The sequence below is a fragment of the Miscanthus floridulus genome, unplaced genomic scaffold (assembly GCF_019320115.1).
Source record: "Miscanthus floridulus cultivar M001 unplaced genomic scaffold, ASM1932011v1 fs_877_2_3, whole genome shotgun sequence".
In the NCBI taxonomy this organism is placed as follows: Eukaryota; Viridiplantae; Streptophyta; class Magnoliopsida; order Poales; family Poaceae; genus Miscanthus; species Miscanthus floridulus.
Genome location: NW_027097389.1, coordinates 1 through 60000, shown reverse-complemented (window position 1 = coordinate 60000; position 60000 = coordinate 1). Strand labels below are relative to the sequence as shown.

General features: G+C 46.7%; 3 protein-coding genes, 1 long non-coding RNA gene and 1 pseudogene across 4 annotated transcripts; 2 read left to right on the top strand and 3 right to left on the bottom strand.

Moving 5' to 3' along the window:
* Window positions 1–31113: 31113 nt before the first annotated feature.
* LOC136533408 (uncharacterized) lies at window positions 31114–31695 on the bottom strand. The gene is made up of 3 exons (XR_010778474.1): window positions 31461–31695; window positions 31277–31357; window positions 31114–31190 (listed from the first exon to the last, which is right to left on the bottom strand). It is a non-coding gene; the product is annotated as an uncharacterized lncRNA (long non-coding RNA).
* A 2051-nt stretch (window positions 31696–33746) lies between these two features.
* Window positions 33747–37348, bottom strand: LOC136533410 (uncharacterized; annotated as a pseudogene).
* Window positions 37349–51236: 13888 nt separating this feature from the next.
* Window positions 51237–51806, top strand: LOC136533411 (uncharacterized). The gene has a single exon (XM_066525963.1). The coding sequence runs from the start codon at window positions 51346–51348 to the stop codon at window positions 51694–51696; it is 351 nt and encodes a 116-aa protein (XP_066382060.1). The 5' UTR covers window positions 51237–51345; the 3' UTR covers window positions 51697–51806.
* A 2687-nt stretch (window positions 51807–54493) lies between these two features.
* Window positions 54494–55290, top strand: LOC136533407 (uncharacterized). The gene is made up of 2 exons (XM_066525960.1): window positions 54494–55076; window positions 55268–55290. The coding sequence occupies exon 1, from the start codon at window positions 54571–54573 to the stop codon at window positions 54973–54975; it is 405 nt and encodes a 134-aa protein (XP_066382057.1). The 5' UTR covers window positions 54494–54570; the 3' UTR covers window positions 54976–55076; window positions 55268–55290.
* An 875-nt stretch (window positions 55291–56165) lies between these two features.
* Window positions 56166–57399, bottom strand: LOC136533409 (uncharacterized). Its single transcript, XM_066525962.1, has 5 exons — window positions 57370–57399; window positions 57107–57280; window positions 56640–57029; window positions 56343–56552; window positions 56166–56258 (listed from the first exon to the last, which is right to left on the bottom strand). The coding sequence occupies exons 1-5, from the start codon at window positions 57397–57399 to the stop codon at window positions 56166–56168; spliced, it is 897 nt and encodes a 298-aa protein (XP_066382059.1).
* Between the last annotated feature and the right edge of the window lie 2601 nt (window positions 57400–60000).

The following is a 60000-nucleotide window of genomic DNA, read 5'->3' as shown; positions in this document are numbered from 1 at the left end:
CGGGGACTCATCGCTCCTCGGTGCTCGGTCATCGCTAGCGATGTAGGGGACTCCTCGCTCCTTGGTGCTCGGTCATCGCCAGTGAGGCCGAGGACTCCTCGCTCCTCGGTGCTCGGTCATCGCCAGCGACGCCGGGGACTCCTTGCTACTTAGTGCTCGGTCATCGCCAGCGATGCCAGGGACTCCTCGCTCCTCAGTGCTCGATCATCGCCAGCGACACCAGGGACTCCTTGCTCCTCGGTGCTCAGACATCGCCAGCGACGCTAGGGACTCCTCGATGCTCGGTCATCGCTAGCAACGCCGAGGACTCCTTGCTCCTCGGTGCTCGATCATCGCCAGCGATGCAGGGGACTCCTTGCTCCTCGGTGCTCGGTCATCGCCAGCAACACCAGGGACTCCTCGCTCCTCGGTGCTCGATCATCGCCAGCGACGCCTGGGACTCCTCACTCCTTGGTGCTCGGACATCACCAGTGACATCGGGGACTCCTCCCTCCTCGGTGCTCGGTCATCTCAAGCGAGGTCGGGGACTCCTCACTCCTTGGTGCTCGGTGAACGCCAGTGATGCTAGGGACTCCTCGCTCCTCGGTGCTCGGTCATCGCCAGCGACGCCAAGGACTCCTCACTCCTCGGTGCTCGGACATCACCAGCGATGTCGGGGACTCCTCGCTCCTCGGTGCTCGATCATCGCTAGCGATGCCGGGGACTCCTCGCTCCTCGATGCTTGGTCATCGCCAATGATGCTAGGGACTCCTCGTTCCTCGGTGCTCGGTGCTCGGTCATCGCCAGCAACACCGGGGACTCCTCGCTCCTCGATGCTCGGTCATCACCAGCGATGTCGGGGACTCCTCGCTCCTCAGTGCTCGGACATCGCCAGCGACATCAGGGACTCCTCACTCCTCAGTTCTCCATCATCGCCAGTGATGCCAGGGACTCCTCGCTCCTCGGTGCTTGGTCATCGCCAGCGACGCCGGGGACTCCTCGCTCCTCGGTGCTCGATCAGTGATGCTAGGGACTCCTCGCTCTTCGGTGCTTGGACATCGGCAGCGACGTCGGGGACTCCTCGCTCCTCGGTGCTTGATCAGCGATACTAGGGACTCCTCGCTCTTCGATGCTCGGACATCGGCAGCGACACCAGGGACTCCTCGCTCTTTGGTGCTCGGACATCGGCAGCGACATCAGGGACTCCTCGCTCCTCGGTGCTCGAACATCACCAGCGACACCGGGGACTCCTCTCTCCTCAGTGCTCAGACATCACCAGCAACACCGGGGACTCCTCGCTCCTTGGTGCTCGGTCATCACCAGCGACGTCGGGGACTCCTCGCTCCTCGGTGCTCGGTCATCACCAGCGACGTCGGGGACTCCTCGCTCCTCAGTGCTCGAACATCGCCAGCGATGTCGGGGACTCCTCGCTCCTCGGTGCTCGAACATCACCAGCAACACCGGGGACTCCTCGCTCCTCGATGCTCGATCATCGCTAGCGATGCCGAGGACTCCTCGGTGCTTCCTTGGTGGTCGGATCTTGCTACGTCTCGTCGGTGTGCTATAAAGCTACTCCATGCTATTCGAATCAGGGTGCTAATCTTAAGCAGCACATCTGGGGTCTTGATATGCGCATGTCAGATGACATCAGCAAGCTTTTAGACTTCTTTTTCTTTGACCCTACTACAAGACTCATTCTTTGTTCTCATCTCAAGGCTACGCTCAGGGACTGGCTGCCTGCTCGGCTGGTCTTCTACTTTCTGACCCGGGCACCATGCGACTATGTCACCTACTATCAGGCTCAGGGACTAAGTGGGCACACTTCACCTTGCGATGAATGTGCCTGTTCTCATCTCGAGGCTATGCTCGGGGACTAGCTACCTGCTAGGCTGGTCTTCTACTTTCTGACCCTAGCACCACGCGACTATGTCACCTACTTTTAGGCTCAGGGACTAAGTGGGCACACTTCACCTTGCGGTGAATGTGTTTATTCTCATTTTGAGGCTATGCTCGGGGACTGGCTACCTGCTCGGCTGGTCTTCTACTTTCTGACCCTAGCACCACGCGACTATGTCATCTACTGTCAGGCTTGGGGACTAGGTGTGGGGGTATGGCCCTCGGTATCTTTAAGACAAGACAAGGGCCACACCATCAAAGGTGGCTCGGCTCACAAGATCAAGACGTGCATGGCGCTGCTCGGCGTGCACCGCAAGATATTGTATAGCACCAAATAGGCTACTTTACTTGTAACCATGTCCCTCTAGACTATATAAGGAGAGGCAGGGGTCCCCTAGTGGACATAATCCATCAAGATCTATCTACTACATCTCAATACAATACACCAAAGACATAGGACATAGGGTATTATGTCGATCAGACGACCCGAACCTATCTAAATCGCTGTCTCTGCGCCTTGTGTCACCATCCGGTTCCTGATTATGTGCACCCCCACTAACAAATCTACCATCGTGGGATACCCCTCGGTGGACTGCTAACGATATTCTATCAACACTTGGTGTCTCTAGCAGGAGCCTCCGCCTGCCAAGGATCCAGAGGGTTTGGGTAGCAGGAAGGCCAGATCCAAGCGAGGCATGTCAAAGATTCCTGTTGGTAGGAATACACACTAGCACATTACTGAGTTCAATAAATTCAAGGATCCACTCTCACTGCCTATAGCTTTGACCAAATACAAGACTATCCTTGGGTTACTTGTTAGGGACTTCATCCCGATTAAGTACAGGAAGTGGATTGAGAAAGATGATGACCGGAGGAGGGTTCCTGAAAGCGAGAAGGATTACATATGGGATGTTAAGATCCTAGAGTATTTCACTTTCCCACACGAGTATGACAGAGAGTTAGTCAAGAAAAAAGCAAAAGAAATCATGGGGACATGCTTCAAGAATTTAAAGGGGACATTGCACAAGAATTTTGTCCTCCAAAATAAAGAACCAGATTTCGATGACGGACAGTTTAGCAAGCAGAAGGACTTCTGGCAGGATTTAAAGGAATATAGGTTATCCGAGGAGTACTTAGAACTGAGCAGGAAGAATAAGGAGAATTTGCAGAAAGCGATGAATCCTCATCATCTCGGCTCTCATGGCTACGCCAAAAAGATGCCAGAATTTGAAGCAGAACTTCAAAAGATGGATCGCCTTGCTGAGAAAGGCATTGAGATTGAGACTGCCGATTGGGAGCCTAGATCGATATTATACTATATGGGAAGAAATGTACAGCACGCCGAGGACAGGAGCTTTAGCTCCTCAAATCAACCCATGAGCGAACTCATCTAGAGGATCTCCCAGGTAACTAAGGAAGTGAGGCAAGGGACTCGCACTTCTAATAGGGAGAAAGACGTGCTTAGCCAAGCACTCGGAACCAAGGAGCACCCTGGTCACACTAGAGGATCCAGTGTTGTTCCTTGGAAACTAGCATTCCCTCAAGAATCAAACACTTACTAGAGCCGCTCGAGGGGTAGAGCGGAACAGGAGGTAGAGTATTTGAGGAGACTAAAAGAGATAGAAGACAGAATGGAAGCACGGATTGAGGTGACCATTGAAGCACGAGTCAAGCAAATTTTGTTGTCCAAGGGGTCAGTAGTACCACAAAACCCTTCTCCTACTGCCTTTAGCCCACAGTTTAGGGGTCATAGCAGCTGCAGATCGACCCCGCTCGATGAAGAAGAGGCGAATGTGCCTCATCCAGTGGATGACATCACTGAACCCATCAATGTCAGGTTGTACATCCATCAGGAATGAACAAAGGACAAGGTGACACTTGGCCAGGCCTGGCCTATAGGAGATGGGATAATTAATGGTCACCCAATTCCACTGGGGTACGCTCGTGTCACCATTGACAGAATACTTGATAAGAAGTTTAACAAGATACCCATTGATTACCCTGTAGCGGAAGACAGGTAGAAACTTGGTCAAAACAAAGGCTCTCAAGTGGCCTGGCATAAGCACTTCATTAAGCTTGACCATCAAAATGTCCTCTGATGATGAGGACGACTACGAGTCTTTGCCCACCCATGATGATCACTCACCATCTCCCAATAGAGATCACTCCCCTTATCCGGAGCCATCACCCACGAGAAGATAGAGGTCTCCTTCTATTCCTCCTCGTCCTACTCCATCTTCATCAGCCCTGAGAAAAGAGACTCCTCCTCCTCCTCCTCCCCCTCCTCCTCCATCTTCATCAGCACCGAGAAAATAGAATTCTCGTCGTCATCCTCCTCCTCCACCTCAGCCCAAAACAAGATCAAGGACATCCTCACAGTCGTAGAAAAGGTCCTTGGATTCAGTCGCTAATGCTCCCAAAGTGGACCAACAGAAAAGAAAAAGGCCGTTCAGTGGCAGCGTTACCACCTTGATGAAAGAAAAATTTATAGCACACATCTCGAAGGAAGATTGTGTTAGTTTCTTCAATCTCTGTGCCTCACTGCCTTTGTATTTGTTGAAGTCTGAATTTGAAAGGTAAACACAGAATAAATACGCTACAACAAGAGACGAAGAAATACACAATAAAGATTTAAGGAACATACAGAAGTACGTCGAAGACAACCCAAGATTAACCATGAAAGAGGTCGCGAACATCTATTATGATGTACAAGGGACGGTAACACCGGCAATAAAGTATGAAAGGGGCAATCTTTTGGTTCCTGATGAGGAGTATAAAAATCTAACAACATATATGCACCAGTTTCATGAATATTACATGGCTCAAGCAATAGAGACGGACAACTTTGGTTTTGAGGTTATTATCCGTTCGCCACATGTTTTCCATTATCATGAAGAAGAGAAGTTCGATGTCGAGTGGGAGTGCTTGTTTCAGCTTGTTGGTGTTTCGGACCAGGGGGTCCTCAACCAACTAGTAAATTTGGATTGCGTGTTCCTGATCCCAGATGGTGATCCAAAGAGACACAAGGCTTATATTGGTTCAGGCAATTGGTGCCCTACATCTAGTCTAAGGGATCGAACTTGTATTCCTTACACCAAAGTGCTTGTAGTAGGGGGTTACAAGCTGGGTGAGAGAAGGAGCTAATCCCAAGTCTCGGCGTGGAGCGGTGCGGCTGCTTGAGATGTTGCTCTCAGGCAGCGGGGGAGTGTGCGTGTTACAGGGTGTTGTTTCATGTGCGCGTGTCTTTCTCCCCCTAGAAATGGCCTAGGTCCTTTCCTTTTATAGTTGAGGGAGGGACAAGGGTAGTACATGGGCTAACTGCACGGCGTTGTGCGAATGGAGGCGGCATGTCCGAGCCCTGTAGCCTATTCCTGCGGCGGCATGGCCGTCAGAGTGGTCCGTCCTTGAAGTACTAGGGCGACGTGCTGGTCACATCCGATCTTGTGCGTCATGGGAGCTCTAGTGCTACCTCGAAGCGGGTGTGGCGGTCGGTGTGTGGGTCACTGTGGGTTGACTATGCATGAAGTCGAGGCTTGGTTGGTGCCGAGGCCGAACCGTGGTGGGGGTCTCGGTAGACGTGAATCTCGAGATAGCCAAGGCCCTGACGTAGGGTGCCGAGGCTCAGAGGGAGCGGTCGACCTTGTACGCTGATTCGGAGGTGATGATGACCTAGACTAGACTTCCCATGCCGCGTTGTCTTTGGGGCAGGGGTTATGGGGCATAGTGTAGTGCCGGCGCTGATCGTGGGCACAGCGCCAGAACATAGTGGCCAGTAATACCCGCCGCGCCTTGTATAGTCGGTATGGCGTTGATGCGACTCCTTGTCTCATCGGCCACTCCATGGTGTTGAGCCGTCATTTGGCTAAGATTGTAGGAGTGGTTGATGCATTAATGGGACGTGACACACTATTGGGAAGACAGGTCGAGGCAGGAGCTACGGGTTATTGATGAGCCAGCCTCGAGCAATACGAAGAATGGCTGTCTCGTTCGGGGCTATACGCACGGGGCCTCGGGCGAGATGGAGATTGGGCTCCTTGCCGAGGCCTCCTGTGAGAGGCCTCGCGCGAGGCGGAGATTTGTCAGGGCGTCAAGACCTCCCGTGTGAGGCTTAAGGCGAGGCGGAGAGCCGGTGGGCTCGGACGGGGCTGGTGGTGAACCCACGGCTTACCTTCTGGCTTTATTGATGGGGTTTAAGTGACTCTTTTGGTGTACGCTCGGGGTACCCCATTTTATGGTACCCGACAGTAGCCCCTGAGCCTTAGGGGGAGTGTGAGCACTCTCCCTGAGGGTTTATCGAGACTTGGCTTGTAGCCACTCCTATTGGGATTGTGTTTTGCATTTTGAGGTTTCAGTGGGTGCGCGCGAGCGCACCCACCGGGTGTAGCCCCCGAGGCCCTGGAGGAGTGGATTTACTCCTCTAGGGGCTTTTTTGTATTGAGTGAGGAGTTTTTATCATATTTGCCAAGCCCACAAGTGCAAGTTCGGGTCGCGGGGTTTCGGCAAGGTCGCAGGAAGAGCCCCCAAGCCTCTGCATGGTGCAAGAGGGCGATCAGGGGTTCCCCTGACTTTTTGTGTGACCCTCATGCTTCCTTTTCGCATGGAAGGAGGGGGGATATGCCAGGCTATCCTCGGTGGGTGCGAGCGATGACATCTCTGGTGAGCTGTTATCGGGTAAGTCTGAGTGGAGACCCGTGTCCCATTTGCTAGGGGTCGGCTAGTGGTCCAGAGACACACTCACCAGAGGGTTTCTCTAGTGGGTGCCGAGGCCATTCGCTAGGCCCCGGTGGCTCGGTGCCTCCCTACGGTGGGATCCCATTCGGAGACCTCCCTGCCAGTCTCGGACATAACTTAGGATGTCCCGAGCTATCGTTCGCTCGGGCCTTGGCTATACGTGGGCTCGCCCATAGTCGTCCCTGACTCTGTTGCCCTGGGACGGCTGTCGAAACCCTAGGGGGGCCAGCCTTCAAACCCCTAGACCGTAATGGGCTCGGTGCCCTTTATCATGTTTGTAACGAAACTTCTAGCGTGGGCTTTGGTCGCTTGTCTTTGTCTTGGGCATAGGAGGAGCCCCCGAGCCTCCACACGGAGCGAGAGGGCGGTCAGGGGTCCCCTAACTTTTTTTGTTCGACCCTCACACATCCTTTTCGTTCAGATGGAGGGGTTGTTTGCCGAGCCCATTCAGGTGTGAGCCAGGGTCGTAGGGTCTTGGCAAGGTTGCAGGAAGAGCCCCTAGCCTCTACATGGAACAAGAGGGCTGTTGGGAGTTCCCCTGGCTTTTTGTACGCCCCTCGCGCATGAGGGTTTGTTTGCTGAGCCCCCTCGGGTGTGAGGCTGGGTTGCGGGGTCTCAGCATATCTGTAGGAAGAGCTCCTTAGCCTCTGCATGGAGCAAGAGGGCCATCAGGAGTTACTCTGGCTTTTTGATCGATCCTCGCGCATCCTTTTCGTTTGGAAGGAGGGGTTGTTTTGCCAAGCCCCCTCATGTGCGAGCCTGGGTCACTGGGTCTCGGCAAGGTTGCAGGAGGAGCCCCTAGCCTCTGCACGGAGCAAGAGGGCCGTCAGGGGTTCCCTTGGCTTTTCGTATGACCCTCGCGCTTCCTTTTCGTTCGGAAGGAGGGGTGGAATATGCCAAGCTACCCTCGATGGGCGTGAGCAGTGGCATTTCCAGTGAGCTATTATCGGGTGAGTCCGAGTGGAGGCCCGTGCCCCATTCGCTAGGGGTCGGCCAGTGGTCCAAAGATGCACTCCAAGAGTACCAGAGGGTTTCTCTAGTGGGTGCCGAGGCCGTTCACTAGGCCCCGGTGGCTCGGTGCCTCCCTATGGTGGGATCCCATTCGGAGACCTCCCTGCCGGTCTCGGACACGACTTAGGGCATCCCAAGCGTTTCGCTTGCTTGGGCCTCGGCCCTATGTGGGCTCGCCCACGGTCGTCCCTGACTCTATTGCCCTGGGGCAGCTATCGAAACCCTTAGGGGCCCAGCCTCCAAACCCCTGGACCGTAATAGGCTCAGTGCCTAGTTCCTTCATCTGAAAGGAATAGGGTGGGGGAAATGTCTCCCCCATCGGCTCGACAATGGCTGGCGTGCCTTATGAGGTGATTTTCTAGGGAGACAGAACAACGCCCACTGTTGCCGCCGTCAGGCGCGACGTGGTGTCAGCAGATGGGACGTAACTATTCCCGCAATTAATGAGGAAAAGGTGGGCACATGGGCGGTAAAATCGGATTGGGGTTAACCGCACCGGATCTGGGCAAAACTTCCCCGATTTCGTCGCCCGTCCATTTCACCTTTACCCTACATAAATGCGCAATGAGTCTCGCCCCTCCCCACCTTACCTTGCCAGTGTTAACTCTGCCCCCATTGAGCCATCGCTAGAGCAGCGGGCATCGGGAAGAAGAAGGGAGAAGGGTGAGCCGAGAGGGAGAGAGAGAGATAGAGAGACAGACTCACCACCGCATCCGAACCCTCCACCGCACTCATGGCCAGCGACATCGTTGTCATCGAGGTAGACCCTTGGGATCCATCTGATGTCACCATGGAGATGCTTTAGTCACTCATCGATAGCGGACTCCTTCGTCCGATGACGGACCCCAACAGGCTAGAGTGGATCGCTCCATTGGGTGAGCCAGAGCCGAGGCCTCATGACGGTTACATCATGAGCTTTGTCTCCTTTCATGAGCGTGGCCTCGGTGTTCCGGTGGACCAGTTCATGCGGGCGCTCCTGCACTACTATGGCGTGGAGCTCCACAACTTCAACCCCAATTCCATCATGTAGGCGGCCATCTTCGTCGCTGTCTATGAGGGGTATTTGGGGATTGCTCCCCATTGGGAGTTGTGGCTCCATCTCTTCCGGGCATGAGGAAAGCGGAGGAAGACCGACTTCCCAAGAGACTGGGTCTTGAGCTCCTGGGGGAAACAGAACAGGGGTCAATCCCTACAAAGAAAGCTCGGAAGAAGACCACCGCATGGGAAAAGAAAGCACAAACCTAGGTGACTCCGGGCAAATCGTCGGCCACCACAGACAGCGTTGTCCATAGAGACCACTCCACTAGCTGGCGGTACTGCTCGAACATGTCCCAGCAACCGCCCTTGGCCACGTCCTCTAGGGCAAATAGAGGCTCTGCCTCAGGATCATCCTGGCTTTGCCACAGGACACGCGGGTGGTTCCACCCATGTTGCTCAGGTCGCACCCGCACGAGGGCCAAGCTTCCCTCGCCCGGGGTTGGAACTAGCTATTCCACGACACCGGCCACCTCGGCGTTGGCCATCTCCTATGCCTAGGAAGTATCATCAGAGGAGATTGGAAGAATCTCCACCTCCTAGGCGCTCTCCCACAACGGCGGCAGGCCTTGAACCAAGGGTGCCGCCAAGGCCTCCGCCGCCTTCATCTCCACTTCCTGGGCTGGTAGCCCCACCATGATCACATCAGCGTTGGCGGTCCCGGGGGCTCTGACCTCCGCCATCGTGGCCTCAGTGGTCTCGGGTGCTTCGGCCTCCGCCATCGTGGCCTCAGCGGTCGCGAGGGCCCCGGTGCCTGCCATAGCGGCCTTGATGGTCCTGGGCGCCACAGCCTCCATAGCCCTGGCCTGTGAAACCCCGGGGACCTCAGTCCTAGTGGTCTCAGTGGCCAAGGTGACCTCGGCAGCATCCGACCCACGGGCCTCGCCATCATGGGGCGGAGGCGCTCCCTCCCCCTCCTGTGTCAGGGCCACCTCGGTAGCCCCTCCTTGGGTGGCTGGCTCCTTTGGGTCGGCCTTCGCCGACACCGTGCCATGTTGTAAGGTGGCTTGTGCCTCCACCACCTAGTGGGTGGTGGAGCCGGGGTTAACCTTGAGCGCTTTAAGGGGCACCAAGGTAGGCACCTCCGTAGGCCGCTTCCAGCTAAGGATGAGACGATCACAGCGTCAGCACAAGACAAAAGAACAAACGGAGGGCACTGTGACCCCACCAAAAATACACCTACCTCAAGTGGGGTGGCAACCGCTTTGCCATGGCAACCCTTGTCCAAAAGGCGGTGGCGGCGGCAGAGGCATGGCCTCCATGTCCATCGGCGCCGGTTGGTCCTCAACAGACCCCGGCACCCCCTTGGTCCTCTACGGGGGCAGTGGCGTCGCTTCCGCCGCCACTTGCTCCACCACCACCACCGAGCCCACCGGGCTGATGGCACGTTTGCCCAATGCCCATGCCTCGGGCGTGTCGGCCTCGGCCCCAGAGCAGGCAATTGCCGACCCTGGGTCTGCTCCTCCTCCTCCTCCTAGGAGCGCTGGGCTGCTGCCCGATGCCCCGGGCACCATCTCCCCTATGTCAGGAAGATGGTCCAGGGGACCCCACCCCATCTCACCCTCATCGTCCCTGTCTGAGGCCTCCATCAACAGCGATGGTGAAGGGGACTCCTCCAATGGGAGGCCATCCTTCCTTTGTTGACGGCGGTGCTTGTCCAGTTCCTCACGCGCGAGGATCTTCTTCGTGTGCTTCGCTGCCTTGGTGTCCTTCCTCTTTTTCTACGACTTGGCGTGTGCCCGGTTGATCTCCCACTGCCTTGTGTCCTTGGGAATGAGTGGCAGAGAGGCGCGCACGTCCCTCATCCCCTGCAGGAATGGTGAACGCGCATAAGGGAATGAGAAGTAAGGAGAAACAGAGGAGGCTCGGGGGCTATAGCGACGCATGACTTACCCACGAGAGGAACCCTCGCGATGGGTGCATCGCGATGGGGGTTAGGTTGCCGCCCCTTAGCTTCACCTCCACCGTCTCCCCCACCCGACGAAGAATTTCCTCGTCGGAAAGGGTGGAGGAGGACATCCAGATGCCCTCATTGGGCTCACCGGCCTCATCTCGAACAGCCACCGCCACCGAGCCATCAGCGGTAGCACCCTCTGGCGGTGGAAGGCAGCCATGACCACAGCCGCGGTGAGGCCATGGCCCCGTAGCCTCTCTAGCCCCTTCAGAAGCGGCTGCACCTTGGGCTGATCCTCCCTCGGGACGCTGTACTTCCACCTCTCCGGGCAGCTCCCCACAATCTGCCTAGTGTAGGGGGGAAGTCCTCCGTCGTCATTGCAAAGATAGAACTAGCTCATGTACCATCGGCGATTGGATGACGCAAGCTAGGATGGGATGTAGAGGTGCTGGCAGTCCTGGCGCACTAGGAGAGTGCAGCTACCGGTCCTCGTCGCTTTCCTCAAGCCTGACGTGCCCGTTGGCTTAGTGGTATGCCCCGCCTGGAAGAGGTGGAGCCACAACTCCCAATGGGGAGCAATCCCCAAGTACCCCTCGCAGACGGCAACGAAGATGGCCGCCTGTGCGATGGAGTTGGGGTTGAAGTTGTGGAGCTCCACGCCATAGTAGTGTGGGAGCGCCCGCATGAACCGGTCCACCAGGACATCGAGGCCACGCTCATGAAAGGAGACAAAGCTCACGATGTAACCGTCATGAGGCCTCAGCTCTAGCTCGCTCGACGGAGCGATCCACTCCGGCCTGTTGAGGTCCATCACCGGATGAAGGAGTCTACCATCGACGAGCGACTGAAGCATCTCCTCGGTGACGTCAGATGGATCCCAAGGGTCTACCTCAATGACAACAATGTCGCTGGCCATAGATGTGTTGGAGGGATCGAATATGGCGGTGAGTTTCTCTCTCTCTCTCTCTTTCTCGCTCTCTCCCTGGCTCACTCTTCTCCCTTCTTCTTCCCAGCACCCGCTGCTCTAGCGATGGCTCGATGGGGGCAGAGCTAATGTAGGCAAGGTAAGGTGAGGAGGGGCGAGGTTCTTTGCATATTTATGCGGGGAGAAGGTGAAACGGACGGGCGATGAAATCAGGGAAGTTTCCCCTAGATCCGGTGCGGTTAACCCCAATCCGATTTTACCGCCCACGCGCCCACCTTTTTTCTCATTAATTCCAGGAACAGTTACGTCCCATCCACCACATCGCGCCCAACCACTATGGCAGTAGGCGTTGTTCCGTCTCCCTAGAAAACCACCTCAAAAGGCGCGCCGGCCATTGCTGGGCTGATGGGGAAGATATTCCCCCCGCCCTATTCCTTTTAGATGAAGGAACCGGGCTCTAAGCCTATTACGGTCCAGGGGTTCGAAGGCTAGGCCCCCAGGGGTTTCGACAGCCACCCCAGGACAATAGAGTCAGGGACGACCATGGGTGAGCCCATACGGGGCCGAGGCCTAAGCAAGCGAAACGCTTGGGACGCCCTAAGTCGTGTCCGAGACCGATAGGGAGGTCTCCGAATGGGATCCCACCGTAGGGAGGCGCCGAGCCACCGAGGCCCAGCGAACGGCCTTGGCACCCACTAGAGAAACCCTTAGGTACTCTTGGAGTGCACCTCTAGACCACTAGTTGTCCCCTAGCGAACGGGGCATGGGCCTCCACTCGGACTTACCCAATAATAGCTCAACGAAAGTGCCGATGCTCATACCCACCGAGGGTAGCCTGGCACATTCCACCCCTCCTTCCGAGCGAAAAGGAAGCATGAGGGTCGTACAAAAAGCTATGGGAACCCCTGACGGACCTCTTGCTCCGTGTAGAGGCTAGGGGGCTCTTCCTACAACTTTGCTGAGACCTCACGACCCCGGCTCGCACTCAAGGGGCCTCGGCAAAACAAACCCATCCTTTAGAGCAAAAAGGAAGCACGAGGGTCATACAAAAAGCCAGGAGAGCTCCCGACGGCCCTCTCGCTCTGGGCAGAGGCTAGGGAGCCCATCCTACAACCTTGCTGAGACCCCGCGACCTAGGCTCGTGCCCAAAGGGGCCTCGACAAACAAACCCTCACACGCGAGGGGTGTACAAAAAGCCAGGTGAACTCTCAATGGCCCTCTCGCTCCGTGCAGAGGCTAGGGAGCTCTTCCTGCAACCTTGCTGAGACCTAGTGGCTCTGGCTCGCACCCGAATGGGCTCGACAAACAACCCCTTCGTCTGAACGAAAAGGATTTGTGAGGGTCGAACAAAAAAGCCAGGGGACCCCTGACCGCCCTCTCGCTCTGGGCGGAGGCTTGGGGGGCTCCTCCTGCACCCAAGACAAAGACAAACGACCTAAGCCCATGCTAGAAGTTTCATTACAAATACGATAAAGGGCACCAAGCCTGTTACGGTCCAAGGGTTCGAAGGCTGGGCCCCCTGAGGTTTCGACAGCCACCCTAGGGCAACAGAGTCAGGGACGACTATGGGTGAGCCCATGAATGGTTGAGGCCCAAGCAAACAAATCGCTCGGGGTGTCCTAAGTCGTGTTCGAGACCGGCAGGGAAGTCTCCGAATGGGATCCCACCGTAGGGAGGCACCGAGCCACCGGGCCCAGCGAACAGCCTCAGCACCCACTAGAGAAACCCTCCGGTACCCTTGGGGTGCGTCTCCAGACCACTAGCCGTCCCCTAGCGAATAGGGTGTGGGCCTCCACTCAGACTTACCCGATAATAGCTCACCGAAAGTGCCACCGCTCGTGCCCACCGAGGGTAGCCTGGCACATTCCACCCCTCCTTCCGGGCGAAAAGGAAGCGTGAGGGCCGCACAAAAAATCAGGGGCACCCCTATAACACCTCTGGTGTTTTAACCTAACACTAAAACTTGCCATGTCATCATATGCATTGCAAAGCATTCATGAAGTAGAAAATTTTGAATGCATTCACTAAATAAGCTTTATTTCATAATGTTGTTATTTCATGTGATGTGATTCAAAACCCTAAATAAAGATCATGACTACAAGGGTCAAAATTCATGTGATCATGTAAGGTCATGTGTCATTTATCTCAAATAACCCTAATGGGCCCTGTTACTGGTCAAAAATCAAAATTTAAGTAAAAGGAAGACAAATCAAATTTGAATTCAAATTCAAATTATAAAAGTCCTTTTTGCCCCTTTTGAATAATTCAAAATCCATGTGGAATTTGGGGTTGAGGCAAAAAGCAAAGTTGGAGATTATTTTATGTGGATCAACTTTGGTATTCAAAGTTTTTCAAGTTTACATATAAAATTTGGAGTAATTTTGAAATGATTCAAATGCTCAAATGCACCCCAAATTCAAATTTCAAAATGCAGGCAGAATTTGAAAATGTTCCTAGAAGCAAAGTTGTAGAGTTTGAAAAATTGATCAACTTTCATTTTTGGAGATTTTCAACTTCTTTAGAAAATTTGAGAGTAATTTGAAAAATGGACTCAGTGGCAGTTCTGTAAATAATTTAAAAATCAAAATCGACATCGCCTGTTTGCCACCGGCGACACGCAGCTGTTCGCCGCTGACCTTCTTCACTGCTTCCTCACGTGGTGACATGCAGCCGGTGCCGTGGCGAGCTCGGGCGTGTGCTGTCGACGCCGGACGTCTCCTTCCCGGCTATAAATAGCAGCAGTCGCCGCCGTCGTCCCCATTTTTCTCCTCTGCTCTGCTCTGCCGCCAGCTAGCTCCACCGCTCGCCGTAGCCACCGTTGAGCCATGTCCGTCATGCCCAGCTATGCCAACACAATCGCCTCGGCCTTGCGCTTCTTTGTGGCTTGCTCACGTCGCCTAGGTTGGCCGGAATCGCCCGACGCAACGTTTTCTTCCCCGTGACCGGTCGGAGCTCTGCAATCATCGCCTCGACGTGGCCAGGCCATTCCAAACCATCTTCGTCTTTACCAAACATACCGGCGTGACCGTGGTGAGCTACTGAACGCGATACTCACCTTGTTTTAGACTCTACTACGCCGTTGTCGGGGTTACACCGTGAGCCGTCATGCTCGAGCTACCATGGCTGGCGTGGAGTCTTCTCCGGTGTGCCTTCTGCCAGTCTGAGGGCTAGGATGAGTTCATAGGAGTGTGTAGGTCATTTGGGTGCGGTCTGCCTCGCCGGAGCATCACCGTCGGCGCATTTTGGGGCCGGCCAGTGAGGGCAGCGCCGCCATGAACTGTATGAGTCACTAACGAGTGGGGTCAGCCTGTCAGTGAGAAGGAAGGAGAAGAACAGTGATGTTTTGTTATTTTCTCATTTTGAATAGTGTTGAATCTTTGGAAATTTATAGAAAAATAATCATAGCTCCAAAATTCTAAAAATTTATGTGTAGCTTCTGTACATGCTCTAGTATGGTTTTAAAATATGAAACTTGAAATTTGAATAAATTTTTAATATTCAAATATTCAGTCCATTAATTGATAAATGCAATTTCCATGATTTTTGTAGGCCACTGTATAACTCCAAAAATTATGAAATTTGTTTGGTACACTAATTTGTCATGAGGAAGCTTACATAAAATGTTGAGGTCATTTGGAACAAGTTCATTTTTGGGCTTAATTCCAAATTTATTCAAAAATAAATAAAAGCAAACCCTAAGTGCTTGATTAGTGTTGAATCTTGTTTTGGTCATGTTTTGTGACTAGTAGGGTTTCAAGATCCATTTGGTCAAATTACATGTGTGGCTCTTGACGGTAGGATTACAAGTTGGTTTTGTTGGCTTGCAATTGTACCGTGAAGGAAAATCATTTGCGGGGTGTTTTTACATTTCATGTACCGTGGAAGCATCATGTTTACGTTATCATCATGTTAAAGCATATGTTATCATTTCATGTAGAATCCGAGAGTGAAACGATTCTAGTTGAGCAAGTTCTGGAAGAATCCCCGGTTGTCACAGGATTCGATAATTGTGGTACTGATGCGGAATCCGAGATCGTCAACAAAGGCAAGCCCCGGTTTATGCATTAAACCCTTACCCTGTTTACTTTGAAAAGTTTATCACCTATGTTACTTATTGCATTAAGTTGATTAATTCAAATGTTACCTACCTGATGCATTGCCTTCCTTTTTAATTGTTTACCATCCTTGAAGATGTTTTCATTTACAAAGGCGTAGAATGCTTAGTATGCTTTATGGTAGGCTTTCAAAGTAAAAGTTTCAATACAATCAAAGATGGCATACTGGCCAAAGAAAGAAAGAAGATAGAATGAACTAGAGACTAGTCGGGTGACTTACCTTGAATTTTGGGTAATGTTGCCGACTATGTCGCTTAAAGGCCACTCATTGTGGATCTTCTGAATGAGACACTTTGTAGTACTGGTCACATACTCCGGTAAGCCTACTTCGGCTAATCCAATACTAAGACGAATGCCCACGCACTAGGAGTGGAGAGATGGCGGGAGTAGCGTGTCCCTCGTGGCTAGAATGTGGCCGGATTTGAGGTGTGCTGTGCTCTCAGGTGGCATGGAGATGACTTAGTGTAGGAGGATCTGGTAGCGAGGTTGATATATGCAAGATTAAGTTCTACATATGTCGTGTGATAAGGAATCCCTAGCTGGGACTTGAATCAATTCAAATTGCCGGTGCTCCGCGGATATGGAGACTCGATTCATTACAGAAGTAATGCAGGACTGGTGAATTACTAAAATATGAGAAAAGAATGGAATGAGAAGGAATGGAATATGGGAAATATACATTTAGTTGAGATAATGAACTACAAGGACTTAGGGGTAAAACTTGAAAATAGATAAGAATAGTAAGCTTTTGGCAAAGAACTTTGAATCTTGCTACATCCTTACCTTGCCCCAACCCCTGCATATCAAAAAGTCTTACACCCTTTACGTCGGGTTAGTCTTGTTGAGTACTTTTGTACTCAGGGTTTGTTAACCCTTGTTGCAGGTGAGTCGCATGCGCAGGCTTGTTTTGGTCCCTGCTGCATGTCTGTGTTTGAAGTCAATGACGATGATGAGTGATGAATGGCCTTTGGACAAGGCACTAGTTTGTATGATAAATAAAGTTAATGTAATATTATCCTGCTACTATGGTTGTATGACACTTATGGTATTGTAAGTTTGAAAACAACTAGTTTGTAAACTATGTTATCTTAAGACTTCCGCTATCTTTACTCTGATGTATATATTTGAATAAACTATTGTAATCTACAACGTCTATGATTGGGATCCTATTTGAAAAGAGAATCATGGATGATTCAGGTTTTCCGAGGACACCCGACAGACCTATTGAGTTGTTGGGAACTTGTGAATGCTATCCGAGGTCTGTTAAGACAATGATAGGTGCACGTGGGCCCAATTTCTTTAGGAGGTTCTGCCACAGCTAGTATCAGAGCAGTTCCCATCTAAGATCATTATAGGTTACTTTGAAAAACCTTCAAATTGATTTGGATCAAAGAAAGTAAACTTGATATTTTAAAGTTCAAATTTTTTTTCTTCTCACCTTTGATCTAGCCTCAATCCTGTCTTATGTGAAAGTTTGTGGCGGATAATATGATTAGGTTTGTCCTATGTATTAAAATCTAGTGCTTATGATTATATAAATCTTTTGTACCTAGATTTGTAAGATCGATTCCTGCATCATGCTTGAGCACCTTGCATAATAATTCCCCTTAATAGTGGTTGGGTAAGTAATGTCAATCCTATTCTTGCTAACCTCCATTATCCTCAAGCTATTCTAATAGTCCTACCCTAAATTCTACAGGCTATGGCAAAGACCAAGGTAACTGCACGCAAGTCCACCGGACCTCATGGAGTCCCTCGTCACCAGTTGGCACCACAAAACCATGAGCTTGGTGAAGGAAGTTCCAAAAACCTAGGAGATGAAGGAGCTTCAAGCAACCCCGCCAACATTGAGAGCCTTACCAAGGAGCTCAACACTCTTCGTCGAGCTCATGCCAAAGATCAAGAAGAGCTGGTGGAAATGCAAAGGGGCATCATCATGACCATGGAGCTATGGAATGAAGCCTGGACACGAGAGGATGCGGCCAATGAACGCGTCCATGAGTTGGAGTTCTACGTAGAAGACCTAGAGATGGACAATGCCATTCTTCATGAGAATGTCCACATGCTGTACGCTCAACTTCATCCTCCTCATGGGGATGGTGAAGTTACAGATGAAGAAATGATTATAGATCTAGGAGAAATCAAGAATGAAGAGGAGGAGGATCCTGAGGAGTTAGTGTACTTCTCAGATGAAGATGAGGTTTCATCCGATATGGACACGGATGCCGAAGATTGAGAGCTCAGAGTAGTTATAGTTCCTTTACTGCTTTCCTAGTAAACCAGGGTTGTCTTGTGGGATACAAGACATGTAATTTAAATAAGTAACCCTTTGTAGCAAGAAATCGTTTATATGCTTTCAATAAAGAATAATGTAAGTAAACGTGTTTCTCTAACAGATGCCTCGTCCTATCACCTGAACTGGTGCTAGTGGCTCACATGATGATGATGAGTGCCCAAATCCTCCACCAATGCCTTCGACTATGGCAGATGCCATAGCCGCACTCGTCAACGCAACGGCAGAGAATGCTAGGCTGTTAAGGGAATTGGTGTAGAACTAGCAGGCACCATACCCTAATTGTGGTCGTCGTAATAATGGAAATGACGAGTCAACCTATGTTGATTTTACTGACACACGTCCACCGGTGTTCTCTAAGGCAGAAGAACCTTTAGAAGTAGACGATTGGCTTAGGACAATAGAGCAAAAGTTTGAGCTGATTCACTATACCGAGGTTCAGAAACCTAGGTTTATGGCACAGTAACTCTGAGGAGCTGCTGGTGCCTAGTGGGCAAATTTGGTGGCAGTACAGCCCGTTGGTCACCAAATCACCTGGAGGGAGTTCAAGGATGCCTTCAGGGCACACTATATTCCGGACGGTGTGATGACCATGAAGTTAGAAGAGTTCTTGGCTCTTAAGCAAGGGGAGCACCCAGTGATGCATTATGTTGGGCGTTTCAATCACCTGTCGTAGTATGCAAAGCTTTATCTTGAAAGAATCTTCAGTCTGCATGGGGCACCCAAGACCATTGTCTCTAATAGAGGGTCATTATTCATATCCAAGTTTTGGAAAAGTCTACATGAGTCTTTAGGAACTAAACTTATCCGTAGTTCTGCTTATCATCTACAAACAGATGGACAGACTGAAAGGGTAAATCAAATTCTTGAAGATATGTTAAGGGCATGTGTCCTTTCCTTTGGTGCTAAATGGGATGAATGCCTTCCCTTAGCTGAATTCTCATATAACAATAGCCATCAAGAGAGCATTAAAATGGCACCATTCGAAGCACTGTATGGCCGTAGGTGCTAGACACCTTTAAATTGGTCAGAAGCTAGAGAACGTTGGTTCTTTGGACCAGATGTGGTCAAGGAAGCTAAAGAGAAAGTTAAATTGATACAAGCCAATATGAAGGTAGCTCAATCCCGATAGAAAAGTTATGCTGATAAGAGGAGACGACCGCTAGAATTCAAAGTGGGAGATTATGTCTACCTCAAGGTATCACCAATGAAAGAAGTTCATCGTTTTGGGATTCGAGGAAAGTTGGCACCCCGATATGTAGGTCCTTTTCAAATCCAACAACGGTGTGGACCTGTCGCCTATCGCGTCAAGCTACCAGATCACATGTCAGTTGTGCATGATATCTTCCATGTATCTCAGTTAAAGAAGTGTCTTCAAGTACCTGACCAAGAGATCGACTTTGGTGATGTAGAACTAGAACCTGATTTGACTTATGCCGAGTACCCCATTAGAGTCTTAGATCAGAAAGATCGAGTCACTCGGAGACGTACGATCAAGTTCTACAAAGTACAATGGAATCAACACACTGAAGATGAAGCTACTTGGGAGTCCGAGGATTACTTAGAAGAAAATTTTCCTAACTTCTTCGCTTCTATCTAGTTGTAATACATTGTCTATGTTGTAACTTGTATCATTTGACAACAGAAGGGAAAACCCCCTCACTAGCCTTTTGAATAAAGTTGTAATGTGTTAGCTTGACACATTTCCTTTTCCTTTACTTAGCCTTAGGTTTTAAATCTCGGGATGAGATTTCTTTAAGGGAAAAGGGTTGTAACACCTCTGGTGTTTTAACCTAACACTAAAACTTGCCATGTCATCATATGCATTGCAAAACATTCATGAAGTAGAAAATTTTGAATGCATTCACTAAATAAGCTTTATTTCATAATGTTGTTATTTCATGTGATGTGATTCAAAACCCTAAATAAAGATCATGACTACAAGGGTCAAAATTCATGTGATCATATGAGGTCATGTGTCATTTAACTCAAATAACCCTAATGGGCCATGTTACTGGTCAAAAATCAAAATTTAAGTAAAAGGAAGACAAATCAAATTTGAATTCAAATTCAAATTATAAAAGTCCTTTTTGCCCCTTTTGACTAATTTAAAATCCATGTGGAATTTGGGGTTGAGGCAAAAAGCAAAGTTGGAGATTATTTTATGTGGATCAACTTTGGTATTCAAAGTTTTTCAAGTTTACATATAAAATTTGGAGTAATTTTGAAATGATTCAAATGCTCAAATGCACCCCAAATTCAAATTTCAAAATGGAGGCAGAATTTGAAAATGTTCCTAGAAGCAAAGTTGTAGAGTTTGAAAAATTGAGCAACTTTCATTTTTGGAGATTTTCAACTTCTTTAGAAAATTTGAGAGTAATTTGAAAAATGGACTCAGTGGCAGTTCTGTAAATAATTCAAAAATCAAAATCGACATCGCCTGTTTGCCACCGGTGACACGCAGCTGTTCGCCGCCGACCTTCTTCGCCGCTTCCTCACGCGCTGACACATAGCCAGTGCCGTGGCGAGCTCGGGCGTGCGCTGTCGACGCCGGACGTCTCCTTCCCGGCTATAAATAGCAGCAGTCGCCGCCGTCGTCCCCGTTTTTCTCCTCTGCTCTGCTCCGCCGCTCGCCGTAGCCACCGTTGAGCCGCGTCCATCGTGCCCAGCTATGCCAACATGATCGCCTCGGCCTTGCGCTTCTTTGCGGCTTGCTCACATCACCTGGGTTGGCCGGAATCGCCCGACGCAACGTTTTCTTCCCCGTGACCGGCCGGAGCTCCGCCATCATCGCCTCGATGTGGCCAGGCCGTTCCAGACCATCTTCGTCTTCGCCAAATGTACCGGCGTGACCGTGGTGAGCTACTAAATGCGATACTCACCTTGTTTTAGACTCTACTGCGCCATTGTCAGGGTTACACCGTGAGCCGTCGTGCTCGAGCCGCCATGGCCAGCGTGGAGTCTTCTCTGGTGCGCCTTCCGCCGGTCTGAGGGCTGGGATGAGTTCGTAGGAGTGTGTAGGTCATTTGGGTGCGGTCTGCCCCGCCGGAGCGTCACTGTCGGCGCATTTTGGGACCGGCCAGTGAGGGCAGCGCCGCCGTGAACTGTATGAGTCACTGACGAGTGGGGTCAGCCTGTCAGTGAGAAGGAAGGAGAAGAACAGTGATGTTTTATTAGTTTCTGATTTTGAATAGTGCTGAATCTTTGGAAATTTGTAGAAAAATAATCATAGCTCTAAAAATTCTAAAACTTTGTGTGTAGCTTCTGTACATGCTCTAGTATGGTTTAAAAATATGAAACTTGAAATTTGAATAAATTTTTAATGTTCAAATATTCAGTCCATTAATTGATAAATGCAATTTCCATAATTTTTGTAGGCCACTGTATAACTCCAAAAATTATGAAATTTGTTTTGGTACACTAATTTGTCATGAGGAAGCTTACATAAAATTTTGAGGTCATTTGGATCAAGTTCATTTTTTGGCTTAATTCCAAATTTATTCAAAAATAAATAAAAGCAAACCCTAAGTGCTTGATTAGTGTTGAATCTTGTTTTGGTCATGTTTTGTGACTAGTAGGGTTTCAAGATCCATTTGGTCAAATTACATGTGTGGCTCTTGACGGTAGGATTACAAGTTGGTTTTGTTGGCTTGCAATTGTACCGTGAAGGAAAATTATTTGCGGGGTGTTTTTACATTTCATGTACCGTGGAAGCATCATGTTTACGTTATCATCATGTTAAAGCATATGTTATCATTTCATGTAGAATCTGAGAGTGAAACGATTCTAGTTGAGCAAGTTCTGGAAGAATCCCCGGTTGTCACGGGATTCGATAATTGTGGTACTGATCCGGAATCCGAGATCGTCAACGAAGGCAAGCCCCGGTTTATGCATTAAACCCTTACCTTATTTACTTTGAAAAGTTTATCACCTATGTTACTTATTGCATTAAGTTGATTAATTCAAATGTTACCTACTTGATGCATTGCCTTCCTTGTTAATTGTTTACCATCCTTGAAGATGTTTTCATTTACAAAGGCGTAGAATGCTTAGTATGCCTTATGGTAGGCTTTCAAAGTAAAAGTTTCAATACAATCAAAGATGGCATACTGGCCAAAGAAAGAAAGAAGATAGAATGAACTAGAGACTAGTCGGGTGACTTACCTTGAATTTTGGGTAATGTTGCCGACTATGTCGCTTAAAGGCCACTCATTGTGGATCTTCTGAATGAGACACTTTGTAGTACTGGTCATATACTCCGGTAAGCCTACTTCGGCTAATCCGATACTAAGACGAATGCCCATGCACTGGGAGTGGAGAGATGGCGGGAGTAGCGTGTACCCTCATGGATGGAATGTGGCTGAATTTGAGGTGTGTTGTGCTCTCAGGTGGCGTGGAGATGGCTTAGTGTAGGAGGATCCGGTAGCGAGGTTGATATATGCAAGATTAAGTTCTACATATGTCGTGTGATAAGGAATCCCTAGCTAGGACTTGAATCAATTCGAATTGTCGGTGCTCCACGGATATAGAGACTCGATTCATTACAGAAGCAATGCAGGACTAGTGAATTACTAAAATATGAGAAAAGAATGGAATGAGAAGGAATGGAATATGGGAAATGTACATTTAGTTGAGATAATGAACTAAAAGGACTTAGGGGTAAAACTTGAAAATAGGATAAGAATAGTAAGCTTTTGGCAAAGAACTTTGAATCTTGCTACATCCTTACCTTGCCCCAACCCCTGCATATCAAAAAGTCTTACACCCTTTACGTCGGGTTAGTCTTGTTGAGTACTTTTGTACTCAGGGTTTGTTAACCCTTGTTGCAGGTGAGACGCATGCGTAGGCTTGTTTTGTTCCCTGCTGCATGTCTGTGTTTGAAGTCAATGACGATGAGGAGTGATGAATGACCTTTGGACAAGGCACTAGTTTGTATGATAAATAAAGTTAATGTAATATTATCCCGCTACTACGGTTGTATGACACTTATGGTATTGTAAGTTTGAAAATAACTAGTTTGTAAACTATGTTATCTTAAGACTTCCGCTATCTTTACTCTGATGTATATATTTGAATAAACTGTTGTAATCTGCAATGTCTATGATTGGGATCCTGTTTGAAAAGAGAATCATGGATGATTCGGGTTTTCCGAGGACACCCGACAGACCTATTGAGTTGTTGGGAACTCATGAACGCTATCCGAGGTCTGTTAAGACAACGATAGGTGCACGTGGGCCTGATTTCTTTAGGAGGTTCTGCCACGACCCCTGACCGCCCTCTTGCTTCGTGCAGAGGCTCGAGGGCTCTCCTTGCGACCTTACCGAAACCCCGCGACCTGAACTTGCACTTGTGGGCTCAGCAAATACGATAAAAACTCCTCACTCAAAACATGAAAAAAGTCCCTGGAGGAGTGACTCCACTCCTCCAGGGCCTCGGGGGCTACACCCAGCGGGTGCGCTCGTGCGCACCCACTGAAACCTCAAGAAGCAAAACGCAATCCCTATAGGAGCCGCTGCAAGCTAGAACTCGACAAACCCTTAGGGAGAGTGCACGCACTCCCCCTAAAGCTTGGGGGCTACTGTCGGGTACCATAAAATAGGGTACCCCAAGCGTACACCAAAAGGGTCACTTAAATCCCATCAACAACAAAGCTAGAGGGTAAGCCATGGGCTCATCACCAGCCCCGTCCAAGCCCACCAGGCTCTCCGCCTTGCCTCAGGCCTCACATGGGAGGTCTCGGCGCCCTGACGCAATCTCTGCCTCACACGAGGCCTCTCACGGGAGGCCTCAGCAAGGAGCCTAATCTCTGTCTCGCCCGAGGCCCCGTGCGTACAGCCTTGGATGAGACTGCTATGCTCCGTATCGCTCGAGGCTAGCTTGACCACAACCCATCGCTCTCGTCTCGACCGGTCTTCTCGACAGCATGTCGCGTCCCATTAATGCGTCAACCACTCCCGCAATCTCAGCCGACGACGGCTCGACACCGCGGAGAGGCCGATGGGACAAGAAGTCGCATCAGCGCCAGACCGACTGAGACAGGGCTTGGCGGGGATTACCGGCCACTGTATTCTGGCGTTGTACCCATGATCAGCACCAGCACTACTCTATGCCACATAACTCCTGCCCCGAAGACAACGCAGCATGGGAAATCTAGCCCGGGTCATCATCGCCCCCGAACCAGCGTACCAGATCGATTGCCCCCTTCGGGCCTTGGCACTCTATGCTAGGGTCTTAGCTATCTCGGGATTCACGTCTACCGAGACCCCCCACCGCGGTTCGGCCTCGGCACCAACCGAGCCTTGGCCTCACGCGTAGCCAATCCACAGCGACCCGCACGCTGACCGTCGCGCCCGCTCTGAGGTAGCCCTAGAGCTCCCATGACGCACAGGATCGGATGTGACCAGCACATCGCCCCAGTGCTCCAAGGATGAACCGCTCCAACAACCACACCGCCATAGGAACAGGCTACAGGGCTCGGACTCGCCGCCTCTGTTCGCGCGACGCCATATAGTTAGCACATGTACTACTCCTGTCCTCCCTTCAACTATAAAAGGAAAGGACTTGTGCCATTTTAGGGGGACGAGCACTCACGAAGAACAACACCCTATAACACGCACACTTCCCTGCCGCCTGAGAGCAACGTCTCAAGTAGCCCACATCACTCCCCGCCGAGACCTGGGACTAGCCCCCCCCCCTCTCTCACCTAGCTTGTAACCCCCTACTACAAGCACTTTGGTGCAAGGAATACAAGATCGATCTCTCAGACTGGACATAGGGCACCAATTGCCTAAACCAGTATAAGCCTTGTGTCTCTTTGCATCACCATCCGGGATTGAGAACACGCAGTACAAATTTACTAGTTGGTTGAGGATCCCCCGGTCCAAAACACCGACACAGCTATACCAAAAACGCTCTCTCGATGTTCAAATGTTGACGTTGTGGACTATGTAAGTACCCTACACGCATGATATTACAATTAACTACTCTCTCGAGACAAATTGTTAACTTTTGAGCACTTCCCATGATTTTATGTAGGTGTATAGCAAAATTTTGCATTCTAAAAAGCAAATGGAATTACATAGGCTTCTTGGACCCCTTGCGAGTCAATGAGAGCACATGTCTAGGCCTCTATGGATGTGACGTGGAAGACCTAAAACAGAGATTGATTGCTGTTTTCGACGAATTCACGATGAAGAAGAAAACCCACATACTTCTAGCCTACAACTGCGAGTATGTGTTCTCGGCTTTTAATTTTATGCTTCTTTTTTTTTGTTAAGATTATTCAATAATTAGGATTCTGTGATTGTAGCAACCATTTCGTCTTCATTTATGTCAATCTTACCACAAATCTGATCGAGGTGTGGAAATCGAAGAAAAAATTATTTCATCATCTGGATGCACTGGTGGCAGTACTGAATTAGTAAGCGATCCTAATAACATATTATTTTCTAATCACATATACCGCTTTCTAATGTTTCTCCCTTTAATGCTGCTCAGTGTCCGAAGAAGACATTGGTGAGACGCCGGTCCCATTCAAGGTTGTCGAAATGGAGGGGAAGTACCTGTCACAGCCGGCAGAAAACAATAAATGCGGGTTTTATGTAATGTGGGCAATGCTTCGCTACATCGACGGGAAATAGGAAGAAGCCGATAAGTTGGTGTGTATAATCCCCATTTTATTTATGTCTGTTAATAATTCAACAAAATGATTTAATGTTCCTCTTTGGGTATCATCTTTTTTGAACGACAGCGCAAGAAATATAACCACCAAAGGCTGTTAGACATGGAGATCGTCGCACTGCAATCGGAGCTCGCAAAATTCATCTTAGCCGAGGTATTGGAAAAAGATGGAGTATTTTCCATTGCACAATCCGTGAGGTATAAGGACCAGTATGGCCCAGAGCGGCTCGTCAGATTATTGTAAGAAGTCCGAGAAGCATTGCACAATCTGTGAAGTCCGAGAACAATTTTTTTTGAGAGATCGAGATCTGGATAAGAACATTTGAACCGTAACCGTAACATTTGTAATGTTAAATATTGATGGACCTGTTGTCTACGTAGCGTATATAAAAGCAAAACCCGATTCTACGAAAAAATATAAATTAAAATCAATTATAAAATAATAAAATATGAATGGGCCATCATTGCCGGTTAGCAACGAACCGACATTGTTGTCTTACAAAACACTACCGGTTATCAACAAACCGACAGTGTTGTCTTGTAAAACACTGCCGGCTTGAGCCATGAATCGACAATGTTGTCTTGTTCAACACTGTCGGCTTGAGCCATCAACCGACAGTGTTGTCTAGATCAACACTGTCGGCTTGCGCCATGAACCGACAGTGTAGGCTTGCTCAACACTGTTGGCTTGAGGCAAGAACCGACACTCTTGAAGCAACCATCACTATCGGTTGAGATTACAAACCGGCAGTGTTGTTCAACTAGACACTATCGGGTGGAGCCAGAAACCGACACTGTTTCCTATAGATCAGTGTCGGTTTTTAAGAACCGACAGATGTCAACCCCTCATTACTACCGATATGCCATTGTCGGTTCAAAATCCGACAGTGAAGGGGGTTTTTAAACCGACAATGATGTCCAGATCTAGGGTAGTGTCAGCTTTAGTGTGCTTTCTGGTTTGTGGGCTCATGAGCTAGCTATATCAAATCATCGACAAGCTCACTTTCTTTCTTTTCTTTTTGTTATAAACTTCCTCGATCTGTCTTAGATTATTGTTAAGTCGTTTTGGTTTCTAACCTTTAATCAAATTTGAAATAAAGAGAGATGATATACACCTATGTCTAGATACATAATCAAACTTATAAATCTAGAAAAGCTAAAACGACCTACAATTTAAAATAAAGGGAATAAGATGTTTTGTCATTTCTAGATTCACAGCCTTTACTACATATCTAAGTAGACATAACACATATTTAGGTACGTATCAAAAGCTATGAATGTAAAAAAGCTAAAACATCTTATATTTGGAACGGACGAAATATATCATTTGGAACTATAGGATGGACATGCCACCGAATCGGCATATACGTTCTGTGCAAGGGCACGGACAGCTATGGTAATTCTTGTATGCCGACCACAAATTTTTATACTATTCAGAAAAATATTTGGTAATTCCGGTAAAAATTGTACATTTCAGCTAAGATTCAGCAAGCCGAACGGGGCCTTGTGATGTCTCATATTGAATTGATATATATTTGTGTTACTATATTGCTATTGTTCTCTTATCAATTATTATTATCTAAAATAGAGGTAGTGTTCGTTATATTTGCTTTAAAACCTATACTTTTTTTGTTGTATTAACCTCTGCTAAAAATTTCGGTTAGTTCGGTTAGAATCAGAATTGAACCGAGATAACCGAAAACCAAAATACTCGGTTCCTAATGTTTTTAGAACCGGTCGGTTCTCATTTTCTAGAACCGAATTTTATCGATAACCCGCAAACTGAACCGAGGAATCGAATGAAATAGCTATGGGGTTGGAGTGATCAGGATGTTCACTTTTGCAGGCTTCGGGCTTCCTGGTTCGGTGGTTCCTGCCACTGTGCGCTCAGGAGTGAGGCACCTTTTGACCAGAAGGGGATCGGAAGCGGGAATCGCCTCGCAACCCATCGCGTCGTGTCAGTGAAGTCCCCACACGTACTCAGTAGTCAGTACAGTATGCATCTCCTCCCAAAAGAAATATCAATTCTCACTTATACGAAGCCAAACACTTTTAAATTTAGTTAAATCTATATAAAAAAATTCTAACGATACGAAATATATCACTAAATTAATTATCAAGTACTGTAGGTAAATTTATTTAGAGACATAAATATTAATATTATTTTTCTATAAACTTGATTAAACTTAAAAAGTTTAACTCATTCTAAAGTTAGAATTCTATTTTTTTAAGACCATTATTTGTTGGCATCGTCTGTTAAGGCACTTGCTAACATGCTCATCAAACTTTGTTCGGAGCCCAAAATTGGATATGTACGTCTGATGAGCAAAGCCTATTCTAGGGTGTTTGGATTCAGTGACTAAAGTTTAGGAGGTGTCATATGAAGGTGTCGCATGAGGTGTTTGAATACTAATAAAAAACAAATTACAGAATCTATCAGTAATCCACGAGACGAATTTATTAAGCCTAATTAATCCATTATTAGCACATGTTTAATGTAACACCATATTATCAAATCATTGACTAACTAGGCTTAAAAAATTCATCTCGCAAAACAGTCTTAATCTATGCATTTAGTTTCGTAAATAATCTATATTTAATACTCCATACATATGTCTAAACATTGAGACAACGACCAAAGTTTAATAGACGGAACCAAACACTCTCTGATTCCAGCGAGGTTCATGGTTTAACCACGTTTATCTATTGCATGATGCCAAGGCTACAGCAGGACGCCGAGACACCAGGCCACTAACGCCGGCCGGGTAAGAAGACAATCTATCCCGAGGTAATCAGGATTTAGCGCGGGATGACATGCAATACTAGGGCGCGTTTAGTTCCGGCCGGATTCAGCATTTGCACAGTGTTTGATGTGACGGCAAACATCGTAGCAATTTCGTTTGTATTTGTGAATTATTGTCTAAACATTGACTAATTAGGCTCAAAAGATTCGTCTCGCAAAATTCAACCAAACTGTACAATTAGTTTTTGATTTCATCTACATTTAGTACTACATACATATACCGTAAGTTTGATGTAACGGAGAATCTTCTTTTTGCATAGTACCAAAGTTGAAAGTTTGGGGACTAAACAAGGACCTAGTAGTGAACCATGGCATCACCCTAGGATGATCAAATCGGCGGCCGGAAACCAAGAACTCTCAGGATGGGGGTGGAAATAATATCCCTATACATTTTCTGGGAAAGCCAGGGGTGGAAGTATAGTTACCTAGGTTAATTTCTGGATTATAATTGATCACAAGTACTAGCTAGCTTAGCTAGAAACATGGGGACTGCAATTTGTTTCTTTTTTTTTGGATAACTTACTGCAACTTGGTTGAGCAAGTTATGGAGAACGACTTGAGTTTTCCACGGCCGATCTCTTGGTTGAGCGCGGCTGGAGAGGAGGTGCCGCGGAGATGAAGGCGAGCACGGGCTCCCCGCGGCAGGAGAGCAGGTGCCGCCATGGTGCATAGATGAAGGAGAAGAAGTAGAAGCCGATCTCGAACTCGTCAGGCTCCACCTGGTCGTCCGCCGCGGCCTCGCCGCCGCAGCTGCCGGGCGCGTGGTCCTGGCCCTCCCCCGCCCCCACTGACCGCCAGCCCTGGCTCCTCTCCATGGACTACGACAGCGGCGCGTCGTGACTCCATGGACTACGACAGCGGCGGCCTCACGGCGCGCCGCTGCCTGTCGTCGGCGAAGCAGACGTCGAAAAGAACGAGGCCGTGGCGCGTGGGTGTTGACACGGCGTCGCGGCGCCGCCAGCAGTGCCGGAGGATGACGGCGCCGAGCAGGACGAGGAACAGCGCGGCCAGGACGGCCAGTAACGCGCGCGACGAGGAGAGCGAAGCCGGTGTCTCCCATCTCGTGCGTCCACGACTGTTCGATGCAAGCGGAGACCGCGGTGGCATGCGAGCAATGTACTGCAACTACGAACCGCGGTGACGATGATGACTGACGAGTATTCAAAATGCCTGGAGAAGGAATTGGAGGATTTGAGTATGTAGAACAGGGCAATTGGTGTTGTTGTAAAGTCACTCAAGAATTGCCTTGGCGGCCTAAATCCGTCAAGGAATATAGGTTTACCGCTAAGGTAATTGTTCTTGGCGGCTGACCGCCAGGCAAAGCCAGCCAAACCTAGAGAGCCAAGGAAAAACAATATTCTTGGTAGCTAACTGCCAAGAATTGTTTCCTTGGTTGTTTGGCTGCCAAGGTAAATAGGACGCTGATAAAACTTTCAATGCGCCAAGGAAATTGTATATCCACCAAGAAAATTTATTTGCTTGGCTGCCGTCGACTGCCAAGTAAACTCTTTTCGTTGGCTGCCTTCGACTGCCAAGTAAACTCTTTCCCTTGGCTGCCTTCGACAGCCAAGAGAAATTCTTTGCTTGGCTACCATCGACAGCCAAGAAATTTTTTTTACTTGGCGGCTTTGGACAGCCAAGAAAATACCTTTTCTTGGCAGCTTACAACAGCCAAGTAAATTTCTTTCCTTGGCAGCAGCATCCGTCAATTTAAACTATTTGCTTGGCCGTCCAAAACAACCAAGTTAATACATTTCCTTGGCAGCCTTCATCAGCCAAGGAAAACAGAATACATTGGCCAAGACAATTCTAATTTCCTTGACAGCTTACTCTGGCAAGTTAATACAAACAAACTCAATATTTTGGTAGCCACAAATCTGATAGCAACAACAATACAAATCATATGCCCAACATCCACTTGCTCAGTACCAGTACGTACTGTCCACTTTATATAGGGCAAACATGTCAGCAGCACATGCATCCCGCCTACATATAATCTAGATATGGCAGTATCTTATCTTGCCTACATGTCATCATCACATATTCACAAAAGACTTTGCAAAAGCTCAGCCACACATCATATGTTAGCTGTACCAAAATAGACCAAAAGAAGTCAGCATGACACGGCAGGTACTAGGAGTTGCTGGCATTAGTTGGTCCTATGCCAAATCAATTTGCTTCCTGCAGGTCACTGTCGACAATGCAACTGTCATCAACGATCACCTTCGAAGGCTTCCTCATCAGCCTCCCTTTCTTGGTCAGGATCGCCATCACCATTTCCTTCAGAGTCGGAATCATCACCATCTTCACCATCACCATCTTCATCGTCTTCATGGAAGTTGTTTCCATCTCATCTCTTTCATCAATGTTCTCACCGTTGCGCCTGTCATCAACTGAGTGGGAGCAACCATGTGGGAAAGCAACAGTCTGCAAAATTAGTAAAATCTCCATGATGATGTGCAAACCATGTGCACCTACATAGTTACTACCCAGCCAAGAAAGCAAAGGAGCAGCAACAGAAGGATTACATAGTCCATAATATGAAGAACGGAAGGATTACTTTTTGTCAACTCAACTTAGCAGTACTATGAGCTGTCAAGAAATATGAAGATGGACCTAGCAGAGCATAGTTTTGCTGGATCTTTGAATACAGTACTTGATGCTTAAGGAGCTGACCAAATGAACTAAATTGTATTTGCCAAGCAAAACTGAGGGGAATCAGACAAGTCAAACTAATCTTGGCTACCTTACCATGAACTTAAATCTAAGGTTGCCATTACTAATCAGCAAGAAGCCACCTTTTCACTGCTGCAACTCAAATTGGCATTCTGGCAGCAAACAATATTAATGCTCTAGATGAAATGTCCTCCAGACACAAACATTAATTGTACAAGCATTCAGTAAAATTTGTAACCTGTTGACGACGCGCATCAATACTTTCTAGACGCCGCAACAGCTCTGCAGGTGGTTCTCTTCCAAAATCAGAATACATTGTCTGTAATTAAAAAGGCACATGAGTATTACATTCAGATGCATGCATAGGAGCATTACCCAAATCAGAACATGTTATTTGCTAGAAGCAATGAAAAAAATATTACCATGATCAACGCATGATTAACACTATTTTCTTCAAAGAGTATCCCATTAGTCTCTTTCAGCTGCTTATTTTCTTTGAGCACCCTATCATAATCAGTAGGATTGATTGGCTTAAAACCTACTGATTTACTATGTATTAGAACAATTGCCTTGTCCACAGCACCATCACCTATTAGAACACGCCCATGCTTCATCCCGTTTCCTACAATGTGCAGCACCTTTCCATCCAATTCTTGTGAATTCTCATCTGAAACTAGTTGTCTGTAGTCATCCTAAAATAAGCAAAAAAATCATGACATATGAAAAATAAGCAGATTTTAAATTTTATGTTGTAGGAATGAGTATATACTCTAACAATGCCCATGTGCACATAATCAAATAAGCATTATACGATCGAACTACTACATTTGTAAGATATTTTCTAAGAATTAAACGGATTAGTTGCTACTGACAAGGACATTTACATTGGAGATAATCAAGTAAATAATGCAAAGCATACCAAGCGTTTTTGCGCTTTCTGGCTGGGGATGGGACTAGCCCTTCCAGTGCTGTCTACAGTTTTGAATCCCATTTTCATTACAGCGTATGTATTTAAAGTGCCACTCTTCTCGAGACCGAAAGTATGTTCCTACAAGAACAGAAACATCAAATTATGCAAGGAAAAACTTTGTAGAGGCCAATGGTTTAATTAGGCAAGACATAAGGAATTCTTATACTAGGAGTTGTTGTGTCTCCGAAAAATTCCTTGAACCTCCTTTATTTTGAGCATTATCTTCAGAACTCATGCAACAATCTTGGGCTATCTTTCTCTTTCTCTTGTACTCATCACTAGTCCAGTATTTGCAGAACCATGCCCAAGCTGATTTACTGCACCATTCCAACCGACAAGTCAGGTATTGTTCTTCTATAAGTTCAATGGTGCGTGCTCGTGTATCATCACATGTCTCATCCCTTAGGTGAAAGTACATCTTGACAGGCTCCAGACGGAGTTGATACACCATATTGCTTACTCTTCTCACTAGATATGCGTCTAAAATTTTTTCAGCAGTAACCCTATGTCGTAGATGAACTATAAACAACTTATGCATATGTAGGACAAGGCCAAGTAAGATAGTCAAATAGGTATACATGTGAGAAAAATATCAGAATCCATAAAATTAGAAGTTAGATAGATTACTAACCCAGAACTCCTGCTTTACTCTGCTGGCATAACAAATTCCATCTCTATTCTTTTTCCAATAATGATCATTCCATGACATTGCTGGGTGTTGTTTAACAACATTGCCCTGCTCATCATATACCTTGATAATGCCTGGGTACTCCCATTTCAGAATAGCTCCCACTTGTGAGGGATACTTGAGGCCTTTAGGGTTATAAGCAACATATTTGAACTGACTGTTACAAAGAAATTCATATGTTAATTGTACATATTCATGATTCCAATTAGTAGCAGAATGACAAGATTATGGTACTACATAGAAATGAGCTCATTTGCACTTACCAATGACCTTTAGGTGCAAGCTCCACCCTCCCACTGCGTGGGGCCATTTTCAATTCTATTCGAGACATCTTTGCCCTCCCTTTTTTTGGAGCATCCCCAAGGACTCGCTTGGAACCAATATTCACATGGGAGTTACCACCATCGCTAGCACCATTTAGTTGAGAGTTGACACCATCGCTAGCACCATTCAGTTGAGTGTTGACACCATGGCCAGCACCATTAGCACTATTCCTCTTAGAGTGTTCACAATCAGCTCCAACCATTGTAGAGTTAACACCACCTTCAGCAACCATTATGGAGTTAACACCATCAGCACTACTCCTTCCTGAGCTCTCAGTATGAGCTCTAGCCCTTCTGGTGTTAACTCTTTTGAACTTACCACCAGCAGCAATGCTCTTCTCAAAGCTCCCTGCATGAGCTCCCTTGCTTTTGTTGGACTAGACACCTTGATTTCCCTTGCTTCTGTTGGACTAAATGCCACCATCACTAAAACCTATTTGATTGCTCCCATCCCTTGCTGCACCCTGCTTGCTCGTAAGCTTTTTGTGCCGAAGGAAGTGCATCTCCTACATTATCATCAGCAAAGCGGTAAGTACATTGTATATCTCATGCACAAAAGGATATATTTTCAGGAATATTCAACAACACATGTAAAGGACACTTTCTGCACATAACATGGATTATGCAGCAACACATGCAAAGGATGCATCAGCACAGATCATGTTTAGTTTCAAAACGTACACAAGTTGGTAAAGGCATACAATGGCAGTTACAACAAGAAAGTAAACTAAAAATGTTCAATAATCATTTGGATCATAAGCTGGATGTTCATGCAGCAGCTCGTCATGATCTTCATCTTGATCATCTTCGTCTTCTTCGTATGTATCATCCAGTGCTTCTTCACCATCACCTTCAATATATTCAATTTTGACAAAAATTCCAAATCCTTAGGATCAGTTATCTCATCTGAAACAACATGAGTTGTATTATCTAGCTCAATATCCAAATCAATGACAAATGTGCCTTCCAATCCCTCCTCTTGAAAAAATGACACTTCTTGTACAAGCCCAGTGGGAGGGTTTGATTCATCACTATTGTCATCTGGGGAAACATAGCCGCGTGGAGTAACCTGATATGTAACCCACCACTCCTGTAGATCTGCTCTACTCTTACAGGCATAAGGTAAATAATACACTTGTTTAACTTGACTTGCCATAACAAATGGTTCAAAAACAGAAAGCCTAGCAGCATGCTTAATTTCCACCAGACCCAACTTTTCAGTACGCCTAGTTCCATTTGGTGTTGGATCAAACCAATCACAATCAAGCAAAACCATCTCTAGTTGCAAACTCCCTTCCCATTTTATTTTTATGATGTCCTTAATAACACCATAATACTCCATCTCATTATTGTCATCATCGACATAGGAAACACAAACACCACTATTAATTGTAGCTAATCCTGATTTAGTTCTCTCTTGTTCCTTTGAACGGAATCTGTACCCATTCACATCATAGCACCCATAGCTTGTTACTCTTCTACGAAAACCATAAGATGGATGACATAATGCAGTATCAATGCCAACTGTCTGCATGCACTGCAAATTAGTGATAGTTTGATATGTTAGTTTTAGTTAGAAGCAAAATGTTACAGTACTTAATATGAAAGGTTTTAGTTGGATTACTTCTTCTTTGAACCAATCAAAGAAATTAGGCCCACACTTCCCTCGGCTACTCTTCCACCCATTTAACCTCAAATCCCTGAGTTGTTCAGGTGTTGGTCTATTTCTTCTCTTCCATTGTTCCTTCTCAAATTTACTTGGAAGAGCAAAGTAAGTTAGAATACAACCACTAATAATATTTACAGAAAATAGATTATAGTTTAGAGGAAAAAAATGTATATTACTTGAAGTGTTCGTCCATCTCTGGCATTTTTGTCAAAACATATAGGAAAGCAGCCTCATACTCTTCTGTTGAGAGCGCACGAACACCCCGAGGGCTAATGCACCGGCCAGGGTATTAAAAGATTTGAAGGTTGCATGAACTTTCAAAGGTACAAGTACCATCATCATATTGAGGAATTTTGTTTCTAACTGATCGGACATTGGGCTTAAAATAAAGAGATAGGTAATTTGTGGCTTCCTCAACTAATTCAGCCTCAACGATGCAACCCTCAACATGAGCTCTATTCCGTACCTTTTTCCTAAGTTGTTGGATTTTCCTCTCAAATGGATAGTTCCAGCGGGCTTGGATAGGACCTCCTAGTCTAGCCTCATAAGGAAGATGAACAATCAGATGTTGCATAGGATTGAAGAAACCTAGAGGAAATATATTCTCCATTTTGCAAATAAGAACAACAACTTGTTGTTCCAGTGAGCATATGGTGTCATGGTTCAGCTCTTTGGCGCACAACTGCCTATAGAAAAAGCTTAGCTCCACCAAACACATCCATATATTTTCTAGAAGGAAACCACGGAATGCAACAGGAAGTAAGCGTTCCATGAAAATGTGATAATCATGGCTTTTTAGCCCAAAGATCTTCCTTGAAGTCAAGTTCACACCTCTTCTAATGTTAGCTGCATAGCCATCAGGAAACTTGAGCTCTTGAAACCACTTAAGGATTATTGGCTTGTCATTCTTATTAATGCAAAATGGGACCTGGGCTTATCCCATTTTCCATTTGGCTTTAACTTCAAATGTAGTGAGGGACGGTTGCAAATTTGAGCCAGATCTCTCCGAGCCTTAGCATTATCTTTAGTCTTCTTAGGTACATCAAAGCATGTATTCCATATAGCTTCACCCATGTTTTCTCATTATGCATCACATCAATGTTGTGCCGTAGCAACAATTTATGAAAGTATGGAAGTTGCCAAAAGCAACTAAGATGTATCCAATTGTGCAATATACCAAAGTTATCTGTATCAGCCACCGATATGTTAATTTGGGCTAGGACTTCCTCCCCTGACAAATGTCTTGGAGGCTCATCATGCACCACTATGTTCTTTCTAAATGCATTAGCTTGAGATCTGAATTCATGGTCTGTAGGTAAGAAGCGCCTATGACAATCAAACTAGCATGCTTTGTGACCATTATGTAGTCAGAATGCTTTACTATCACACAAGCAAACTGGGCATGCAAGCCTACCATGAGTGCTCCATCCAGAAAAGTTACCATAAGCAGGAAAATCATGGATCGACCATAGATAGGCTACACGCATGTTAAAGTTCTTCTTGATTGAAGCATCCTGAGTTTTAACACCACCCCACAAGCTCAACAGTTCATCGACTAAAGGTTGCATCAATATGCTTAGTTTCTTTTCAGGATGTTTAGGTCCATACACTACAAGGGCAAGGAATATGTACTCTGATTTCATGATTGTACTAGGAGGAAGATTTAATGGAGTAACAAAAACTGGCCAGCATGAATAGGGAGCTACATTTATACTGAAGGGTGTAAAACCATCTGTTGCCACAGCAAGGCGCACATTCCTAGGGTCCCAACCAAAATCTAGGAAGTCTTTGTCAAACTGTTTCCATGCTTCCCCATCACATGGGTGCAAGACCTTACCAGATCTAGACTGCTTGTGAGACTGCATCAGCTTTGCTATCCTTTCATGTGCATACAATCTTTGTAGTCTATCTGTGATGGGAAGGTATCGCAAGACTTTATGTGGGACTCTACTTTGGCCTTCCTCATAGCGTGAGGTACCACAAACATCACACTTGTCTTTATTTTTATTGTCCTTGTAGTAAAGCATGCAGTTGTTATAGCAGACATCAATTTTTACATATGACATACCTAGACCCTCCAATAATTTCTTTGACTGGTAAAAGTCCTTGGGAACCTTAGATTCTGGAGGTAGCAGTTGGTTGATTAGCTCTAAGTTTGCTTCAAAGTGTGCAATTGACATATTGTACTGTGATTTCAAAGCTAGCAAACATGCCATGGCAGAAAGAGATGAGTGTGTTGTGTTTTCATGGACCAGTTGATCAGCACTAGCAACCATCCTATAAAAGGCCCGGGCTGAGGGTGTGAGCTCATCGTCACTTGTAGGTCCATGGTTAACACCTAGGTCAACTAACATATCATCCATGCGATCAGCTTCCTCAGAACTCTCATCACTTCCAACTTCAACATGACTCTCTCCATGTGATGTCCATATTTTGTAGTCATCCCTAAACCCATGTTTACACAAGTGCATCTCTACATCAAACCTTTTATGCCTAGCATAGTTTTGACAAAAGGCACACAGGCACTTAATGGTGTCATTTTCAACCAGACTCAACATAGAGAATGCGTGGTCTAGAAACTTATTTGTGTTTTCAATCCACTCATGAGAAGGAGGCTACCCACGAGACCAACCACTATACATCCATTCACGGTCTACCATTATTCTTGTTCTGTTTTAAAAATAAAATATGTTTCAATGTCACAACAATCTGACACAAATAATAGTCATAGAACAGATAGGCAAATAGAAATAATTTGTCACATACCAACTAAAATTTTTGAAATAGCAGTAAGATTCTTTTCTGCCAAATTAAGGATTGAGTATGAAGCTTAACAAACAAGTGCATTCTAGCCAATGTCTAAAACACTACTGCTATTCAATCAAAATGCATTAGTCAACTGATACTTACTGCTATTCAATCGGAAAGGTTTGCAGTTCGTGGGAGAGGGAAGCAGTGCCTTCTTCAATTGTCCTCGAATCTGATTAGCAAGGTCCCTAGTGTACAGTGTGGTGTCACTTGTTCCTCTCCTCAATCCAGTTAGTGTTGATGCACAACAGAGTGAATAGATGATTGGCTCCTCACACGCGGGGACCCTTGAAAAAATTGTGAGCGAGGAAATCAGATTTAAACATCTCTAGTTCACCCTTTTGCTTACCTAGCTACCCGAGGATTCAAACCTATTTTTGGAATAAAAAATTAATCCAGCCTCTATCAACAGAAATCAATCAAGAATCTATCTCATGTGGACTTCATTTTTTCTCACTTCGCAGGGAGCAAGATGAACAAACTGATTCAAGAAAAAGAAGTGTACGTACCAAATGGATTTGGAGGAGTCTGGTCGAGTTGGCGCTGGTAGGGAAGGGAGGGGGTGGCGGAGCCGAGAGTGTGGGCGGCGGGAGTGTGGCAGGGGGAGGGCGCCGCTAGGGTTTCTTCTTATCCAGGCGGGAGCTAGGGAAGGAGAAGTGTGGGTGGCGGTGCCAGGAGGGAGGGGAGGGGGCGACGACGGGAGTGTGGGCAGCGGCGGCAGGGAGGGGAGGGGGTGGCAGCGCTAGGGAGGGATGGGAGGGGGCGGCGGTAGGAGTGTGGGAGGGGGAGGGCGGCGGGAGTGTGGGATGGGGGAGGGCGTCTAGAGTGTGGGTTGGACCTTATCTGATGGGTACGCGCGTGGGACTAAATTTTTGGCGCCCTGGGCGGGAGTGGCGACGCGGTATGCTCGTCTGTGGGCGCGTTGCAGGTTTTGGGCGATGGAAAATTTGCTCGTGGCAGCGTTTCGGTGTTGACAAGGAAGAGAGTAGAACAAGAAGCTTGGACGATCAGGATCTCAACCTGCTTGTACGTGCCACCAAAGGTCCTGTCACTGGTCTGAAACTTGGCTGAACTGCTAAAACACTGTTCCGGCTAAATTGTTGTGAGAGAAAAATACTATTTCGGCTGAAAAAAGAAGCCAAACTAGCCAAATATGGAGTAAGCCGAACAGGGCCAAAGTGTTTAGAGTTAAACTAGAACAAATTCCATTCATACATGTTGTCATACACGGTCTGTTTTATGTATAGTTTAAGCAGTCTGTATCGGTAGGGGTGCAGGCACATGAGAAACATGTTACAAATGATAGGCAATATAAAAGACGAAGAACAACAGATCAAACGCCGGGATTGACAACTTTTGACTTATCCTAAAACGGTGGTTATAGGAGGTATATAAAAAGATGGAAACCCTAATAGGTGATGATCCGTACCACGGGGGGCTTCGCCCCCCCCCCCCCCGCCCCCAAACGTTCCTAGGTGCGGTAGAGAAACGTGATGGGCTAACTTCAGCCTCTGCTTCGCTTCGGCCCAAGCCTCCCGGCGACGGGCATCGCTTCGCTCCGGCAGAAGTTAGCCTTTATCTTGTATATAACTGAATTTGGATCACAACTCAACAAAACACGCACCCAAACAAATTAAACTATAAAAACAATATTTGGCATGTGGCCTAGCATAAACTATCATTAGCGATTACGTCAGTCGCGTCGCAAATCTCACCATTGTTCCCTTCATGAGTGTCGTGTGCCCCTCGATGAGGGCACAAACAGCTTTCTAGTACTAGGCGACTGCACGTACGGTGAGGTGCCAACTGCACATAAGTGGATGACCGTATGTGCAAAGATGTGTGCCGATGGGCATGGAATCGGAGGGTGGAGAAGTGGAGGACATGCACACAATTTGAGGTCGTCGAGCAACAACAGAGGGTAGTGGATGTATATGTTACATTGAGTCAGGGTGTATATACTTATGAGGCAATTACCTCGTAGCTATTAAGCAAGATCGCCGACCTCCAGAGTTTAAGACAATTTGTCATACAGTACTAACATGACAAATGCATGTATCATGAAGAATATCCCACCAATACAATGGCGCCATTAGCTTGTTGGCTTAAAATACATATATGAAAATATTAAATTTACTTGGTGGCTCAATAGAAAACCGCCAAGAAAATGAATTATTAATTTTGGCGGCTCATTAAGAATGGCCAAGGAAATACCTTGTTACTTGGCAGCTGACGACAACAGCCAAGTAAATGCATGCTTTTCTTGGCGGTTCCTAAAACAGCCAAGGAAACCCATCATTTTATTGGCGGTTCATGGAAACAGCCAAGGAAAACCATCTTTTTCTTGGGCGGTTCGTTCAAAACAGCCAAGTTAATCCATCCTTTTGCTTGACGGCTTGCATAAATAGCCAAGTTTATAATAACAGCCAAGGGAATACATTCTCTTGGCGGTTTTCTGCCACTGCCAAGGAAACGTTACTATTCCTTGGCGGCTCAATTTTAGCCGCCAAGTAAAATTTGGCCCGCCAAGGCAAATCCAGTTTGGTGCTAGCCCTAGAATCCACGCCTCTAAAGAATCCAAGCTGCTGAACTCCCAAGCACCCATTAACCCTAGATCTACGAAGATATTTAGGAACCCAACATTCTAAACCAAGATATTTAGAATCTTGGATGCAACATCCGCTCCTGTCTTTGGAAACAACCTTGTCGTGCAGAGGCATCATGAGCTTGAGGAGGCAGAGGCAACATTGATGCCCCTTCTGCTTGCGCTGCTTGTGGCCACAACGTGTGATGGTGCGGCCAGCGGCCGGCACACCCAACGGCGTAGTCACCAGGCAGTGCGTCCAGCTTCGTCGTGGTAGTCTGTCCGAAGTCCGTACTCTATTTTGAATGATGAGCCACAGGTTTTTCCGGGATGGAGTGGATATGAGGGGCCTTTGTACGTCCGATGAACTGTGCCCCATACGCCGCCGAGGCGGAGTATTCCCCGCTTGCGCTGTTTTGCGGTCTTAATTCTCCGGGTAAGATTCCATAATAAATATAAATAAATTCATCTAGATGAGCACCCGTGATTGCAGTGCTGAGTTTTGGAGTCTTTGACCATACTTGTTAGTGACTCATACGTACCATTGGCCCGAACTTTTATTTTACTAATAAAGTTTGTGGCAAACAAATTGTTCACCACATTAATTAGGCCAGTCTCGGTGGGAGTTTCATGTGAGTTTTATTTGCATTAAATAGGTTGTCACATAGGCATTTTTTATGACATGGCAGCGTATTTAAGAGAGTGAGAAGAAATGAGTTGACACGATTACCAACTCTCTATGAGCCATGAAATTAAATGCCAATGAAACCATAGAATGAAACTCTCCATTGAGACTGGGTGTTTCATCCAAGTTTCATTTTATTTCATATGACATGGCACTCTTGGAAACAGCGTCATGAAACTCTCCACTGAAACCGTCCTTAGATATAAGTTTTGGCCACAGATGTGGGCAACCTTTTGGAGTCATCATCATCGAAATATATGTCCTTTACATTTCAGACAGTTCAAATGTTGCAGGAAAATAGCGGGCAGCTTGCATGCACCTTAGATAGAATGGAGACGCGCGCGGAATGTTGTACACCAATTTTTTTCTCTGTTTCCCCTTTTATTAATCGGGAAATTTCCGCACGCGAACGATCGGATGGTGCGGCATGCACCTCGTCGTGACCATCCGATTCGCGCTCGTGCTCTCCCCAACTGTCCGATTCGTTGTAGCCTCCCAGGCGTTATTGAATACCTTCATTCACAATAATAATGTTTCCTACTTGAGTGTCTTCGTTATTGAATAATTACAGTCACACACAAACACTATATATATATATATATATATATATATATATATATATATATATATATATATATATATATATATATATAGAACTACTGTCCTGTAGCTGGCTGTAGTGTAGAATAACTTATTCTGTAGCCACTTTGAGTTACGATAATTACTATGTTAATTCACGAGATTATAGTAACTCCTTACTAAGTTGTTTAATATAACGTTACGGTAAATATCCCCATGTGTTATAGTAACCCAACTATCGTAAATATGTATTGACATTATCGTAAATTAGTATATAAAATTATAGTAAATGGAGGTGACTACAGAATAACTTATTTTGTAGCCGGCTACTGAATAGCCTCTCCTATATATATATATATATATATATATATATATATATATATATATATATATATATATATATATATATATCACTGAAAAAAATCGATCAGTAACATGTTTACTGGTTCTCCTCCACGATGTCCTTTGAGTGATTGCACAAGTGCATGGTAATCATGTCAGTCGCCGCCGGTAGGAGCAAGGAACAGTGCATAGAAGCCCCCGATCACCGTGGCCGCGCCCATCAGACAGACACCAGCCGACACGGGCCAGGGCATGAGCGCCGAGACGCGCCCGGAGAACATGGCGGTGAGCAGCGTCGTGGTGAGCCAGACGCCAGCCCTGGCCCGTCCCTTGGCCGCGGAGCCTGCGGGCGACGTCTCCAACCGTCGCAGGCAATAGAAGAGGAGGACGAGGCTGGCGTACGACGTGGCGGCGAAGGCTGTCGCGGAAGCGTCGTCGTCTGCGCGAGACCTGCGGATGGCGGCGATCGTGTTGCCCGTGAGCAGCAAGAACCCGAGGCTCGTGGCTGCTGACGACGCCATGTCGCCCGTCGCTGGTCCAGACGTCCAGTTGTAATGTGCTTCTCTGACTTTGTGGGTGTATGAATGTCGAATGTGTGTATATATAGGGACTATATGTAATTATGTATCCGTACGTTACTTATGGGAGGCCGTGCGAGGCTTGTAGGAGTAATTGCTTATATAGTACTCCGTACACGGCAACGATGCCGTGGCCCGTGGGCGACGCGTTTGCCTGAATACGTAAGCTTTGCATCTAGAATTTTTTTTTAATTTTTTACCTTTTTCTAAAACAAATTCTAAATCTAACGCCGTTGTTTTTTTTATTTTCAAATCTAACACTTTTGGCCGCGTCAAAGTCCGTGTCGCGGCCAAAACACGCTGCCACACCACATGTATCGGTGCGGCATGATCTGCCACGTCGGACAGCGATTTCCATGTGGAAATCATTGCCGCGCCACTGCCGTTGGCGCGGCAGCACGGTAGACTGACGCGGCAAGGCGCAACCTTAGAAAAATTATATCTTTTTCATACGATTTCGGATGAAGATGATCTTTATATGAAAATTATAGCTCTCGACGAGATCTACAACTTTCTAGTTTTGAGTTTTTTCATTTGAGGTCGTTAAGATGCTCAAAAAAATTAAACAAGTTTCAGCAGTATATTAATCGCGTACTTGTCGTCTTGGAAAAATCATATCATTCTTACATGGTGTCCAATGGAGATACTTTCTCTAGGAAAGTTGTAGCCCTAGATGGGATCTACAAATTTATAGTTTTGAGTTTTTGCATTTAAGATCATTAAGATGCTCAAGAAAAATAATATAAAGTTTCAGCATCATATTAATCGCGTACGTGCACTTATCGTCTTGGAAAAATTATATCTTTCTTATATGGTGTCAAATGGAGATATTTTCTATACGAAAGTTATACCTCTCGGTGGGATCTACAAATTTATAGTTTTGGATTTTTACATTTGAGATCATTAATATGCTTAAAAATAATAATATAAAGATTCAGCATCGCATTAATCGCATATAAGCGCTTGTCGTCTTGGAAAAATCATATCTTTCTTATATGGCGTTAAATTGAGATACTTTCTATATGAAAGTTATAGCCCTTGATGGGGTCTACAAATTTAGAGTTTTGAGTTTTGCATTTGAGGTCATTATCTTCGGCGCGTGATGTGACTGATTACTAATCGAATGTCGACTCGGAAATTCAAGTACTACCAAAAAAAACGGATGAAGATGATTGATTTGTTAGGCTGATGGTAGATAGTTTAGTCACACACTATTACTATCTCACTACACTTTCGTCATCGCTTAGCATAAAAGTTTTATGCAAAGATGGTAAAAAAAGTTACGCAACAATAGACATCGTTAATTGTAAAATTAGCGAGATCCAATAAACTTAGAAATTAAACTACGATCTTAACATATTCCTTTTATCGCTTAGTGTAACCGTATTCTCTCGTCATATTTTCTTGTATCTAAAAAAGGGTACTTTTCTCTTTAACTAATGGTCAAGCATGTGTTGCACGCACCAGAAAAGATTTTTATGAGGCATTAAGCTCAAGTACATAATTAATATACTGCTAAAACTTTATATTATTGTTTAGCATCTTAATGACCTCAAATGGAAAAATCAAACTATAAAGTTGCAGATCTTATCGAACTTTCAGGTGGTGAACTAGACTCAACTCTGCCCTAGGAAGCTTAATAATTCATTTGACTAAATTTTTTTGGGTAGAATTTGAATTGTGAACTCGAGCTTGTCACGTACCGCGGCACTGCCGCGTGAAAATTTAACACTTGTTCAAGTTTGTTTTAAACATGCCTAGTAACGTCGCAGGCCCAAGATAATGACTTCAAATGAAAAAAATTAAACTATATATAAAGTTGTAGATTTCATCAAGAGCTACAACTTTTATGTAGAAAGTATCTCTATTTGACACCATATAAGAAAGATATGATTTTTCCAAAACGACAAGTGCTTGTACACGATTAATACGATGCTGAAACTTTATATTATTTTTTTAAGCATCTTAATGATCTCAAATGTAAAAATCCAAAACTATAAATTTATAGATCCTACCGACAGCTATAACTTTCATATAGAAAGTATCTCCATTTGACGCCATATAAGAAATATATGATTTTTTCAAGACGACAAGTGCTTGTATGTGATTAATACGATGCTGAAACTTTATATTATTTTTTTGAGCATCTTAATGATCTCAAATGAAAAAAAAACTAAAACTATAAATTTGTAGATCTCACCAAGAGCTATAACTTTCATATAGATATGATTTTTTCAAGACGACAAGTGCTTGTACGCGATTAAACGATGTTAAAACTTTATATTATTTTTCTTGAGCATCTTAATGATCTCAAATGCAAAAACTCAAAACTACAAATTTGTAGATCCCATCGAGGGCTACAACTTTCATATAGAAAGTATCTCCATTTGACACCATATAAGAACGATATGATTTTTCCAAGACGACAGCGCTGGTACGCGATTAATATACTGCTAAAACATTGTTTAATTTTTTTGAGCATCTTAACGACCTCAAATGAAAAACGTCAAAACTAGAAAGTTATAGATCTCGTTGAGAGCTATAATTTTCATATAAAGATCATCTTCATCGAAGATCGTATGAAAAAGATACAATTTTTTTAAGGTTGCGCCTGGCGTGGTGCTACAGTGCTGCCGCGCCAACCGCAGTGGCGCGGCAAGGATTTCCACATGGAAATCGCTGTCCGACATGGCAGATCGTGCCGCGCCGATGCATGTGGCGTGGCAGCGTGTTTTGATCGCACCACGGACTTTGGCGCAGCCAAAAATGTTAGATTTGAAAATAAAAAAGCAACGATGTTAGATTTGGAATTTGTTTTAAAAAAAGTTAAAAATAAAAAAAAATCTGCATCTACATCCTCCTAGAAGTCCTATCCTAGCTAGTGCGCCTAGATTTGTTCTAAGTCATTAGTATTTTCAAAACTTTGACCAATGACCATCAGTATTTATAATTTTATTTACATCACAAGATCCACATTATTATGAGATTCACCCTGAAAATCACTTTCATGATACTATATTAGTCTTATTTCATTTGAGACTACATATTGCTAGTTAGTGAAAAATTTAAAAGTTTGGCTTAAGACAAATCTAGATGAAGTTTGTTCCCTTTTCTTTTTTGGATCTTGGAGCTTTGTACTTTGTACAGTCTGTAAATACCTTTTTCATATATATGCAAAAAAAAAGGTAGGGGGCTCCCCTGCTGTTTCTTCCAAAAAAAAATCTAGATGAAGTTATATCTGTAATTGGAGGAAGTAATCCCGAGCAAATCGATAATTGGTAAGTTCTTCGAGGCAGCTGGATACTCAACGGGATGATGAAGATGTACAAACGTCGTTTAATGCGGCTCATTTACTGTATTGGCCAACAAAAAAATATGAAGCTCAAAATAATTTTAGGTAGGCTTAATTATTACTCCCTCCATCGTAAATTAAAACAACTTTTATAGTTGTCCTAAGTCATACTATTTTAAATTTGACTAACTTTATAGGAAAGAGCATTAATATTTATGTTCATAATATTTTTTTGGTGTCATTGATATTGTTACCCTTTTCTATAAAGTTGGATAAACTTAAGATAATTTGATTTCAAATGGTTTTATGAATTGATTTATTTAAGGACGTAGGTAGTAGGTCCTATTTTTTTAAAAGGCAGTAATAGTTTTGCTATAAAAATTTTATTAGAAAGAGAAGCAATGTCCACGAAGGGTCTATGATTCCGTCTTCATGCATGCCTTACACGACGGGCTTGGTTCAGTCCTCCAAAAAAAAAAAAAAACGACGGGCTTGGTTCAGTTGCTTGATATATGGCGACCATTTATGAGTTGAACGTACGTATAGGGAAAGCAGTGTACATTGATAAAGAAACTATGTATTCGAAAGTCAAGAGAGCAATTGTCTCTGTAAACATAAAGAATCACTCCTTCGTTTTTAGAGCGACAAACATAAATTGTTTATATAGTGGTCTGTGTTCGGTTGTACATATCATAGCTTAAAAACGAAGAAAGTTTTTTCTTAGCGCTGTTTCTCCTGCGCTTTTGTTTTAACAACTCGCGTTCTCATCTCATAGTGCTGCAGACCTTTTTTTTTTTTGGCCTCTTTGGTTGTACAGTTGTACCTGCATCGATCTTGCCTCGAATGTTCACACCGAAAGTGACGAAATCGTGAGACAGCACACACTGACACAGCAGAGCCTAAAAGCTAGCTAGTCAGGAAAGTCCCCGTTGCGTCACATATATCGCATTAAAAGGAAAAGGGTTACATGATGACGCATTAGCAATTCAGGACCATGTGTGATTGGGCTTCGTTGGTTTTCTTTCATAGAGTAATCCCCAAATTGCAAAGTTCAGATTATTTCTAAAGATGTAAACTAACAAATAGTGAGGACAAATAATTTCACCTTTGTCAAGGGCTGAACACAACTGCCGCATCAGTATTTGGTATAGCATCCCATTGCTCAATACATCCAAGAACACCATTAGTTTCTCCGTACTACCTTTTCTGCAGAGTCGATCAGTAACAATAGGACAGTAAATCCACTAACTCAAGATTAGACTTTCTAATAATAAAATTCGTGCATGTTGTAGTAATCACCATGTAGTGACTATGAAACAAAGCTGAATTTTCTAGGGGTGAGGATGGGAGTTAGACCTCTTAGCCTTCTTTTAAGATTAAAATAGTGTCATACTGGGGTCAATTCATTTCAGCACCTGTTTTAGGTGTAGCCTTTCTCCTTTATGTCAGTGTACAGTAATGAACAACAGGGAAAAAGTTACTCTTTTTTGCAGGATCAACAGCTAGTGGGATGCGGCCTCCGTTGGGCTAGATGTGGCCTCCCCGGCGACGGCAAGATCAACAGCTGGCGGGATGCCAATTATCAACATCTAGAACAACTCCCCGAGCGGTTGCCGCGGGAATCAGCGATAGAGTTTTCACGTGTTGCTATGGGAATTAGCGATAGATTCATCTCATATTATTACTATTATTATTATGGAGCACAAAGTATTTAAAACTTAAGTATAATTTGGGAACGTAAGTAGCTAATTGCTTATTGAACAACTCAAATTACAGTAAACACTCTTCATCATGCAGAAAGCTGATTGAGAAGGCTATTGCCAAAAAAAGTGTTCATAATTATCACCGTTTTCATTTCATTCAGCTAGTTGTTTCATATAGACTGTTTTCATCGGGGGATACCCAAATCCAAATTAGCAGGATATTCCAGCGAGCAATAGAGCAGTATATCTTTCACAATCTCGTTCTCTTCCTCACACGCTTTTTGCATGACGACGGTTTCTCAACCTATTCAGTTGATTGGGGCCTTGTTTAGATGCCATCCAAATTTCAAGTTTTTTCACTCTCTTTCCATCATATCAATTTTTAGCCGCTTACATGAAGTATGAAATGTAGGTAAAAAAAATAACTAATTACACAGTTTAGTTGGAAATCACGAGATGAATCTTTTGAGCCTAGTTAGTCCACGATTGGACAATATTTGCCAAATAAGAAGGCCCAAGGAAGGAGAAGGGAGATCGGAATGGTGTCCAAATCGTAGAGCGCCGTAGTAGCTAAGGTGTTCCGTACCGTAGGTGGCATCCGGAGGCGTGTCCTACATCAGTGTGAACTTTACTACTTTTTTGTATATCTATATAAAGCATGAGGATTACGGTAAATGTTAACCCCTTCACACTTTTGACAACAACAATGTAAAATTAAATTTTCGTTGAGTCGTTGTAGTGTAGCCTGGCATGCATTTCCGACCGTTCCAGGGCCGTCAAATCGTCCATGCGTTACTGGTTCTTTCTAACGCTGCAATGCAAGCACAGTTAGGGGCGTCGACGCGTGGTCCGCTCGCGGGAATTTCCGGACAGAGCGACACGAGGACCACCTCGTCGTCGCGGACTCGGGTCGGTCCTCTCCCCGGCCCATACTGATACTGTGGTCCAGAACAATGGGCGTTGTTGTTGGGGAATAGGGATGGAAACTGATATACTAGAATATTAGCATCAAGAAGTGATAATTATGAAGAAAACACTAGCTAATAAGCTGATAAAAAACAACTTATAACGTAATATGTCATCTAAAATAAACAATGTCACAGGCAAGACAATATTTTTATCGGTCTGGATAAAAAGGCCAAAGTCTTCCTGCAAAAGGAATATTGGTATCCGATGTCATACGCAAAACAATATTTTTATCCAAAGCAGTATCATTTTTTTTTAAGATCGAGCCATTCACCCGTATTTCATTAAGAGGGAAAAGTTTGAGACAACAACCCCGATGGCGAGCAACTATCAAGGTCGCCCAAGAACAGCACTCCTATCTACCGGATGCATTACAATTCGATTACAATGCACCCAAGTTTTGCGACCAGTAAGGAGTGACTACCGAGAGCGTCTTGAACCCTGCTTTCACCCAATCGTCTGCCTGCCGAGTACTTGCCATCAGCGGTCCATCTCCAAACAAAGCGGCCTTCCTGCAAAGGATCGAGGACGACCACATGCGGAGGTACTGCACGAGCACCTGCATGGTCGGCGTGCCCACGATATCCCGCGCCCAACGGTGCTGGAAGATGCCATCCTTGATCGTCCTCTTCTTCCCTGCCCTTGAGATAGCCATGTACAGATTTGGGGCGTAGTGACACAAAGGTCCCATGGACGCCCAGCTATCAGTCCACAGCCTAGCGGATGCCCCGTCGCCGATGTTCACCGTGATGCTGACGACGGCCATAGCTGCCACGGACTTCTCCGGCCTCGACGGCAGGCTGGACCAGCAGCTTCCTCGAGCCGTCCTGCTCAGCCACTCCCACTGTAGCCACAGTGTAAAACCAAAAAAACGCAGGTCCAAGACTCCAAGACTCCCAAGGTATGTCGGCCTGTAGCCACCTTGCACTTCCCACCGGTGGTCGTAGCCATGCCCGACCACAGAAACGCACGGCGACGCTTGTCAATCTGATCCAGGGCCCATCTGGACAAGCAACAAGAGATGCTCAAGTGGATGGGTATTGCCGACAGGGTCACCTTCGTCAACAAGACGCGCCCGGAATGCGTTAGGAGACCTGCCTTCTATGTAGGAATCCTTGCTGCCACAACATCGACGAGCGGCTGCTCATCAGCATGCCTCAGCCGCCACAAAGACAGTGGAACACCGAGGTACCTGCAGGGGAATTGTGCCACCACACAAGGGAATGTCTGCTGGACATCCACCATCACTTCGGAAGAGCACCGGATCGGCATAGCGACACATTTATCCACATTAGTCACCTGACCTGATGCCCCAGCAAATAGCTGTAGTATTTGCGGTACGCACTGCAGGTCATTTGTGTTGGGGGCGACCAGGAGCACCAAGTCGTCGGCGTACAGAGATGCACGATGAGCGATCGCCTGGCCAGGTAGCGGCGTCAACGCGATGCGTCGGTCAGCCTCTCTGAAGAGAGAGTTCAGTGCCTCCATAACAATGACGAAGAGCATCGGCGATATAGGGTCACCTTGTCTTAACCCTCTTGCATGGGCGATTCTTCTACCAGCTTTACCATTCACAAGTACCCTGGTACTGGCAGTGGACAACAGGATAGTCAGAAACGGCCATGCGACCGAGTCAAACGCCTTGGCGATGTCAATCTTCAGGAGGACAACGGGGATTTTCCTACGCTTCTGACGAGCGCCCTCGGAAGTCGGCTGGACCGTTCTAGCAAATGATTCCAAGCTTCAAAGCATCGATATACAATTGACAAAAGGTTCAAAAAAAATATTCTACATCACTTTCTTGTTTTTGGAAAGATCTATTCTACGTCACTTTCAAATATCGATATGGATCTTGTCTCAAGATTGTTGCAACGCCATGTAATTCCCCTCCTTTGCTGATCTGTGCCTCTACCATTTTCTACCGACTTTGTGTTATATAATAACAAGCACTTTGGCCCCACATTTGGCCGTGCTGTAGAGTCGGTAGCGTCTAGGCGAATACTGGTCAAATCTCGTCTGTCCGAACTCCTTCAGTCCCTCCTTGCTTCGCCCTCAAACCTCGGACCCGGACGGCGGCAGACTGGTGGATCGCGAGATCCGGCTTCGACGCGCTCAAATAGAGATAGGGCCCAGGGGGCCTGCTGCTCTACCAACCCGAGCTCGAGCTGGGGACGCCGGCGGGCGCGGCCGCCTTTGCCGTGCCGTGCCTTGGTACGCGTACTCGTACCTGCTGCTCCTCTTCTCCTAGTGCACACATGGATCGGTCGTGAGGGCGTTTGGCGACCATGGGGCGCGCGGCGCCGGCGGGCGGCGGCGGCCCTGGCGAGGCGTCGTGCGGCCGAGGCCGTGGCGGGAGCGGGACTCGCCGTGGCCACCTCGGCCGGATGGCTTCTTCGCCCTCTTCATCCGTGCTTGCAATTTCTGCGAGTATGCCTCGGAGCAGCAGCAACATGCGTATAGACTACGCAAAGCGGAGCTGAGAAGGCAGGGTGATAATGATAGGCCCAAGTCTTCACCTTGCAGGGAGCAGGGCCCGTGTCTCCGGCCGTCCGGCGGGACGCTTCTCCATTCGTCGGCCGGGCGTCTACTCCCCTCCACCTATGCTCTCCATGGTTCGCTTGAAATTATTTGAGTACTAGTAGTAGATGATGACTCTGAATTACCTGAGGCTGGATGGTAGCGCTCGTGCTCCGGACTACGGTAGCGCCGAGTGGCAAGATGAGGTGAATCCTGAAGTCACGAACAAGCAGGCTGTCTGTCTCCGGCCAGTTGGTGCAGCACAGCAGGTGGTGAGGTCAGGTCTGGACTGGACACCCATGTGGCCGCTGTACATGGCTTGTGTGCTAGCGTGATCCGGCCCGTCGCTGCAGCATTCAGATTTGAACTTTCCACTCAAAATATTTTAGTACTGCCGATAGTCACCGTATGCGTGGCGCTTACGCGGTTGCCAAGAGAAACTTTGGTTTCCTTAATGCAAATGGCCAGTTCCCTATAAAAGCACACCCGGCGCCATTCGTTCCCCGGCCCCTGACCCTGCCCCGGCAGAGTAGTTGTTCAACATATGAACTCTTGCGCTGTCTTTGTCCCCCTCTCCGCGCGCGGAACATCGTTCCATTTCACATGGCCGACCGACGTTCTTCCACCCTGACCAAGCTGGGCTTGGGCGCCCTGGCCTTCAACTCGGCGTTCGCCATCTACAACTCCTGGGGCGACGCCGGCTCCGTGGGATTCGTGCTCGCCGCGGACGTCGCGCTTTGGCTGCTCTTCCTCTGTCTCCGTCAGTTCGAGCAGGGAGTCGGGCGCAGGAGGGATACCAAGATCAGGGCCGCGGTGTGGGCGCTCACGACGCTCCTGACGGTGATGTTCGCCTCGAGGGTGGCGCCGCTCATGCCGCCACCGGTGCGCGTGGCTGTCTGGGTCATGGCCGTCGTCACGGCCGCAGGAGGGTTCTGGGCATTTTTTCTCAATTGATTGATCGAACATTCAGCCATAGTCGAGACACTGTTACGGCTGTCGTATATTCATTTTCCCCTTTTCCTTTATGTACTTTACCTGTATTCCCCCCAGTGCACTAGTTGCGATAATAAAAGTATAAGTTTTTTTTTTTTTGTGCCTCGTCCCTTCGAGTACAAGCCGTAGTATCTGAACTTACTTACGGACACACGCACACCACTCTGAACGTAAGCCAGATCCTAGCTCCTATACTTAGAGAACTCACGCAGCTAAGAAGTACTTGAAGTCATCAGGCTTCGAGCGTGACACTATTTTGGAACATCCGCATGCGAGGCAATAAGAAATTATTTGCTTGCACGAAGTAAGCGGTGCAGAACCGGGGTTCGAACCCCGGCCGGCCAGCTCCCACCACTGGAATAAAAGTATAAGCTGGTTTACACAGGTTGCGCGGGCAGTGTTCCGTTCGGGTTCGGCTAATCGGCTGACCAGTGACCACACCTTGCACAACGTGGTTGTGAGCTAGCTGTGACACGCACCGCGCATAATGGCCAGCGAACGTGCGCGCTGCTGGACATTCCATTCAGATTCAGCACGTCTATATACAATTCCGTCTCCGCCCGCTGTCCTGGATAGGAATAGGATCTGCACTTATGGTCGCCACTACACCGTCAAGCGTCAAAGGGCCTACTTTCTAGCTTTTCGGTGGTCTCGGGCAAGCTAAAACAAATAGTCTAACTTTGAACCAGCTTTCAAGCTAAACCAAATAGTCTAACTTTGAACCGGCTTTCGAAAAGCCGGAAAGCTGTCTTCTTAGGACAAAACTAAAAGTTTAAAAAACACGTTGAGAAGAATTGTTCTGGTTTTTGGTATACTTAAAAATTTGTATTACAAAAATTAATAGAAAGTAGAAAAAAACAGCTTTTTTTATCCGACAGCTCAAATAAACAAATCAAAGTCTCTCACCGACAGTAGTTGGTCACTGTCACAATCGCAAATGTGACCAACGGTGTACAACAAGTCTAGCGGGGAGGGGGCCTGCCAAGGTACCCATGCTTTGTTGCGAGCTGAGTTGGCTAGGTTCAGGTTCTTTATGATAGGACCTATTTATTCGAGTTAAGTAGTCATACTTGACCTAGGTGATCATATTTTTTGATTTATTATAGATTTTAATAACACTGTTATTTAAGTGATGGACGACATATACATCTATGGCAAGGCATCTAGGATGACTTAGGGCGTGTTTATTTCCAATTAAAATCGTATCTGCAAACTCTGAACTATGAGAATCGAGAAAATCTTGCCAAACGTACATCTTGTGGTGGAGAAGGGGAGAAGACAGAAGAAATCCTCAATACAACGGGTTTTTTCTTTCTTTCAAACTTGAGAATGTTTGACTTCTTACAATGTCAAAGTGCGGGACATGCATTTGTTTAGAGACGGAGGGAATACGTAGTATATATCAGCGTGGTCAGTACAGTACGGGTATGCCGTATGGACGGTGGCGCGCTTTTGGTTCAGTCGGCTGGATGTGCCTTCCACACGACACGTACGGTACGTTGGTTTGAATTTGAACGCTGCTGTGTGTTACTGCATGTGCCACAAAAAAAGAAGGCACACGTTGCACGTCTGTGCACGAACGCGTGTGAGGCGTGGATGTGGATCGTCGTGCATGTAACGCGTGTGTGCCTTCTTTTTTTGTCGTTTCCACACGTTCAGTTCAGCATGTGCCACTAATAAACCGGAAAAATCGTTGCCTCCTTTGACTCGAAAAAACAAAAACACTGGACCGACAGTGGATTCCACATTCCAGGATCGAGAGCTTGTGTCTGGTTGGGCCGAAAGCCCGATAAACGTTAGCTTCAGTTGGGCCCACGGTTCGTCCTTTGTCGGAGGAACGGTCAACAAGGCCCACGTATAGCTGACAGTTTTCTCTCAAAAAAAAAAAACGTATAGCTGACAGTTACCATGGCAGTCCTTGGTGGGCCAAACCCATGTTGGAATCCTCCTTTATTCTTTTTCTTTTCCGAAATTATATTTTAGATAAATGAAAAAAAGAGACAAATTATTACATGTTGCTTGCCTTCCAATGCAAGCAAGCGAAGGTAGCGTGTCCCTCTTTCACGCTTTCATTCACGAAAGTCGTGGTGTGTGTACCATTTTTTCAAAAAACAAAAAATCATGTACGTACCTTGAATTCAACTGCCTGCATACAAGCCTGCAACCTAAAGGCCCTGTTCGTTTCTCTTATAATCCATATTTTTCAACTTCTTTTTTTCAGTCGGAACATTGTTTTTCTCTCACAACAAATCAGTCGGAACAGTGTTTCAGCTTATTTTTCAGCGAAGCGAACAGGGCCGGAAGTTTTTAGGAGCCCAAGCGATTCTTATTATGCAAAAATATTTAGTTAGAAAATTACGGGGTTCTACTTTGATATAAAGAAATCTTCCTCTTAAACTTCGGCGACGAGCCCGGCCGGCCGCCCGGGGTGGCCGGGCGATGGCTCCGCCACTGATCTTAGACTGTCTCCAACAGGTGACCCATAAGGGTACCCAAACCCAAAATGGGTCTTCGACTATATTGTATCGGTCTCCAACACATGAGACCCATTTTAGGTGCCAGGAGAGATATAACCTAGATCTGAGTGTCTTCTCTTCTGGAGACCCATTTGCAGATAGGGTTATCTTTTGGGTCTTGTTGTTGGAGAAGACAAAAAAAAATAGATATTGAACCATTTATCTGTAGCGTTAACCAAACATGCAATAGGTCTTATATTGTAGGTGGCATTGTTGGAGATAGTTAGCACGAACTCAGGACTTTCTCCAAGCATCTATCACTTCTCTGCTAGCACTACTTTGAAGCAGCGATCGAGAGGCACGCAGGCAGGACTGCAGGATGGCGGATCAGAGAGTCGCCGGCGTGGACGCCGCAGGCGGCGCCCTCGGCCTCGCGGGAGCCGTCCTCCTCACCGCCACCTGCGCCGCAGCCACCTACAGGGCGGCGGCGGCAGGGGACGTCGCCTCCGTAGGGTTCGTGATCGTCAGCTACGGCGCTCTTCTCCTGCTGCTGCGCTTCCTTCGCGAGTACGAGCTGTTGGCGCCGCCGGAGGCGGCTGTCCGTAGGGAAGGGCTCAGGCGCAGGGTCTGGGCGCTCTGCACGCTGCTCACCTTGATGTTCGCGTGGAAGGTTGCCAGCGTGATGACGTGGCCTGGCGTCGCCGTGGGCGTCTGGGCCGCGGCTGTGGTGACGTCCGCTGGCGGCTTCGTTCTCCTCTTTCGTCAGCAGCGTCGACGCCTCTGAGCACTGCACCTCCACCTGAGTGATCGGCTGATGATCGCCCCTCGCTTGCTTGTTGATGTGCTTGCATACATGATCGGGTCTCTGTTTGGTAAATATTTGAGGTACGTACGGACTATATAATATATATGCAGACAGAGACCAATGGGCATATATGAACTAATTTAATTTTCTTGACGAAATAACATAGGGTCTTTCTCTCTCTTTTTTTTCCAAAAAAAGAAAAGAAATAATATGTACCAATGGGCATGGACCTCACAATCGTGTTTCAGTCGACTGATCGATGATGTTGCAGGCTATTTGGACATTTGGTGTGGCGCGACCGGATTCAGGCGCTTTGCCGGGTGCCGAATGCACCTGATAAAGGCTACTTTGCACTCGACAAAGCCTTTGTCAGGTGCAGCACTCGGCAAAGAGCCTCCGGCAAAAAATTAGTCGGCAAAGATTTCTTTGCCGGGTGCTTTTTATCGGGCACCCGGCAAAGACTTTGCTGAGTGCAAACCCGGCACCCGGCAAAGAAAAGTGGTCGTTACGGCGTCGGCTCCGTCATCCCTTGCTTTGCCGGGTGCCATGTCAAAGGCATCCGGCAAAGATTTTTTTAATTTTTTTTTCAAATTTTCTTTGCCGGGTGCCGTGCTGGGGAGGCACCCGGCAAAGATTTATTTTTATTTTTTTTTATAATTTCTTTGCCGGGTGTCGCACCGCGGGGGCACCCGGCAAAGAGTTTTTTTTTATTTTTTTTCGTAATTTCTTTGCCGGGTGCCAGGTCATGGGGCACCCGGCAAAGAATTTTTTTTTTTTGAAAAAACTTTGCCGGGTGCCCTGGCCCTGGCACTCGGCAAAGCTGGGAATTCCCAGCTTTGAGAATTCCCAGCTTTGCCGAGTGCCAGGGCCAGGGCACCCGGCAAAGCCTCAAAAATTAATTTTTTATTTTGTTTTTTGATTCTATAATCACAAACACAGCATATAAAAGATATATATCACATCTGAAGCATCACAAAGACAATATAGCACATATATATCACATCCATCTCATCACAAACTCAATCCCACACATATATATATCACATCGCGAATACAATATCTCACATACACGACATCACAAACATAATAGGTCCAATTACCATCGAAACAAGTCGATAGTGGATCACAGTGCATCACATGTCCATCAAGCGATGAAAAAGAGATACAAACTAAAGGTGGGGAGGAAACTGAGTGCCTGGTGAAGGAAACTCGGCACCGCCTGCTTGCGCTTGAGATGGGTTATTCGAACCCGCCGACGGAGGCTGCATAAAGGACAAGAGAATCAGGCGCTTAGAGTGGGTCATCTAATGAAAGCACTAGTCGAAGCAATATGGATTCATACTCACTGGACTAGATACAACTAGCGGCGGCGCTGGAGCGAACATCGGCACAGGTACATTGTTCACTTGCCCAAAGTTCTGCAGGAACATCGTAATCTCCGCCAGCTGCTTGGCCTGTCTCTCCCGCTCGGCCCGCTCGGCTTGTCTTTCCCGCTCGGCCACCTCGGTCCTCGCTGCTAGGTCCCGCAGCTCCTGAGCCATCCTCTCGTTCTCGGCCTACAACATTTCAATCGAATGTTTTAGTAATGTAAAGGTAACTAAGTTATGTAAAGATCAATGTACGAAGAGTTAAACTGGACTAACCTGGAGTGCGTCGACCCGCTGCTGTGAAGGGGATGGTCGTTGGCGTATGGCCGGGCCTCCGCTCGGGGTACTTGCTCGGATCTGGGAGAGGGAGGGAACAGAGCTGGACTCGAGGGTGCCATCGCCAAGCCAGTACCGCCCATGCTTCTTGCCCTGTTCGATCCTCATGACAGTCGTGCCATCAATGTCGTCGGTGCTCGGATCCCAGTCTGGCCCCAGGACCGACCTTGCCTCCGACACGTAGGAGCTGATGCGGGTGTGGGCGCTCGGGTTGCTGTACGACTCGGGTGGGTCATCCGGGCTGAAGGTGACAGCGGAAGTCGCGTTTCCCTTGCAGGCCAGTCCATACGCTATGAACGTGGACAAAGGCTGGCCACCATGCGACGCCGACTGCGAGAAAGACAACAAGATGATTAGAAGAAACATGCAGAATGGAGCGTTAGAATACTAAAAATGAATTCACGTACCCAAGCTTGCTTGTACGCGCCGAGGCTGCGGCTGCCTTGGTGGTGTGTGGGGCCTGTCGCCTGCAAAGCCCGCTCCCGGTGGGCTTCGTGTTCCTGGATATAACCCTCTGTGAACCACCTATCCACGATCATCTCCCAGCAGTCGGCAAAGGACTCGCACCACCATGGAATCATCTACATGTCATAAAGAATTTGAGATGTAAGACGACCAAATGAAAGCTACTTAATCTCAAAACGAATCAGTATTATTCTTCTTCATTTACCTCAAGGAATTGTTCCCGGGTCAGAGGCATCTGTCTTGCCTGTGTCTTGCTAACTTTCTGACCAAGTTGCGTGGTGTAGTACTTGATGATGCAAGTGAGGCGCTCCTCGTAGTGCATGTCGCTGATGCGTTTCCTGGCACTTTTCACCAAGTTCTTCTCCGCCCTCTCCTCCTGTCCCTCTTCACACCTGAAAAAAGTCTACAGACAGACACAATGTATCAATTCATTATGTCAAAAAGTGTCAAATGAATGCGATGTATTGATCAAAGTTGTGCGAACGAGACTTACCCAGAACTCTCTCCTGACCCGCTCCTGCTTGTCTTCATAATCTGCGTCGGGGGCAGATTTGTAGTGGTCCCACGATTTGACCGGCCCCACAGTCCCCTTGTGCGTGACAATGCTAGGGTAATAATGCCTGCACACAAGCCCCAAGATGTGGTTGGGGTTGCGTGAGTCACCAGGCGACACAACCTCCCAGTGCCTGCACAAGTCATTAACAAACATTATTAGTTCCTCTGACAATTTTCAATAGGTTATATGAAGTAGCTGTGATTAAATCTAAAGTTAGTTACCTGTCCCCTGGGGGCGGATCACTGGGCGTAGGGGAGGAAGCGGAGGCCCAGGGAGTTTTGAGGGACCTCGCAAGTAGGGGCTAGCCACAGCAGAGGTAGTGGAACTACTTCCGGCCTCGCCGCCCTCCTATGCCTCTCCCTCGCTGTCCGTCGCCCAAACTTCGTCTGTCGCCAGAACCTGCGCGTCCTCCGAGGAGTCCGTGGTACGGCGCTCCTCCTCCGGCACATCACGTGGCCTGAGTAGAGGAGGCCGGCCCCTCCTGCTGCTGCTCCCACTGCCGCTGCTCCTGGCCCTCTGCCGCCTCCTGTCCGATGCGTTCTCTCTGGCATCTATGTCCTCACGTGCCCTCTGGTACCTCGAGTTCACGTTCCTTGGCCCACTGCCGCCCACCATCTTTGTTCAATCACCTGCAATTAAAAAGAAACAAACAAGACATCATTACATGTATTAGAAATAGATGCTAAGTAAATAAACAAAACACGATTACAAAATAACATAGTATTACATGTATTAGAAGTAATCATCATTATTGGGATTATCTGGATCATATGTCTCGTCATCACTATCAAAATTATCCAGTTCTTGCCGTTTGCAGGAGGCCGCATCACTTGCTGTGGTCTATCGCACAACGTCGCCAGGTCCACTCTAGCCTTAGGGTTGTCCTTAGACTTGTCAGTGTCCATGAGTGTTGCCCAAAGTACCTCGGCGATATTCTTTTCAGTGTGCATTACATCAATGTTATGGGGCAGTAGGAGGTCATCGAAATAGGGGAGCCTCGTCAAGCCGGACTTATGAGTCCACATGTGTTGCTCACCATATCCCACAAAACCACCTTCTTCATTGGGCAAGAGAGCATCTATCTGAGCATAAACCTCATCACCAGTCTTCAAGTGTGGTCTAGGGTCCGTGACTGTGACACCTTTCCTGAAGTTCTTGGTGTCCTGTCGGAATGGATGGTTGGAATCTAGGAATTGACGATGTTGATCAAACGACGAATACTTACTACCCTTCTTCAACCAAATGAACCTCACAGCTTCCTGGCATATTGGGCACGGGAACTTCCCGTGAACACACCAGACGCTGAATAACCCATACGCTAGGAAGTCATGCATGGAGTATTGGTACCAAACGTACATTTTGAAGCTTTCCTTTGTAGCTCGGTCGTATGTCCATACCCCTTCATTCCAAGCTTTGATCAACTCATCAATCACAGGCTCCATGAACACACCCATCTTACTCCCTGGGTGCCCGGGAATTATCAACATCAAGATCACATTATGTCATTGAAAGGCGACGCTAGGGGGGAGATTGAGGGGGATAACAAACACGGGCCAACATGTGTAAGGGCAGACATCATGCCATAAGGATTGAACCCATCTGTTGCCAGCGCGACACGTACATTACGAGCCTCATCGGATTTCAAACGATGCTTGTCATTAAAGCTGGTCCATGCTTCACCATCAGATGGATGCACCATCTTGTCAGGATGGTAGCGTTTGCCATTCTTGTGCCACGTCATCTGTTTCGCGGTTTCCTCGGTCATGAATAGCCTTTGAATCCTCGGCATGAAGGGAAGGTGCCATAGGACATGGGCGGGTATCTTAAGCTGGGTCTTCTGGCCACCACCGTCACTAGACTCTACCTCCAGGAACCTGGAGGCTTTACACTTCGGACAGTACTTTGCCTCCTTGAGTTCTTCCCAAAATAGGACACACCCGTTCGGACAAGCATGTATCTGCTCATATGGCATCTTTAGTGCTTTAAGGAGCTTGTGTGCCTCGTACATGGTCTTCGGCAACACGTGGTTTTTTGGAAGCATGAAAACTAACCTCAACTATGCATCCGCGGGCTGTCCAAAAAGCATGGACAATCCGAAATAGATACGGTCGCAGATATGCAAAGGTCCGCATATCTCCGACTGTATCTCTTTCGAACGGGAGACACCTAACTAGGTTACGTGACCAAAGACCACATACAGATAGAGGGGTTATACCTAGGGTGGAGGTCCGGGTAGTGGGGCGGTGGAGAGTCGGTGCAGTGGCGAGTCGACGCGGTGCA

Excerpts from the sequence above, each read along its gene's own strand:
- LOC136533409 (XM_066525962.1), bottom strand. The coding sequence starts at position 57,399 with ATGCCTCTGACCCGGGAACAATTCCTTGAG. Across the intron at positions 57,030-57,106 it reads GCGCGTACAAGCAAGCTTGG|TCGGCGTCGCATGGTGGCCA; the intron begins GTACGTGAATTC and ends TCTTTCTCGCAG. Across the intron at positions 56,259-56,342 it reads CGCTAGTTGTATCTAGTCCA|CCTCCGTCGGCGGGTTCGAA; the intron begins GTGAGTATGAAT and ends TCCTTTATGCAG.
- LOC136533411 (XM_066525963.1), top strand. The coding sequence starts at position 51,346 with ATGGCCGACCGACGTTCTTCCACCCTGACCAAGCTGGGCTTGGGCGCC.
- LOC136533407 (XM_066525960.1), top strand. The coding sequence starts at position 54,571 with ATGGCGGATCAGAGAGTCGCCGGCGTGGACGCCGCAGGCGGCGCCCTC.